Source organism: Podarcis filfolensis, assembly GCF_964270895.1.
Source record: "Podarcis filfolensis genome assembly, chromosome: 5".
Classification (NCBI taxonomy): Eukaryota; Metazoa; Chordata; class Lepidosauria; order Squamata; family Lacertidae; genus Podarcis; species Podarcis filfolensis.
Genome location: NC_139608.1, coordinates 57,440,499 through 57,512,587, shown reverse-complemented (window position 1 = coordinate 57,512,587; position 72,089 = coordinate 57,440,499). Strand labels below are relative to the sequence as shown.

Below are 72,089 nucleotides of genomic sequence, written 5' to 3'. Positions count from 1 at the left end.
ACAGATGACTCTGCTTTAAAAGCTTGCACTAGTGGGCCTGCTAATGATCATATTTCACTAAGTTGGGGGATGCCGTTCAACCTCACATGTTGCATCATTTAAAGTTCTTGTACAACAGTGAAAATTTCAACCTCACAATGCAAGAGACAAGACTCTTTTCCCCTTCTTCCTATTAGTATGTGCGTTTCATCCAAGAATAATACATTGGTTATGAGTTATGCTATATACTTTTATTTCCACTGCAATTCCAGAGGTTTGTCACCGTAGAAAGGTATCCGAATATTTATGTCTGAATTACATTTCAGCAGCATGGTGGTCAACTGCTGTTCCATTAGGTTGTAACGTGATTTCATTGGCATGAATATTCATGGTTTTCCCGAACATATTAAACAGTTTCTTTGATGCTCTCTATGCCTCTTTCATCTCAGAATTTCCTTATTTTAGCAACCATATCTAGGGCATGTAATGAAAATTATTATGATTTCATCATCTCAACAAACAGTAAAACCTTAGATATGCTATTTATTATTTTATGTTCTCATTGCCCAAACATAGACATCTTCCTGGATGTCACTACCAAGTTACTCTTTTATCACTTTCTTAAGACAGAGCTCTCACTGTACCCTATTCTGTCCCATGTATGTTAGCTCTCTTTTCAAGCCACATTTGAACCATACATTTGAAGCACTATTATACATGACTTCCCCCAAATAATTATGGGAGTTTGCTTGCAGTTTGTTAAGGATGCTGAGAGTTGTTCGAAGATCCCTGTTCCCCACACTGCACTAAAATTCCCACACTCCCTTGGGAAGAGTGATTTATCATTAAACCACTCTTGGAATTGTAGATATTTTAATTGTTTTTTCACTTGTATGTTTGCTGTCCTGGCTCCTGGGGAAGGAAAGATGGGGTTATATCATCATCATGATCATCATCACTACTGCTACTATTACTATTGCCACTTCAATCTCTGAGCAGTGCGAGATTCTGGGTACTTACCCAGAGTTCATGTTCCCTTTTGGAAATGAGGCACAGTTGAGACTGTGGTGTCTTTATGATATATGGTTTATTTACACATGTATAAACTGATCCTCTGATGGTTGGGGTTCCGAGCATCAAAACTCTACTCCAATCTCTAGCTTTGTCTTCCAACTAACTACAAGCTGGTCTTCTCACACAGAGTCCCTTTCCTTTGTTTCCCTTAATGGCCTTTCAGCCAGGCTGTCACCTCAACAAAGGAAGCTAGTCTAGCGGGTTAGAAGGGTCTTGCATACTGCCTACTTCCTCCCCCCCCCCAATATTGAATCTCAATACCTTTAACTACAGTTCCCCTGGATTCTTTGTGGGATGCCATGACTGTGGAAAGAGGTCTAAAAATTATTTCAATATATATTGCAAATGTAGCCCCTGATGGCATCATCAAGTGGTATGGTATGGCAGTCTTTGCCACAGGACTGGTGAGGTGAGCCTGATTTGGAAATAGACCCACTAGATCATTTCCTCATTGGAAGTAAGTTTTTCTAGTTCCTATAACAGCCCTTGCAACAGTAGCAAATAAATGCTCACTCCAAAGATAACAGCAGAACAGTAATTTAAGAAAATAAACTAATTTGACCACCTCACCGCTTACTTCTAACTCCAGATTATTTAGGAATAGATTGAAAACCAGCAGTCCTTGAAGTGTGGACTTCTTTCCTCCCTCCGTTGTGAGAACTGTTCATTTGTTCCTACAATTTCCTTCTTGTTTTTTTCCCCCAGTTAGGATGTGTGCACACAATGCATTTAAAGCCCATTACCCCCTCAAAGTGTCCTGGGCATTGTATTTTCTTAAGGGTGCTGGGAATTGTAGCTTGTGGTGAGTAAACTATGGTTCCCATGAGTCTTTTGGGGTTTGTGCTTTAAATGAGTGGTGTATACAAACTTCTAAACATGTAGATTTTCCATCCTGCTTATAATGTTGTGTTATTAGTCTTAAGTAGTTATGAAGGATGCCAGTGGAAGAGCCCAGATGGCAATTTCTGCTGCTTCTGTGAACTTCTGGTAATAGGCATAAATGCACCACAGGCAAATGCTAACCAGAGTGTGAAAAAATAACTTCATTTTTTCCAGAATGAGAGCTGTGTCAAATATTTGCCTGTGAATGTTTTTGGGACGAACATTCTGCTTTTAAGAGGCATGAAAAAGCTCCAGAAAAAATATTTGCTTTTTACTTGCAGGGAAGCACACTGTTTGAACTTGTTCACAGCCATTGTTTCCATGGGATTACTTCAGCACCATAGTTTTTTACCCTTTGATCCTTATTTCCTGAAGTAATCCCAGCCAATGAGAGATGTTGTAGCGAATGCTAGACCAAATGCATTGAATTTGCCATTCTTGGAGGAAAGAGGTGTGACTTCAGGTACAGGATTAAAAATGCGGCCCTGTTTCAGATTAAACATGGCACTGCCTTCCATGCATGTGAATGGAAGCTAGTGTTTTGTAATATTTGATATATAGCCTCAATTTAAGAACAGTCCAGTTTAAGAACGATTTGGTTTACAAACTCAGCAAAATTGGAAATAGTGTCTTGGTTTGAGAATTTACCTCAGTCTAAGAACGGAATCCGAATGGTGGAAGGGCACCAGTGGCAGGAGGCCTCATTAGGAAAAGCGCACCTTGGTTTAAGAACAGTTTTGGTTTAAGAACAGACTTCCAGAACGGATTACGTTCGTAAACCAAGGTACCACTGTATTTAAAAGTGTAAGTAGAGCATAGGTGGCCACAAGCTGTGTGAACACCCATAGCATGCAACAGATCCACTGCCCCTAAGGCTTTCATCCATACTTTCCCCCACCCCCAGCTATGAGGTTGGGAGATTTGCCACCTGATGGATTTCCTATTCAAAACATTCTTGGGAGATCGCTGCATCAACAAACCATCTTCTAAAAGTTAGTTCCTATAAAGAGACATTCTTTGACCATCCTAGACTATCAAGCAATATTAACATAACCTTGTCAATAATAAAATGATAATGCCTCACTCTGCAGTGATCAGATACACCCCTAGTGATAGCCCAGCTACTGTAATCAAATAGCCATCACACACCAATGTTCTTTAAGGAGAAAAATCAGAGACAACATATTGTGAGTATGAAAGAAAGATTATGTGTTACAATGTAGATAACACAATCATTTTAGAAGTTATAAATGCCTCTGCTTTGGGAAGTCAAAGATCTGTTGCTCATCTTCCTGCAGGTCAGTGACTCCAATAATACATTGTTCCTGATGTAAGCAGGAAGTTTCAAATTTGGCCTATGATGTCAAGGCACTACAAGACAGCAGTGTGAAATAAGCTGTATTTTGTATCTAATCTTTCTCTCTTGTGCTGATTTTTGTTTAAGATAAGCAGATACGTTTTTAAAGAAATAACATTTTCTGCTGTAGTGTAGAATTCAGAGTGACCGTACACAGATTCAAACAGGAGGTGCGCAGAAAATGAGGTCCAAACATTTAAAGGTGGGGGGAACCCATACTAATGGCTGTAAATCTGCCTTTGGGAATACGTTTGTTACTGAATTGTGCATTTCTGATGTAATGACAGAACAGGGGCATAGTCTGAATAACCTCATTCCAAATCTTAAACCCAACAATATTGGCAACGCAGGTTGTATAGTCTGCTTTCATTTTAATGTTGGGAACTGGATCCAATTTTTCCTATTTTGAAATATCTCCTGTGCTGGTCCTTTTAGGTTGGACTGCATGATCTCCTATAAAGCATTCGGCTTTCCTCTTGTGTAGCTGACAGCAGAGTTCCAAAGGAAGACTTAGTACCACTCTGAGTCATAGAAAGAACCCTCCTATCTTCTTGGCTTCTATTCTCAGTTATAGAAACAGGGCCTGGTTGCTGCTATTAGTGATGCCATGCAAGTAGCACAAGGTTTACAGGGAGGAGTTAAACATTAATCTCTGTTTCTTGAGCATTTCCCCTCCAGGGGTTTGAAGCAGTTTACTAATTTACATTTCAGAACATTTTCCTACACACCTGATAAAGAGGTATGTAATTCATAATTTGCAAAATGAGGTAAATTAAGGTATTTCACTCAGTGCATATATCCCAGAACAACTTGGGAAAATCAGAATGCCATTTCCCCCATTAGGAATAGACCTTGAACTCTGAAATATGAAGATAAACCTTACCATTTCATGTAACAAATTTTAGGGCTTGGCTCAAGAATTGAACAACTGTAAAATTTCTGCAGGAAAATTGGTGCTACTATTCCAATGTATTCTTTGAGCTCTTCAAGCATCTTGAATCATCTTCACACATCAGAAAGAATCACACAACATCTTTTCTCCTGAAGTTGAGCTAAGAGCCAAAATTTGACAGAAATTTGCAGAAATTTCTGGCTCAGGATGCTGGTCCCATCCACTGGAAGCCCCTATTTGAGGTGAAGGTGCAAGTGGGCTTGCCATTATATTTCTTATAACCTTATTGGGTATTTCATGGCCATCCTCCTTCCGCTCTGAACATAACCCTATAAATAGGGTTATTTTGAGATTGCAACTTACCCCAGGACCACCCAGCAAGGAAGTTTTATAGCTGAGTGTGGATTTGGGCATTATTGTCAAATCAGAAGCAGCAGGTGTATGAGTTCAGTTTTTGTGCTCCCAGTTGAACTTTCTAAGAGGGACAGTGCACACTTCTCCTGCATAATGATGTTTGAATTCCCTGTGCATGTAAGGTCCACATGTCTCCTTTCACAGAGGAAAATACCCACTTCCTATATAATAAAAGCAGATGTGCAAGTTACTCGAGTATCTGCCATTGCCACTTGATTGTAATGTTCAAGGCGACCCTGAGGAGCAACTGGAAGTTCAGTCTCCAGCACTGCATTCAGCGCATGACGGGCTCTCAATAGCTCATTTATGTTTGCTTGCACACTATCACAGTAGGAGCCACTTGCCTGTTCAATATAAATCAAATGCACCTATTTTCATCCGTAAAATTCTGGAAGGTACATGAAAGGACAAATTACCTTACGGTTTCCAACCCTGCTTGCTAACTAGTAATATAGCGGTATCTTTATGCCTTTTTCATGCCCTTTATCATTTGTGTACCAAAGTCAATTATGCAGGCCTAATGGCTGCTATCACACAGTTTAGAAATTGTTGTTTCATAGATCTCTCTTTCTCTCTCTTTTAAAGATGGTATTATTTTTTTCTTCTGGCACAGGAGGTTCTAGAAATTGGTGAACTTGCTCACTGAAGTAGCTATCTGACAATTTGCATTCTGTTCCAGAATTTAGCTCTCTATAATTTGTAGGTAATTGTATACATTATCATATTGTTTGGAAATATTCCTCAGATCCATGGCATGAAAGTGCTATACAAGTGTAGAATGACTGATTGATTAAAAGCTGATCTATGCAAGAAAACTTCAGAAATCAGAACATAAAGGAGCACAAACGAAAATACTGATTAGACTTTGGAGGGATAATTTCCAAGCATTACAATAACGACCTTGAAGACTGCCCAGCAGCATCGGTGTGTATGAGTTTCTTCAAAGGGGGAAATATAGGTTGACATTCCCCTGGTGATTTTCTGATATCAAATGAAAGACATAGACAATAGAGACAAGTGAGGGAATGAACATGCCATACAAGACCAGATTTTAATTTAGTGTCAAATAAGACCCAGAAAGCTTAAGAAGATTTATCCAGAGTATTACTATACACGAGTAAAAAACACAGCTTTATTGGATTTAATACAAGTATTTTATAGATATATTCTAGTGTCAGCACTGTAGAAAGGGGGCTTCTTATGGTGCTGGATGAAAAGGAAATAGCATGAAATCAGAACAGAGAGAGATGGTATCCAGTAATCAAGATGTTGATAGCTACCCCATCATCTATCCTTCCCTATATTATACAAAAATAGCTATAGAGAAGGTGAGCATAAGCAAAAGTGAAGTGTCTGGGGTTTTATTGAAAACCAGTCACTGTACTCAAACAAAGGATATACAGATATATGGACAAGTGGATGAATGCAGTCTCCAACATGTCTTCTTTTTTTTTAGGGGAGGGGGAAACAGTCAGCAACATATTAAATTGCTATCAAAAGGATAGTGAAAATAATTCAGCTAGGATTCTCTCTGGGATTCAAAGATAAAGCACCATCTTAAATCTTAAACCGAGATCAAAACATTTTAACATTCATTAAGGTACCTAAACAGAAGTGACTTGATTTTCTGAGGATCTCTGACTTACTCAATTTAATACTATTTCATGTGCTAGGCTTACATATGCAGTCTGTCCTACATGTTTTCCTCTTTCCCACACGGCAGGTAGTTTGTGATTGGTTGTAGACTCTGCCACCCTAAACCTATCCTGTTAAATGAAATAGAAATAGTGGTGTGAGTGGTCAGCTCCCTTTTCTTCATTTAGGCAGCCCTTTACAATGGGATATACAGTCGTACCCCGGCTACTGAATGCCTTGGGAGTCGAACATTCCGGCTCCCAAACAATCAATGAACGTCCAACGGGGCTTCCATGACTTCTGATTGGCTGCAGGAGCTTCCTGCAGCCAATAAGAAGCTGCACTTTGGAAATTAAACATTTCAGAGGTCGAACAGACTTCCAGAATGGATTCTGCTTGACTTCTGAGGTACGACTGTACCACTAACACACACACACACACACACACACACACACAAGCTGTAGTGCAAGCTTTCAACTGCAGTTTGAAAACGCAGAAGCTGAAATCAACTTCTTCCACTGTCCGAATATTTGAAGGAAATATGTCCTGGCATGGATTTCACACACTGTTCCCAGCAGTTAGAAAAATATTTTCCAATACCATGGCTATTAAGTGAATGTGAGGCTCTGGATGTCTGTGATATTTTCCGGTGTATCTGGGAACTCTGACCTTTTATAACAGGAATGGTGTCAGAGCCTGGGAAGTGCTTTAACTTGGCATCTGAGCAAGATGAAGCAAGAAGTCTGATTAGTCTATAGCTACAATGTGACCTTAGATATGTCTTAGACATGGACAGATCTGAAAAGCCAGGAGATTAGCCCAATCCATTATGATGCGATTCTCAAGGATCAAAATGTTTCTTACACAGCTCCTCTCTGGACACCTGTCAATAACTCAGAGAATCATTCCCACATTACTCCATTCACTTAAAAGATATCAATACCATCCGCAGGAGAAAATTCTGTAAAATTCAGCACAGTTAAATGCTGACTTTGTTGTTCTGTCTGCAGATGAATCTGTGTTGAATTTTCCATGAGGTCTCCCAAACTGGAGAACACAGAGGTAAGCAACAGATGGCTCCTGGATGGGCCTCCAAACACTTCAGGATATTAGCCTGCAAGAAAGAAAACTTAATTGTGTATGTGTATATCCAGAAGAGGGAGAAAAAACCCCAGCAGCATTTAGCAAACTGAAGAAAGAAGTAAGCTTACACCATTGGTGTAGAAGTCATTTCTGTAGCTCTCTCCCCAATGAGGAGAAATAACACTCTCTTCACAAAATGGGTATTATAAACAACTGCCATTTGTTCCTGTCCTTCCTTTGCTCTTGCCTTTCTCTCTCCAATGCTGTAAAATAGAGTTGGATTTTTTTTTGATTCGGAGCCTCAGTTTTTATTCAGAAGTCTCGTATGAGGGCTGCAGGAAGTGTAACAGCAGAGATCATTCCATGTGTGACTTAAGAGTGAATTTTGCACTTAGTAACTCAGCTAACCAAGAAGAGGGTGTGCTGCTTAACAACCAAGCAGAGTGGCATGAACTTCACTGAGGTGGCATGTGCTTTCATTGGTCAGGTAGTTCTGAGGGAAGACAAAACCTCTCTGTAACTTAACCTTCAACTTACACAGGGTGTTATGTACTGAGTTGAATAGGATCCAAAATGCAGCAGTCTGATTGGTCCTAGAACAATAGGATTCAGAATGCAGCAGTCTGATTGGTCCTAGAACAATAGGATCCAGAATGCAGCAGTCTGATTGGTCCACAGGAGCCACCCAATCCAGCTCCAGGTGGAAGTGAATCCACAACCTGATTGGCCTACAGGTGAACCCCGGAATTAGCCAATCACGTGGGGCCTATTGTGTAAATAATGTATTTAAAGCAGACATTCTGGGGGAACTTCCATTCCTCCTCACCACTATGAGCTGAATAAAGAGCACGAAATCCACTCTCAATTCCGAGTATATTTCACAGGATTTTGTTCATTTGCCTCCATAAAGTGCTATCTCTCTTTTCGCTCTGGACTCTGCATTATTTAAGTGACTTCGCTAACAAGGGTTTGTGTAGGAGCAAGTTGAGCAGGGAAGAGCCACCATACTAGATTCCTCTCACCAGTAGATCATGTTTTGGTGGAGCCCAGCTGCCACATGTTCCTTGGGGCCTTTCTCTTATCACCTGAGGCAGCAGTGTCCCTAGAAACCTATGCCCACCTTAGTTCAAAGTGGTCAGACACACCCTTGTCTTGCTCTTGCGCAAACAAAAAATTTCACCCTTTCCCACTCACTTGGCAGAACCTCTGTAGGAAAGCAAGCACCCATAAAAAATGAGAGGGGAAACAAGGAAGGAGAGAAGAGTCCCTCACTTCCCCCAATCTGCAACTATATGTGTTGCCACTGGGACACCCATCTGGAACTTGACTGAGGGGAATAACAGAAGCAAAGCAGAGACTCCCCATCTCACACTTTTCCTTGAGGGCATACTAGGAACTGACACCATTGTGCTGAAGTTAGTGTTGCACTATGTTCTCTGTTACCACCACCCCGTCCAACAATTCTCATATATGCTCACAAGACTGACAGCACCACTTCCTGAACATATTGGGAAGCTGAGGGCCAAACTAAAGAGACTCTCAAATGACAAGCTTCTAAACACCCACTAAGGGTACACACTGCAGCTTTTAGGATTCTGGAATGTTATTTTCTTAAGGGAACCAGTGGCCAACGCTTCTTAAGAATGTTTTATATGTGAATTTTAAAAAGTCAAAAATCTTTCCACTGCAGGGGGAGAAATGGCAAGAGTCTGAAGGAGAAAGGAGGGAAAATAGCAGTCAAATCCTTCAGGTTTAACAGTCTTCTCTCTAGCTGTTTGAGACTCACGAAATTCCTAAGACCTGAGATCCAAGTGAAGATTTCACTGAGTGGAATCGTCACTGAGACTGACTCAACTAAGATTATATATCCTCCTGATACATGAACATGTGTTTTTTCACTTGGTCAGCAGAGAGTTTGAATTTCTTGTGGAGACCACCAGCATAGCTGACTAGCTGACTCTAGAGCAGTTTTGAGGAAAATAAATGTATTTTAACTCGTTCATGCCGCTGCAGGTGATTTATATGAACAAAGAAAATAGTGCATGCTACTGTACAACAGAAAATGAACCTACATTGCAAGGTGTTGCACCAGTTGAACAAAGTACTGTGGGAACTTGTGGAGGTTCCATTCACACATTCTTTTCCTATCACAAGATGTTCACACATGCATGTACATCACTTGTTTGTTTTATCCTCAACTCTTGAGCCCCGTTTAGGAAACAAATCTTGTGTACAATCAATGCACAGAGCGGAAGCAGGAGTGTGTCTGCTAGCCAAGATCCAACCACAGCATGTTGAGCAGATTGTTACAGCAGAAGCTATACTGATAGCAGAGGTATATACATAGGCCCTATCCAAAAAGTCTGCAGCATTCTTTTCAGGGTACAGATAAGATTGTGCATACATAGCAAAAAGTACCTTATTGATGTAGAAAGAGAAGCTGCTTCCTGGAAGACAAACTCAAGTCTGGTGCTGGAGGAAGAAGTGAGTTGGTCTAAGAGCCAAATAATTCTTAACTGTGAAATATTTTTTTGCTTACTGAAATTTTAGCAAGAAGGAGGCAGTTTAGTGGCTTGTGTTAATCCTGCTTTATTTTCACTACTCACAAGCAAAGAAGTGCCATAGAAAGCTCCCAATGAGCAATTTACTCCAACCAAGATTTGAACTAGGAGTGGGAAACAGGCAGTGGAAGAGTGTCTATGGGGAGTGATGGGTGTCAGGGACTGGGCAGAGGAGGAATGGTGGAGACCGTCTCCCCATCCTGACCCTTCCAGGGAGGAGGAAGAGGAAGATAGTATAGATTTACAACAGGGGTTTGAGGGAGGTCGCAGCTCAGAGGCAGCATGAGGGGGAAAGTTGAGAAATCATGGGAGAGCCAGAACAACACCCGGCTGACACATTGTCATTAGAAAGCATTCCAGACCCACCATCTCCCAGAACCTGGCAACCATAAAAGTAGGAGAGCAAAGAACACAAAGACAAAGGGCACATAGCAGCACCCGTAGAAGTGACAAATGAGGAAGTGGGAGAGACAGGGAGTGGAGAGTCACTTGGGACAACGCTATTATCCAAGGGGCTGGGTTCTATAGCCTCTCTCTGTAAAGACTTAAATAAAAAGGACTGTAAGATACTTTCCTTGTCTTTAGACTTTCCTGGGCATCTAGCTGGGCGCTGCTGACAGCATCATGACAATGGGGTGCTGCCCCGACCTCAGTCTGCCTTCAGCCAGCTCTCACTTGCCTTCCTTCCTTCTTACAACCATTCTAGGTGTTGGCACTGCCTATCAACTCCCTCTTTCTTGGTCTCTGCATTGCCCTTGTAGAACTCAGCAGGGAGGAGGATGGGGGACAAAACTAGAACCCCAGAAATGATTTCTTTCAGCTTCTGCCTTCTGGAAGAAGGTACAAGGTTATAAAGACTAGGACTAGCCGCCTGAGAAACAGTTTCTACCCAAATGCAATTTTGGTTTTAAATGCATTGTAAGGAGTCTGTATGGGAGTATCTTGTATTTAAAAATGGGGTATCAGAGTTTTTAGGGGGCTAACCAGGTTGGGATAGCTGGGATAGCAGGCTTGTTGGGTTTTGAGTGACTTATGTAGATTTTTCAATTTCGTTGTTCTGTATGGGACAATGACAATAAAGATTAGCGTATCATATCATATCGTATTGTATCGTTGAATTAGCTGGTTCTGCCTGTCATTCATTCTGGCTCCACCTACCGTTGGTCTCCCTGCTTTTTGGCCTACCAGCCCCAATGTACACCAGCCACTAGTGGGAACAGTTTGTCCCTGCCCGCTTGAATAGTGTGAATCCTTAAAAGGCCAACACTCTTTTAGGTAAGCACTGCTTCTCCTTTCTACATCTTCTTACCTGGTGTGTTCCCTGAACTGTTGGGTAGGCATGGTGGAACAGAGAGTGCTTGATTTTTGAGGCTTGGGGGGAGATATCTGTGAGGGTCCTGGCTTGGGTTGCAAGGGTCCTGGCCACCAGTTTCAGGTTCGATATATGGAACTGGTCCAGTTCTTTAGCAGGTGATGAAGCAGCCCTGGACTGGCCATCCTTTGCTGACTCTCATCATGACATCAGATGGCTGGAACACGTTTTCACCAATCTTTTTGCATCTGAATCTCAGATTTTAGTGTCATGTTTTCATTGGAAATTTCTGTGGAATTAAGTAAGTTTAAATAGCTGAAACCAATAGTGTGGGGATGATTGATATACAAAAAACCCGGGTGTCAAGAGCATGGCATTGCATGGAACAGGTACCAGTTTGAGTTTGGAATTCTGACAGGAAAATCTAAATACAAGATCATTTGTGGCAGCGACTTCTCTAATTTCAAACAGAAAACACTCACTTAAGTGCAAGTCACATGTTACTCATGGCTGCTTCACTGTGATTTACACCATGTACCATTTAAGAAGTTGTGAAGGAATGAAATACGAAAACAGTTAAAAGAGAACATTGCATTCACGGGTTCCGCTTGGTTGATAACACCAAGTGGCAGAATGAGAACACTTTTTAAAGATATGATTAAATATAAATTTTATGAAATGAAAACATCATAGCTTAAGGCTCTTTAAAATCCATGCATACTGAAGGATTCCAAAAATAAGACACCAACTTCTTTTAAAAAAAAAAAAAATCCAAGCTGGCAAAATGATGCTACCATTTAAACAAATCACAGTTTATGGACATTTGCAACAGATCCTCCAAAAACTATACATGAAGTATTTATGCCAGTCCCTCTTAACATTGGTCCATGTCATACCCAGCTGCATAGATAGTCTAAGCCAAACTAAACAAAGTGGAAAAGTGACAAAGTGTTTGGTAGTGTTTTGATTGTAGATAGTCTAAGCCATCAGAGCCCCAAACCACAAAAATATCATATTAAGTTATAAATCATGGTCCTCCTTATAGAGGAAGCCAAGCACCTCTCAGATAGACAGTGCTTTATTGGTTGGAAACAGCACGGGGTCAGAATTTCACCAAAAATCTGACGTTATCCAATTCTCTCAAAAATGGTGCCAAAGTGTTGCAAATTCTCCCCTGAAAGGTTTGGCGGTAGAAACAGAAGAGTTTTTATCATAGGCCAAGGAATTGGTAGCAAGTTAGTGTCCCACTCCAAACTGGTCTATAAGAAGTAGGTTGGGAATACCAAGTTTCCAAAATAGATCTTTACTGAATATAATACAGTGACAAACAGAATTAAAGTAAAAGTGCAGCTTATGCTTTGGTCACATTGTTTGTGCAATGTATTAATTTGAAGATTATTTTTTTTAACCTGCTTGCAAATGTTTAGTACTGAGAACAACTTAAAATTGCAGCAGATTACTTTATTTTGCTATCTTTAAATAGGCATTCCAAATGAACTGGCTGTTGCTATTCTTCTGCAAATATCAAATGAAAGAATGTGGAAGTGCTGTGCATTATGAATAGACCTGCATTTCTTTTTAAGTTATCCCCAAACTAGGTTGAATATTAAGACGGGACAGAGCCATTGACATAGCAACTCTAATGATTTCTGCATTTTGCTGCTGGTAAAGAATTGAAAGGTGGCTGATTTGAATATTTCCTTCAATCTTCCATCAATAAACAAGAGACAAGGCAGATTTGAAAGTTCATCTGGGAAGAGTCATGTTTTTATAATTGCATTTAGCCTTCAGGCATGTGAAATCCAGAGGGTTAGGAGTGCTGTTTTAGAGAACTGGATTAGGCCAAGAGGTACACTCAAAACCTGGAGACATAATTTAATTTGCTTGTGGTCCCACACCTTAATCTGAGGACAGAAAGGGGAAACGCTTTCCCATTTAATAAGTATGTACTTTGGTGAAAGAGAGTTCCATATGAAATATACATTCATCCCACCAATACTAGGGTGTTTGTTTCTTATTTGTTCTCATGTGGCAGCAGAACAATTTATGAAACAAATAAGGAACAGAAATTCTGTATTTGGTTAAATCTGATTGTTAGATTTCTGCGGTGTTTTTAAAAGATGCTTATCTTTAATGCAATCACACAGTGTCAAAGAGGAAAAATGTGATTGCTAGCCAATGTGTCTGTAATACAGTCAATGTTCTTCAGGAAACAAAGTGGTATGGAAGTAGATTTGCACTGGAAAACATTCAAATAATGCTGTATTATGAAGATACAAGACAGCAAAGTGTTGTCAAGGGATACATTTTTGAATAACAAAAAAAAACAAAATTGCACAATGTTCTTTTTCCCCTGTGATGGAAAATACTATAGTCCTAACTATAAAATTAAAATCAGTCTACAGATAAATCTGAAATATCAAGGATATTGTATAATAAGCTGGCAGGCAGAGGGGTAAAAGCAATGCACAAATATGTTCACAGTTGAATGCAACAGCCAACAGTGTTATTCAGGGGACTGTTTTAGACTCCATACAGCTGTTTTTCAGAAACATCCTAATATCTAGCAAATCCACTCATTTGACGCACAGAGTGACTAATTGCTGTAAAACAATTAAATGTTCCACTATACTACACATGCATGCAAAGGGCACACCCAGAATATGAAGCTTATATTTATTAAAACAGAACAGGGAAGAAATTGCACCAATCACAGCTAACAAGTGTAGGCAGGTATAAGCTGCACAGACAGATAGGAAATCTTCTGCCTGCTGCTAAGAACCAAACCACCCCAGATCAACTCCATCATCCAAGCTGGTGTGACAGGAGCCAAATAGCAACTTCCCATCAAGGGAAGCCATAGGTGTGCAGCCTGACAGGTGCCAGACACCCCTACTATTCAGCATTCAATAAGTGGCACATGCCAGGCCCCAAGAGCAGCAAAGCTGACCAACATTAGACAGATGATAAGTGAAGTGCCCTCCCTGCATTACGATACTGACCATGTACCACTCCACTTACCTGTCCACATTAAATGCCAAATAAACCAAACAGCCAAAATAAATTCAAGCCCAGCATAACCAGCCTATTGGCTAATAAAGGCAATGTGAAGGAAGTCCCTCACCCCATTCCCCTCGAGGCTTCCTCCTTCATTGGGCTGGAACAAACACACACACAATCTTACTTAAAAACAAATGGTCACCTCTGACTTCCGGGGAGGAATGATAGCGGACTAGTGATCAGCTGCTGACACTCATGTCAGCAGAGATAATTATGTAGTGATTAAAGGCAACCAAGGCATAAGATCTTGAAAACCAAAACTTCCTTTTGAGATAAGGGGGTCAGGGATTAACCCCTCAGGCCCAGAAGAAGACATTCATCACACCTTGAACAAAGACGTTTTCAGGATTGGAGAAGTGTCTCAAGTGAGGAACATTCATCAAGCCCATGCACTGCATCATAGCTCTTAAATTAGGGCACCAGGTCGATAATACCACCTTCTTTTAACTATTTACAAGACTGGAAGTAAGTACTAATTGGATACGCTATCTGCCAGTTAATTCGCATCCAGAAACTGCTGGAAGATGAAAAAGCATTAATTAACAAGCAAAAAATAGACCAAAAAGCTTACCTTAACTATGGATGACTTTGAAAGTTTACAACTGAAGAGATATGTACCTCTTATCCTGTCTAAAATTTACAATTTATACCATCTGTAATTCTCTGTTGTTTGTGGGCTGTTTTAGACATGGAAACGAAAGTAAATGTTATCTGTGTCAGGATGGAATACTGATTTAAAGAAATGGGCACATTTTTCTGGAAGCAAAGACTGCCAAGGAGAGAATAATATAACTCAAGATGGCAAAAACAATGCTGAATGCCTCACTGACTGCTGGTATCATGCAAAAATTACTAGATGAACAGTTGATAGAATTAAGAGCTGAGATGTGTGGAATATTAAAGGAGATCAGATCAGGGGGGCAAAAACAGACTAAAGAATGCACAGGACCTGTGGGAAAGGATGTTGATCCAGAACAACCTGAACACAAAAAGCTAAAGGCAAAATGGACAACAGCAAACATTGGAATGGAGTGGTCATCCACTCAGCTGACTGGAGAACTGGATCAGACAAAGGGTGCCATTGTGACGCTGGAAGAGAAACAACTGTAGATGGCAGAACAGAAAAAGGATGCTGTTGTGACTGGGAGAAATGAATGGAATTATGAATAGAAACATTAAGAAACAAATGGAGATAGCAGAGGCAAAGCTGAGAGAGAAAGGCCCCTGTGTACATGCTGAAGTGAATACAAAAGAAAATGCCCCCAAGATTTTGGAGATTAGCTTGGGAAAAGAATGGGGAAAGGGGGGGAAAGGCACCTTTTCTTTTCTCTTTTATCCAGGATACAGAAATTCATCATAATGGATACAGAATCATGACCAACGAGAACATACCAGTCCCATTTCCTGTTGTCTATGATGCCGTATGATGAATTTCTTTGGACTCTGGTATATACATTTTTTAAAACAAAGTGTTAAAACAACAACAACAACAACTTTTAAAGTGTCAGCATAACACATGGTTCAGGTGTCTTTAAGATCACACACAATATTACATTGCTTTATATTGCTAAATCTAAACTGAATTATCTTAGCTATATTTAAAATAATGAAACCGTGAATTTGGTGCTCTCTTTATTTGCTTTTGGCCAAAGGAGAACTAAGGATTCACCAGAGAATGTAGTTATATGGGATCATGCAGTACCTAAATGTAATTTTGTTAAGTGAAGAACTGAAATTACCATATGCTCACATGACTCTTGAATACCAGTTTCAAATGAATCCACATTCATGATATTAAAAAGCAAAAATGTAGAACTGGTAGCACTCAAAATAAAGTATTTGTAAAGCATATTCAATATAAAGAAAACTGAAATTATTTTCACTTTCCTTTAGGAAACAGTACCCATTCAAAGATGAAACTTCCTAAATGAAATAATTATGTGTGAAAATTCTACTATGCATTGTTGTAGGCACACATTTGACCTATGCTAAAGGCCCCTTGTGCTCAATAAAAATACTGACTTCCTAAGGAAGAAGTTGATGAAAAGTAATAGTAAATCACTGTATGTAAAATTTACATCTGTTTACCCAGTGCATGATGTCACACAGTTCACTGACCTTGCTTGATTGGGGTTGAGATAAGCAGGGCATTTTTATTGGCAGCAACAGGAATAGGTTCAAAATTGGAGAAAACTAAATATAAAAAAAAGACTAAGACTGAAATCCAGAGAAAATTAGGTGCACTTAAGTGCCACTGAAATCCCTAATCAAAGAGGAGAGACTTTCCTCATCTGTAACTGAAGCCAGTGTCTGGCTTGAAATTAAGCTGAAATCCCACTGATTAGGACTTGGGTACACTTAACTTTCTTTGAATTGTGCCCTACATGCATAACAAAAGTCTCGCCCATCTTGGAGAGCCTCGTATAAGACAGCCTTATCTCTTAAACAGAAATATTAAATTAATGAGATTACAGTTGAAACCCCATTATCCAGATGTTACAAGACATATACCATCTGATTCCAGCAGATGGCTATCAGAATATAGAAATATAGTTGTCAGGGGGAATGGGATAGCCTCTTCCATTTCTGTATCTAACCAAGGGCTTCATTTGTTTCCGTAATCATCATGCCTTAAAGACACATATAAGATAAGGAGGGGGGAACCTCTGGGCAGAAATGCCTTTACATCTTTGAACAGACTGATGTGGCTTTTATACTTGGGTATAATTCACAGCCTCCTTGCATGAAATGCAAAAGAGACAGTTTCAGCCCCTCCTTTGTTCCCTAAATTCCTGCAAAAAGTTTGATAGTTTCAAAGTTCAGACGAGCTGTAAAGGCATTGCAAAATAAGCTTATCAGGCATTATCATGAACCATAGGAGAGAATTCTCTAAGTATGTCTCGATATCAGATGATATATTGATTGATTGATATATGGGAGCTCCAGTGCATTGATATAAGAAAGTTGCCAGCATAACAAGGCTTACCCTCTCAGGCCGTGTTCCAAAAAAGCTTCCCATGGAATGAATGAAGCCTGATTCCTCATACACAGAAGGAACCTGCTGCTACTGAGTACATGGTTTGGGATTGCTGCCTTGAAACAAAAGAGTGGCCCAACTGCTGTGCGTTTTCCCCACAGCCATCTAAAAGCAACATATTTGTACAAACAAAACAAAAATAAGCCCTCTTTTAGACTACTCTCTTTGCTTTGACAGAAAACTTCAGTTTTAAGCCAAGATTCCAGATTGTTTTTGTGGAAAGACTTCCACTTGTATGAAAGTGTATATATAATGGATATGTGGTAGCAGTAATGTGATGCTGAAGTAATCTCATGAGAAATGGATGACTCTCAGGGGACTCTATACAGTGGTAGGTAGTAGAGACCAGTAAGGGTGAATTGGTATTCTAACAATATGGAGAAAGCCTTCGATTTGTACCATCACAAAAATACCAGATCTCATTCATAATTCAGCAGTAATGTGTGTGTATTTTTTTCCCTTTTACAAAGTGTTTTGCTTTTGTAGGAAATGGAAGTGACAGCTTTGAAGGTTCTTTCTGGCTTCATACCTATAGGATCTGAAGTTCCTGTCATAATTTTGAAGTACCCTCATGCCCATAAAATCTGATGGGAACTGTAATATTCTTTTATCTGATAAATGGACACATGTGGATCATGCCATCCAATTGGGGCTGAATTTGGAGAGGCAGATAATTACGACTGTGCAGTGGTACCTCTGGTTATGAACTTAATTCGTTCCGGAGGTCCGTTCTTAACCTTAGGTAGCACTTTAGCTAATGGGGCCTCCTGCTGCCGCCACGGCACTGCCGCACGATTTTTGTTCTCATCCTGAGGCAAAGTTCTTAACCTGAGGTACTACTTCTGGGTTAGTGGAGTCTGTAACCCAAAGTGTTTGTAACTCGAGTACCACTGTAATACACTAAGTAGCTGAATTCCCGCCGCCATTTTGTGGGGGGTGAATGGCCCCATCAGATGGGGGGGGGGGTTGGTAATCTTTGGTCCTACATTAGTTTAGAAGTTCCATTCTATAGCCAAACAAACAACAAAGGAAATGTTAACTTTGAGCTATGGAAGCAATGAGAATTTAGGTGTTTCCTAAACCTGAACAAAAGATCAGTTTTAGAACTTCTCTATAACTGGGGAAGGGTTGGCAAGGGAGGGAGGACTAACTGTATGAAATCCTTTCCTTAAAAAAAAGATGCACATTTTTAATTTATATTCATCCAAGGTTGGGATGTGATAAATGCAGGGCCTTTCACAAAGTGAATATTATAATGAGGCCGTAACATTTTACTAACATGAATTCATAAGGTGACCCTGGAGATTAACAATAAAACACAACTCTGTAACAGATAGAAAAGACCGCGTTTCTGTGTTTTCTCCCCAAATAAGGCTCAGCTTGTCCAATCCTTATAGGGGAGGATTTGCCTGTAATGTCTCCATTGCACCTATTAAAAATAAAATACAATTACAATTCAGCTTTGAGCACCAGTAATTCTTGCATGCTCACTGGCCTCTTTGAGGCGAATCAGAGTTTGTATACATTCCCTTCCAGCCAGAATCTCCCCTTCTCTCCCCACTCCCTATCTATAAAAAGGTGAGCAGATTAAACAAATTATGAACTATGCAGGGCTTGAATACTTTATAAAATGGTAGAACCAGCTTTTAGAAACCTTTTAATGTTCCATTTCCCAGAGGTGAAATGCCAGGCTCCATTCTCCTCTCTTTCAGTTGCCCTTGCCACTTCAAAATGTGTCTGGAAACAGCTCTGCAGATGGCCTCGTATGTTTTACAGGAAATATTACTTAAACATTGGAAAGGATCAAATTTCTCCTTTTAGGAATTACAAATCTGGATTTCATTTTCTCCTCCAAACCATGGGAAAAATGTTACTGTTTCATATGTCACAAAGGAAGTATTTTTAAAAAGAAGGGGGAAAATGAACACTTGTGTTACAAAATACACCAGAGGACTTTGGAAATGTTCCTCTGTTTTAATATAAAATAATAGCAAATCAAAATAATCTTCCGAAACCAATTCCCCTGTCCTCCCCCCCCCTTCTTTAATGTTAGGAGCTAGAAAAAATATTGTACAGGATCTTAATATTTTGATTGTTATGTCTGCAAGTAGAAAACAGTAATAAAGTTCTATTTCAACTTGATAGCCCATTACTTAACATTTCAAGCATTTCCTCCATTTGGATCTTGATTTTGGTGGGGGCGGGTTTACAAGACTTGTTTAGGCTGCAGGTGGGGATGGAGGAGCTCCATTATCAGAGGGGAGGGGTCTGGTGTTAGTAAAACACACAATTAAAATAGTACCAAGTGGTGTCAGGGTTTACTGGTAATGACATTAATTGCCAGTTCATAAGCCACAATTTCCTCACTGCAAAGTTCCTGAAATCAAAATAGCCAAGTATACATATTTCCCATTTAAAACCACACTCCCCCCCCCCCCGCCTCTGGGTAGACACCTCACTAAGAAGGAGTGAAATTACAAACAGCACCTTTTAGGAAATTAAAAAGGGCCATTTTCTCTAATATTTCACTTCAGAATATGACTGTTTTAAACCAATGGAAGCAATGGTTTCCAATGATTTTGAACTTTGTCCTTTGCTCCAGACATCTTAGGTACCACTGAGTGTTTGCTGCTCAAATCCAGCGCTCACTGCTAGAAACCCCCACCCCCAAGCCATTACACTTTAGCTTATATAGATTAATTGCTCTGTTGTGTAAGACAACCATGATGAAAGTAACTATGCACAACAGGGCTTCCTCCTCTCACCTGAAGCCTGTCACACATCTTCAAAAGCTGCTCCAAAGTGTTTGGGGGGGCCCTCTGTAGCAGAGTTAGGGGGCAGGTGAGGAAAGGGCAGGCAGATCCAAAAAAGCTCAAGAACTTTGGCTGCTTGCCCCCCTGACAAAAATCCTGGCTATGCCCATACTGCTGGGTGAGCAAAATTCCATTCACACAGTGTCTGATACAACTCATGGACTCACAGTGTGATAAATAGGAAGCAAATTGAAGGCAAGGAAGCCAAGGAAAAGTCATAAGATGGTCACTTCTTGGGCAAAAGTTTCTTTGTGCCTCAGTTTTCCAAGAGCTGGGAATCAAATTATATCTAGTGTGATATAAGAAGTCCATCCTAATTCCTAGAATCACTATATTATTATTTTAAACCAATCGTGAATGTATGTGCTTGCCTTCAATGCAATGTCCCTGTACCATCCACATACAACCCCCTCCCTTAATAGACTCAGATTTGTTCTAGAGTTCCCACTGAATTTCTCCTGTGGCAAAATTCAAGGCATACTTGGAATGCTTGGAGGATCCTATTCAAGCATAAGAATTTCAATAGGATTAGGAATATTTCTCAAGTGAAGTGGCTCACACATTTTTAGTTGCCCCCAAATTCACTTTATGTTTCCTAACTGTACCCGTTTGCCAAGATTCACAGGCATAGATGGTCTGGGCCTGGCAATCTAAAGGACTTTAGGAAGGGATTCTGATGAAACTTGAACTTGCTTTAAGGGCATCCTGGTAGTATTGAATCCTCCTAAAATGAAGACAAGGGATGCGGGTGGCGCTGTGGTCTAAGCCACAGAGCCTAGGGCTTGCTAATCAGAAGGTCGGCGGTTCGAATCCCCACAACGGAGTGAGCTCCCGTTGCTCGGTCCCTGCTCCTGCCAACCTAGCAGTTTGAAAGAATGTCAAAGTGCAAGTAAATAAATAGGTACCACTCCGGTGGGAAGGCAAATGGTGTTTCCGTGTGCTGCTCTGGTTTCGCCAGAAGAGGGTTAGTCATGCTGGCCACATGACCCAGAAACCGTACGCTGGCTCCATCGGCCAGTAAAGCAAGAGGAGCGCTGCAACCCCAGAGTCGGCCATGGCTGGACCTAACAGTCAGGGGTCCCTTTAACTTTAAAATGAAGACTATCCTTCATAATCTCTCAGAATTCTGAACACTGAGGAAAGGCCATGTCTTGCACTCACTGGGAAGGGGTAATGACAAAATTACAAGTCACTGGAGATGATTGTTTGGCCGTTCACTTCATGAGCCTTAAGCCCCCCCCCCCCCTGCGTTTCATTTTGCACCTGGTACCACGGAAGCAGGTTAGTGCACCAGAAAGGTAATGAGGTGCAACGTTGTGGCTACAGTTAAAATGTGTATCTGATAACATGCAGCAAGAGAACAAAGTCCTATCTTCCCATTTCCCACTAAACTAGATCAATTGCCTCAGACTATGGACCTCTGGAAAGGTGCCCACAACAATTTAGCAATCTCCCCCTCCCTCCCAACCTATTGCTTTGCAGTTTGGTGGTATGTTTCTCTCTCTCTTCCTCCCCGCTCCCCCAAGAAAGTATTATTAAGGTTGCCAATAAAATTCGGGAACTGGTTATTTGTGCGAAACACAAATCTGCCAAATAATTTGGCACTACTTCCTTTCCTTGGCAGCCTCCCCCGAAGAGACACCCATCCTTGAAAATGGGGTTGTTGAGGGCAGCGTCTGAGTACACTGGAATTTGGCAGACTGGTCAGAACCCGAAGCTTTTACAGTGGCGACACGGACTATATCTGGTGCCATGCAGTATATCTGGCTGATTCTTGGACACATCAGATTGCCGTTTTTCTTTCCCATACGAAGGAATAAAGGATTCAATGTCAGTGAAACAAGGATGGTCTTTCACCTTTAACTTTGAATTTTCTTGCCTTTGTACCTGTCATAACCTTAACATAGGGGTTTTTTTGTACTTAGTTGTAAATCTAATGACTGCTGATGAAGCAAGAATAAAAATTATAGTGCAATCAAGAGGTATGTGAAAGAAAATGGATTTTACAAGTGCATACTTTTAAGCAAAGGAGCCAGTCTGAAACATAAATAAAAGCAGCCCAGGGGACTGCACCTCTGACATTAAACAATCTTGTCATGAGGACCCATTACAGCAGAAATTTAGGAGCAGTTAAAAGAGAATTTCTGTAGCATGGTAGTGCTCTTTGAACATCTCCCCATTCATTTGAATGGAACCCACAAGGGGAAATGTCCTCCAGAATAGTGGCAATTAGCTGCAAAGGAGCTAATTCTTGAAGGAGTCTTGCAACAGTTTAAACTGAAGGTGGAAAGGGGTGCACTTGGGGCAGCAATGTCCAAAGTAAGAGCAAATGAAAATTTGATTCTATGTACAAAAATGAAAGCAAAGGCAGTTTGGCAGGAATTATAATAAATATTTTTTTTTGCTTATGTATAAATAGCCTATGAATTCCCAGTATTTCTCTACTGTGGTCTCTGATATAAAGGGCCTCCTTTTCTTTGCATATGCACTTGTGAGAAGCAGCTTTTTGCCCACCTCTGGTGAATTTGAGGATGAGCTGAATTTTGGAATTCAAATGGTATGATGTCATTAGATCTTTCAAAGGTGATGATTTCATTGGTTTGGTCTAGACTGTTGACTTTAGCCTTAATAATTGGAGGCACGGTGGGGGGGGGCAGAGTTCTCACAGTATCATAAAGTGAGAAGAATATTTCTGGTAAATACTTGATTGTCTGGCATCATTTTGGGTTGTGGAGTATAGCACTTGAGTAAGAGAGTCCGACATTGTTACCAGTGGGTTTTTCTCCCACTGAAAGAGAATGGAGAGAAAGCTCTCTCTTAATTGTAGAGCAATACAAAACATGCTATTTTAAAATGTGTATGTGTGTGTATAGCCAAACTGCTTGAGTAATTTCTGCTTTTAAATTGCAGACTGTATTTCCACAGACTCCTTTCTTTTCCACAGACTCTTTTCTTTCTTGTGTGATTTCTATATGGAAAGGAGTTTCTTAATCACTTTATACCAGCTGTGTGTGTTTGTGTGTGTGTATGTGTGTAAGAGAGAGGGGGTGGTGATTCGAGAATTGGTCGTTGTGTTGGAAACCATATATAAAAACAAATGGGAATAATTCAGCAGGAATAAAATTATTTATCGGAAAGAAAGAAAAATTAAAACTATCAATTCAAAAGTATTTTGCCATTTACACACAAAAAACCTCCAATTTCATAATTGTACATTCCTTCTGAGCTTTAATATTCAGAATGAGTGTGTGTGTGTACGTGTTTTAATCTGTCTCATTATTTCGAATAGCACACAATTTTGGAAGAGGCTCTAATAATGATTATTAGTTGCTTTGTAGGTTTTGTCATGCAGGTATTAACATGAGGTCAGGATTAGCGGGCCTTTAAATTTAAAAGAGAGAGCGCATTTGCAGTTTCAAACAACAAAAACCTCATCAAAAATGCCAGCAGCACTGAAGAAGAAGAAAAATGCCCATTCTCTCCCCCTCCATGCCCTGCTCGTCCCTTCGGCTGGCAGAAGCATAATGCTAAGATTGGCTAAAAGACAGTTCCACATGATCTAAGCCATTGTTGAAATGTACCATTATACCTTGGCAAAGCTGTGTTAGCTGGCGTGCTTCTACAAGGGACTCATTGCCTCTTTGCTCCTTTCCACTTGTACCGCTCCCCTAAATCCGGGCAGGGGGAAACAAGGTGGGTGCGTTCCATCCAGCAATTTCTTTTCTTTCTTACAAAAGGAACATTTAAGCAGAAACACATACATCATGCCACAGCCATGCTTTGAATTCTTCTCTCTCGCTCTCCCTTTTTTTGTCTAGCAGGAGAAAAACCTATATTGTAAAAGAACGCCAGCGTCTATGAAGTTCCCCTCCTGCTAACAGCTATCTGCCTGGCACAGGCCTGCTCGATCTCAGCTGGGACTTTACTAAGGATCTCGCTTTCATGGGCAAACATAGCTTCACCTGCCCTCCAAATCCCTCTTCCCTCCTCCTTTCCCAGCCCTCCCAGCTGAGCTATGTTAATCAGGTGGGGGACACAAGGTAACATTGAAGTAATTCAGCCAATTAGGCCCTGAATTGTTTGCATCCAACAGCATTTTGTATTTCTGCAAATGTGTGAAATGCAAAATGTGCCCTGCAGCAAAAACGACAGCAGCCATGTACTGGCGGCATGTCAACAGATCCTCAGAATGGCTGACGGCTGATACTGATGCATACATATGTTTGGGAGAGTGTGGACTTTTTAATGTCTGCGCTTCTCTACAGAGAGAAGTCAGAGCTGGGGGTCTTGGTGGCAGATGGGCAAGGGTAACAGGGATTGGCTAATCCCAAATCTGCATTCTCTTCTTCACGTAGCAACTGGGGAAAGATGGAGCCAGCTGTCAAATGGAAGACTTTCATGGTCCCCTGCACACAACAGCTGCACAGGCCCTGCCTGCTTGGTTCTAAATTATTAAACATCTTTTTAGTTTGTTCCAGCTGCAGGCATCAGTGTGTTTATGCAGCCTTTGTGCATTTTACATATGATTCCTTCTCCCCTCCTCTCATCAAAATGCTGTTTGTAAAAGTCATTATCCCATCTGTGCCCCAGTTTGGCCAAACAGCCGAAGACAAATCCGAAGCTATTCTCCATCCAGGACAATTTGGGAACTGAAGATGATTGCGCTGACTTGAGACTTCGGGGCTTTGGTACTTTCCCCTTGCTTTCACTCTTCCACCTGTAAGCGGTGGTGCCATCTCGGCAGCTTAAGGGTACAGACATGTAATAAGGATCTTTGCAAGTAAGATTTTTATCCTTGGCAACGCTGCTTTAGGAAAAAGGGGTGGGGGGAATCACCCAACGCCTATCTGTCTGGAAGGATTTTCTTTTCTTTTTTCCCCCTCAGCTCTTCCATCAGGGAGGGGTTGTGGAGAGACCTGCTTTAAATAATCTCTCCCTGCCAGCAAGCTTCCCTGAAGATTTCAACAACAATAATACTGTTATTATTTTCAGTCAACATGAATATTCACGGGCTACGTATAAACCTCGCCTGCTTAAATGGGATCGTTCTGTGAGGAAGCCAGTGACTCCTAACTCCTGGACTACAGCTAAAATATGTCGGTGAGGTAATAATGTAATAAACACGCCACTGGCAGTACAAAAACATGACCTGATGTATTAATTATATTGCAGAAAAAAAAACAAAAAAAAATGTAATGTTTGAAATGACGGCTTCCTGCAGGATATTCTGGTTCCAGCAGGATTCCAGTGAAAAACGGGCCTTATTCCCACTTGCAAATATACCAAGCCCTCTGAGCTCAGATGCTTTCCATGAGTGCTGTTATTAACCCTTTTTCTTTATCAGAGACGGGCTTGTTTAAAAACCTGTGTAGTCGCACTGAATGGTTTGATGTCTGCTGCGTTTGGCATCATATTTTTCCCACCACCACCTATGAATCTTCCCTTCTCTGCTGGCTGCTCCCCAGGACTTTTCTTTGGCTAGAAAGGAAGTGTAAGTCATTGGTTGCATGGCAGAACTCATGCCAATACTTGGCTGGGTGGCTTGGCTAGCTAGACTGGAGTTCTAATGCCCAAGAATTAAAGCGACTCCCCTCTGTAAATAAGGCTAGGGCTGCATCGACAGTCAATTGGAGCCATGTCTATCCAAAATTGTGCTCCAGATAACCTGGTGTTTTGCGGGGGCTTTTAAAAAAAATAATCACACCTTCTTGTGCATTTGATTCAGAAACAAGTGACTGCCAGGAACTAAAGAAATAAACCAAATATTTATTGTGGCTGCCAAAAATTATCAGATTAGGCTGGGGAGTAAGCCCTATGGGACTCAGTAGGACTTCCTTCTTCTTAGAGAACATGCATAGGACTGCACTATAAATTGATGGGAGAACAAAATCACACCCCAAAAATACTGTAGAGCTTGGGTTTTGGATTTCTCAAAACAGTCATTTACCTGCATCAGCAAAGCCATCAAAGTGAGCTAGGAGATCATAGATCTCTCAGCTGCATCAAGTTCTTCAGTCTTTGACTTTCTCAAATACACACTGGAAATCCTGTAGTCTGCTGCTATTGAGATCTGTGTGAAACCAATTTATACATGACATTGGTCACAGGAATTGACAATACCTACAAATGCAGGGGCGGGAGGGGATAGCCACAAGTTTCTTAGCGCTCAGTTTGTCCAAAGCCACTGGCCCATTTGACCTGAGCAGTGAGAGTTCCACAATTTCTGTGGCCTACAATATTACATAAAGGAATACTGTGGAAGCGATCAGCACAATCCAGTGAAATTCATTTGGCTTCTTCTCACTTAGTGCTTTAGGCTTCTTGAAACATGGGAAACTGTCTTATTCAAGGCAAACTATTGGCTCATCTAGCACGTATTGTCCACACCGCCTGCATTGGCACTCCAATGTTTCAGGCAGCAGCCTAGTTGTAGCTGGAGAGCCCAGGGATTAAACCTTGGAGTTTTTTCATGAAAAAGTGTGTGCTCTACCTTTGAGTTATGGACCTTCCCATCTAGCATACTGAAATGCAACAAGGACTGAGCTGTGACTCCATTAAAAAAAAACAACCTTCTGGCTTATCCCTCACTTTCTGCATTTCAATTAAAGCCCGTTTTCCTGGATGGAGAGGTGTGGGCATCCAGGAAGGCTTCAGAGTACTGGAGAAATGTTCAGCGGGATGAAAAACAAACACACACCTCCCTTGGCCACCTTGCAACAACAAGGTAAGCTTAGCTTGGCACCCACAGAAATTCTAAAGAAATTCTAATGTGCCCTGGAAATGTGGCAGCAAAACAGATGCCTTTTTCACATGGGAAGAAAACTTTTGAGAAATGGGAGGACAAGTTGTGGCACAGTCCTATTACAGGCTGCTAATAGCCTAGGAAGCACAAACTAAGAAACCTTGCTCCAGAAGTCAGTTTTAATGCAGAAGCACTCATGCGAATATTTCCTTTTTCTGTATTTTAAGTGCTCCCTTTTCGGTTTTGTGTTTGAGGTCCCATGGAGAACCAGCAAAAAATTGCTTTGTGATCCCATCTCACATGAAAAGCATACTAGCTTCAGAGCAATTTCACATTGAACCACAATAAATCCACACAGGTCCTCTTGAAAACAGAGGTGGAAAAGGCGGAGGAATTCTTAATGGTTCTTTGTCGTCCAAAGAAGGTAGACACCTAGGCCATGATTTTGCTTCCCCACAACTGGGAAGACATGGCACAGAAGTTTTCCCTGAAGCAGTGAGCCACAACCCTATTCCATGTTTTGGTACTGGTGTGCCTCAGACCTTCAGCTCATCTGTTGTGGCACATTCCTCACTAAGTACTTGTAGATATTTCACATGCTTCTGCAGTGAAGAGCCAGCACAGAAGCCATGGGAATAATGAGTTACTGAAAGTGGCATGAGAAAGCCCTGCTGGACTGGAACAGTGGCCTATTTCCCACAATGGGAAATCAGATGCCTATGGAAAGTCTCTCACTGTTGTTCCTCAGCAAAGGTATTCTGTCTCATTCTTGAAATAGTATAGGACCATCATGACCAGTATCATCCTCTATGGATTTGTCTATAAGGAATGACATTTCCCCCTCAGTAGGAATGGGGAACTTGTGGAATCTAACCGTCATCAGCACAAGTCAGCCTGGACAAAGGTAATGGATAATAGGAGTTGTAGTCCATCAACATCTGGAGGACTACAGGTTTCCCATCCATTGGTGTGTCACTAGTTCCTTAAACTGACACAAAATATTAGGATAAATAAATAAGCATGTGATTATTAACATTTCATCTCTGCATTCCGTACACATGGTTCAACTGCTTTTTCTTTACCACTGAGACATGACAGAAGGAATGGTCCAAAGGCAAAAGTGGATTCAGATTGAATATTAAAAGGACAAATTGCCTAAATTTCAGATAGCCTGGGTTGCCCAGCAAAGCTGTGAAATGCTCTTCACTGAAAGTGTTCATTGGCTGACTAAACAATTTGCAAGATTGCTTGGGGGGCTTTGTGTCATCTGTGCTATGTGGGGTGGACTAGGTGGCCTTCAATAAACCTACCATAATATTCTAGGAACCTTTTATTGATATTTTGCAGTTTAGAATTTCTAATAAAACCTATATCAATGCTCTTAACAAAAAATCAATCTTGAAACCAAGAGAGAGTTTTGCTATAAATGAGAAATCAGAAATTATTCCGAGGCAGTCCTGCCTATGATGGATTTTTATTTTTGCACACACAAAACTATAATTTTCTTAAACAAATAAACACTCCTTGAGAGAAATAGAAATAATAGCTTTGGGTAAATGGCTGCTTATTGTTTCTAGTGCTTTATGCACAAGGATTCTGCAGGCATCCTGAGCAGTTTGTGTGTAATATTCTGATTGGCTTAAAAAAAAAAAAATCAGTTACATAGCAGTGCTAAATTCTTAAAATGCCCTAATGGCACGCTAAGCATTTCCTAAACTTCCCTTACTTTAATTGCAGATGGTAAAAGGTTTCCTTTATTGTCCAGCCCCAGAGGATGGTGGGAAACCAACATTTCCATGAATGTAAATTCTAGCCTCTGCTAATTTTGATGACAGTGACTTCTCTTCTTTATGAGGTGCATAATGAGCTGGACCACAGTCTAGCCAAAAGCCATGACAAGCTCCAAGCATGCCCTGGTGGCCTCCCCTGCTTTCTGTACCCAAGGTTTAAATGCAGACTGCCTCCAGTCAGAGCACATGAAGAACCACACTCTGGAATAGACAAATGGCTCTTTTGTTTTACATTCTTTTTTTTAATTAGCCCCCTTTTTTAATGACCTAACTTAATATGTGTCAAAAGGTGCAAAACACAGCATGACTTCAGTTTTAAAAGGGAGCGTTTGCCTTTAATCTCGCAAGTAAAGCAAGTACCCTCTTTAACTATCAGCAGCAGCAATTACATTGTGCTTTATACATTGTGGGTTTCGTGCCACCTCATCAGCTGATTAAGTGGTCAGGAATTGAGACACACACACACACACACACACCTGTTTTGTGGTGTGTTTAGAGCCAACATAATATGCTCTATATTCTTACATTTGATGGCGTGTTCAACTCTATTGTCAGCACAAGGATGCAATCCTGAGCATAGTTACCAGGAAATAATTCCCTTTGAATTAAGTAGCACTTGGTGCAGGTACTTTTTAATTTTAACGAATTACATTTATAACTCGCCCTTCCTCCCAGGAGTTCAAGGTGCCTTACATAGTTCTCCCAACCCATTTGATGCTCACAACTACCCTGTAAGGTAGTTTAAGCGGAGAAACAGTTACTCAATGAGTTTAAACTTGATCTACACCCAGTTATCGCCTGATACTCCAGCCTTTATCAATGATTTTGATTTACTAAATTTGTCTACATGTTGTCACATGAAAAGTCAGGAACAGCATTACAACATTGTGTGGTTTTTTGTTGTTGTTTGTAACCAGCAGATAATTTGCAACTGAAATTACACATGGAGACTGCTGGCCGCTAGATTGAAAGATAATGTCCACACACGGAGTATTGCAGTGCATTGCTGTGCCCATGAGGAAGATGTGTGCAGAGTATACAAATGGATAAAAGACTCTAGGCTACATATTTATCTTATGCATGTCATTGGCCCCCTTGGAACCATATTAGAAAATAATAATGCATTGTGGGAAGGGCAGATGGATGTCTATATGTACAGTGACTATGATTATCTGCTGCATAATAATGGTTAGAAGCCCTCCCTGACATTCTGTGTTTGGACAAACAATCCAGCAGGGATTTGTGTAGTTGGAGGGCTTTGAGAGCCACACCGGCAACCTGAGACCAAAGTGAGTTTATGCAAAGGCTGGGGATTCTTTTCAGGATTTGTAAAACAAATGCATTTCTGTGATGCTGATCATGGCCACCTGCTATGCAGGGTGTTAAATAGGCTATCTCATTTCCATATGTGCATATGTAACTTAAGTCCTGAGTTCTTCTAGGCTGTCCTTGAAAGGGCTGCCAAGCAATTGAAAGGCATATATTCTATCACAATAAGCTTATTTCCGCAAAATCATCATTCCCTGCCCCAGGAGCAAGACCATCAGGGAAAAAGAAATATGTGCAGAGCTGTATTAAATTCCAGAAAGCCCCTTATATTTACCAGAATATAACTAAGCATCTTATATTATATTTATATGCATGTTTATGATACTGGAAAGCTCTCCCTATTTTATATTTGGTTTGCTTTGAAATTATGGCATAAAGGCTCATAACCTTGGCCCGAATGAGGCAATGTGTATGAGCTTCTCCACATGTCTCTTCCCAAAGTAGCAGCTCAGCATCCTGAACCTGCAATGCCCCAGCTATTTGAGTTCTGGGCTTCTCTTTAGAAGGTGCTGCCAATCCTGCCGAATTGTGCCAAATTATGTGTTGATTTTGTAATGCAGACTAATTTCCACCAGAGAGTAGGATGAGGCTCCCAAAATAGTTTTCACTTTTGACTAGGAAACGTATCAGCTGGGAACTGAAATCCTGCAGCCAAGAACAAAAAAACAAAACAAAACAAAACAAAAAGCAGCCCAACAAAACCCGACCACCAAACATTGGAGACGTTCCCGTCTGAATTCAGAAACAAACCCTGTGACTCACCTCCCATCTCGCCTTGTAACTAATGGCAGGCCTTAGATCCAGAGGTGAAAAGCCAGCAGACTAATTCATTGAGTCACAGGGCCTCTTTAAAATATTGATTGGTTCCTGCAGTTAAGCAAGAGAAAATTGTCGAAATACTGGATTTCATCTCTACGGGAGCCTATCCCTCATACAGTAACAAACACAGACACTTCTCAATAGGATCAAGGCTCTGGGCATGAATGCACACACACACACATGTCTGTGTAGTACTAATAAAATAACAAAGTAGGCTTACTTCTGAACATTACTCTGCCTGCCCGGAAACAACAATAGGCCACCATACCACAAACAAAAGGACGATGACATTTCAGCACACAAAGTAGAAAATACGAAGCAAGGTTGTTGAATGAAAAACCCGAAAACTAATGAAGAGAATTTGCTCAGCTCTGGAAAGACCTCCTTGAGAGAACCAAGAAGAAATAGTTTTAGAAGGCTGTAAGGAAATCAGAAGGGGTTTGGATGATACCCGCCCACCTCTCTTTGTTCAAGACAATTGTTTATATCCTTTCAGGATACAAATTTTTCCAAGGTGGCTCAGAAGCAACATTAAATAATTTTTTTAAAAAAAACTGCAGTAAGCAACATCAGCATATAGTGACATGGTCAGTCATGACATAGTCATGACATAGTCACTGGATGCTTCCCACAGGGCAGCTGGGGGTAGAAGTAGCTATTTAGTGAACCATCATTCTGATTGGTTTGAGGAGAGACTAGCTGACACTGTGTCACTTCAAGCAAATGTTATACCACACTTTCCAGTGCATTTTCCCATCTCTGTGTTATTGCATACATTCCAACATGTATGTTGGAATTGGAACACACAACCTCCCATCCATACTCCTATGGGAGTCACGTGACCCGTTTGACATCGCAGCACAAAATCGTGTGATATTACAGCACCCAAAATGGCCACCATGCTCTCACGGGGTGGGGGGGGTGGGATGTCCCAGTTTTTCAAGGAAACTTGCAAGGTATGACTCTGGTATAAATTCCACCAAGTTAAGGTCCGCCAGCTAAGCCAAGATGAAACAATTACACGGTACAGTAGAAGATCTGCAGTTCTAAGATTGCTCATCCCCCCAAATCTTGAATTTGGGCCGCACTGTAAGTCACTGCTCAGGAATATGGAATTAAACTTTCAGATCCTCTCTCTTTCAAATATGAGATATTGCATGAACGCGGTCAACAAGGGACTGATACGATTAAAGAAAAAGTTACGAATTACTTTTCCCCTGGGGAGATTTTAAAGAAAAGACTGGATAACCATTTGCTAAATGGAGATCCTCTACAGCCCAGGAGACAGAATGTTGGATTTGCCTCTGGAAGATCTAGGGTTTCTTTTTAAAAAAACAACCAACCTCACTGTGTGGGTATATCACTATTCAAAAGTTCTACATTCTGATAGTAGGGGTTATAGCTGTAGCTCAGTTGCCAAGCACATGCTCTGTGTATATAAGGTCAGCCAGGTTCAAGTCCATGACATCTCCAATTAGAGCATCTCTCAGGTAGCAGAGCTAGGAAAGACATCTGTCTGAGACTGCAGAGCTGCTGTCAGTCATGGCAGAGAAAGTACTGAGTTAGACAGGCCTTTCATCTGATTCAGGTATGTGTGGTGTGTCTATACACACACACACACACAGTTTTAGATATATGGCATTCTAGTCAGGGCAGGTATATAAGGTCCTTTCCATAATTTGTTTTTTGGGGGGGTTTGGTCACTTTTTATAGTTATATATTTTAGGAACCCATCAAATCTACATGATGTTCAGCTTCAAAATATATTTAAAAATAAACTATGGCATGTAAATGAGCAGCTTGTGTGTTTTTAAAATCACTCCCCCCCCTCTCTAAAACCAAATATTCCAAACTTTAGTGGGCCTGAGTCATTAAGCAGAGAAGTATACTACAATAATAAAATTATCAAGCAAGCTTTTGACAAGCAGTCATGTGCTTGTAAATGAAATTTATTTAGGTGCCACTCAAAACATTGTAATTAAGAGGTACAGAATGTATTACCAGATGGTTCCTGTTCAGTATCTATTTCCTTTGGAGAACAAGGTGATTAGGAGTAAGCACTAACTTGTAATTGAGCACTAAAATACCCTAAGGGCCTGATCCAGCTCCCATTTTAAGCTACCATGGCAAGTGACCTAAATAAGAAAAAGTATTTCCTTTCAAACTACAGGAAACATTTGGATAAATGGGAATGCTGTTTATACTGTACGTGCTGTATTTATACCCTGCATTTTGCTTCTGTCAACTCTATCAACTCTGGATTTCCAGCAGAAAAATAAAAAAAATTCGAGATGATTTCACTTCCACCTCTTTTGTATGAACCACATGAAACAAAATAGTTGGCTTCCCCAAAAACAACAGTGATGGCATAAATAATGTTTTGGATGTTTAAGACATTTAGGGCAGGAACAACCTGCATCAGAGGAGTAAGTTGCAAATGCACTGTAACGGAAGCCTGCTTAAAATTAATAAGACTGCTGAGCATTCTTGAAAGTAACTTCTGGTGAAAAGTGAGTTTAGGAACATCGAGTATGGAATGGCTCATTCTGTGATGGTGATGTTCTAAATTGGGATAGAACAGATCTGGGGTTCAAATGTGGCCTTCCACAGCTCTCTATCCTGTCCCTTGTGTTTCTCCCCCTCCATCGCCATCCCTGCTCCACACTCTCCTGAAGTGTCACTGAGAACGTGAGAATGTCTCTTGCTCTAACCTGAGTGGGGCTTTGAGAGCGGTGTGGGTATTTAGGAATCTTTGAGTTACCTTGCAGCCTATTCTACAAATGGTAAGTGTCACATCACTTGCTCTCTTTACTTTGGCCCTGACCCCCTTTGATTCTGCCTATACTCACCATGGGCATGTGTCTCCTGGAAGGTTGCTGTGGCGTTCATACAGAGCCCCCAGTCGTTTCACGGACTATTGACCTGTACACCACTACTTTATTTTTCCGCTGCCACCAATTTTGTGGAAAAAACCCAGGGTTCCCCAGTGAAGTATTGAGTCTCAGTCAGGTAGAGTTAACAATGAAGATTAAAGTTTATTTCAAACACAAACAAGTTTTAAAATATATTCGAAACGCTGTCACTCTATTCCTTCTCAGTCTTGCCCCTGTCTCTAACTCACTCTGGCTCCTCTATCTTCCCCCACAAAAGAACCAACCGAACTGTCAAAACCTCTGGGCTGAGCCTCAAAATCAGGTAGGCTCCACCTCCGGGCTTTCTTGTTGGTCAACCTATTAACCTATTTCTCTCCCCCAATACAAACGTATCTCCAAAGAATGAGCAAACACCACAGTTGCCTTAGAAACAATGCATTCCTCAGGCTGAAAACACTTCCACGCCCCTGGTTTAAACCCTTGGTCTTCTCAAAGCTGAGGACAGCATGAAGCCTGAGACAAAAAGTAAGCTGATGAAAACTGTGGATAATTTATTGATTTAAAATATTTATGTCCTGTGTTTCCTTATAAAAGCTCAAAGCGCCTACTAGATGAGAACTACAAAATCCAAAGCTCCAGAAGACAGACTCATATGGGAGTTGGTGGTCCTTCAGGTCCTCTTGTCCTGAGACGTATAATGGTAGCAGAGGGGGTAAAGACTGCATAGAGATGGAAAACAAAGTTGTTGCCAATATGCCACCGGCAGTGGTGAAGCTACCTGCTCTGGCACTGGGAGTGATGTACATCTGGGGGCGTTGCTGGCGCGTGTCCCAGAGGGCTTGGTGCACATCCCAGGGGGTGTGGTGTGCTTCATGATGTGTGCGGCAAGCGGCACGCATCCCAGGGCTTGTGCTGCAAGCATCTGGGGGTGCTGGGGGCAGGGGTGGCCATGATGTCACCCCCGGATGTCACCCAGGGCGGACTGCCCCCTGTCCTCCCCCCCACGTCTGCCAGTGGCCACCGGACCAGAATTAGGCTGAGAAATTCCCTGGCATCCAGTGAAACTAATGGAGTAATGTACAGGAGAGAACTTAAACTGGTAAGAACTATCAAAGTATGGTTCATACCAGAAAGGTAAGTAAAAACTTTCGCTCATTTTGCTACATTTGGGGCAATAGTTTTTAAGTTCTTCATTATTTTCTTCTGGTTGTTTAAATAAGTGTTGTGGTTATTGATATATAATATTGTATTTATTGACTGGACAGATCAGCTATTTATGAAATACTGTTTACTAGATATTTGTGATGTAGGTGTTGTGGTTATAGAGTTGGGCTTCTAAATTGTGTTTCTGTGTGCTCTGGCACTCGTCACCATGTTCTGTGCATCAGAAGAGGTTTAGTCATGCTGGCCACATGACCCGGAAAGCTGTCTGTGGACAAACGCCAGCTCCCTCAGCCTGAATCAAGATGAGCGCCCATAGTCGAATTCAACTGGGGGTCCTTTACCTTTTTACCCTGTGGTTATAGATTTGGGCTTCTAATTTAGAAAATGTAAAGATGGAGGCTTGCAAAAGGTGAAATAGGCAGATATTGTTTTGTTAGACCATTAGAACATGGGGCCATCCAGCAAACTTGATTGGCAGCAGCAGGTTTGTTAGAAATAAAAGGAAGTACTTTGTCAAGGTAATACATAATTAACTTGGGGGATTCATTGCCAAAGGATGTGGGGATGACCACTAGCATAAATTTAAGAGGACATGGCGGGCTGTAAACTCACCACACACCTTTGACACGTCAGTAGGAGCAAATAGAATGCCACCGCTCTATAAAATATTGCTCCACAGTGACTTTGCCACATCAGCCACCACCTTTCCGCACATCAGAATCGGACCCCCCCCCCCGAGAAAGTAGAAAACAGGTTTTCACATGTCCACTATGGATCAAAACCTCTTCAGTGTATTTACGGTCTGATAAAATACTAATGAGCAACTATTTGTCAGCCGATATGGTTGCTTTATTTTTACTTCAGTGTGGCTAGAAAGCCTAATACTTGTCTTTTATCAGGCACATCTGTATTTTAAATAGTTAAAAGGCAGCAGTCAGCAAGAAAACCATTGTTTTGCCTTAAATGCAAGGCAGAGGTCTGGATAGCTCAGTGATTTAGGTAAAAGATCTTTCAGATATATGAATGCATCTCTACAAGCCAAAACGTGAATGTCCCTCCTTTTTTTATCATTGCAGTTCATGGGGAGGGGGAGTTGTTATACGCTTCCCGTATTTTCTGGAAAAGACTGGCATTAGTGCTCAGAGGCAGACAGCTTTGTAGAGGAAGTCACTACAAGTGGGCAATTTCATGAGCAATATATATTGATCTGGGTTGCATACTGTACTTTGAAAAGTTTGCTCAAAGATGAGGAAGACAAAAGAAGCCATCCAGAGGCAGCCTTATTGAATTTGCTGGCTTCCAATCAAGCCTCTGAAGGAGGGAGTTCGTTTTCTAATGTGCAAGATTGCATTCCTGTAACTTCTCAACACACAAGGCGGCCCAAAGTTCCATTGCACAGGACACATTAAAATGAACCAGAGGTACATGCTATGCAGCAAAACTAATTCATTTCTTTAAGAATTGTATTTCTTTCCCTCAGGGAGGCCAAGTTATGTCATGGTTTTCTCATCTCCCACAACAATCCTGTGAGGTAAGTTAGGCTCAGAAACGGTGACAATCACCAAGTGAGCTTCGTGGCTTAGTGGGGATTTGAATCTGGATCTCCCCAAACCTAGCCCTAACCCCAGTAGGAGTCTCCAGCCTTGAAAACCCTCTGTATGCATTGGAGGGGGGATTCCCTGACATGTTCTAATAATTAATCTAAGAAATAAGTGTATTGGGAGTGCAGCTTGCCACCACACTACATGTGTACATTCTCCCAAAATTGACACCTGAAAAGTGTAAACGTATCCTCAGATTAAATACACAGGAGTAATTGAAGGGGTGCACTTCCTTCTCACTTACTGCCCCTGCTTAAGTTTGTGACACCTGCCGAAAAACTGATGCTTGTCCCCTCCGGCATAGTATCTGTGACTTTTAAGCATTGTCTGGCAGGCTGACGTTCTACTGGTATAGCTTTTCCGGCCACAAAGAGAGATTTATGGGAAATTACTTCACCATGTGGATTTCTGCTTCTCATATATAGTGTTAAAAATCCCCGTCTAGGAATGCACCAAAAACACAATTCTGTGCAAGAATCGTAAAAGAAAAGTTTTCCCTGAAGAAGGCTTTCACACATTCGAACACGACTGGGGAACTTCTGGCTCTCCAGATGTTGCCGGAATACAATTCTCATCTGTATGGCCAGGAATAACGGCAACTGTAGTTCAGAAATGTATGGGAGGCCAAAGATTCCCCACACTGGGCATATTTTTATAAACGAATTGCTGGCATCAGTTCAGGTTCACTACCACCTCTCTTTTCTCTACCCTTTCAGCTTCTGCTGAATTTTGGTTCTGATTTTCTTTTTCATTTCATCCAGCTGTTAAAAGTACAACAGCCTTGCTAGGGCAAGGTGGCAACCTTACGAAAACCCTTTGGATCGCGGGCAACATTTTCCCAATCAGAAGTGGAAGAGGAACATTGAGTAAATCCATGAGAGGCTTCTTCATCGAACCTCAAGCTGAGCTGTTTCAAATTAAGCTTAAATTGAACTGTGCCATTTCCCACATAGGAGTACTGGGCAGGTTTTCTGTCCCTGAGGTGGTTGGCAACTCTGTTGAGAGATAACACACTTCAGATTTGCTTCCTTTCTTTTTGCCTGCTTTGTGGCTGATGCCACAATTGTAGGTCTCCTTAGTGATTTCTGAAGTTTAAATAAGCTGTATTTGTGACAGTGGGAAACAATTAGGCCCAGCTTTGCAGTCTGGATGAGGGGGGAAATGGCCAGATTGATCTCCTAGGACCAAAGCAATGAATTTCAGGCTCTCACTGATACCATGTTGATGAGTGGAGAGTATTCAGTATGTTTTGCAAACAAAAATAGCTATTTTGAATGCTGCTGTACCCTATCTCCATTCCATCACCGCAACCAAAGCTGTGCTGCAAAATTAAATCCCTCCCTGACATTGCAAATCAAAATCATAATCTAGAAGTGAAAACATATATATACCCCTTCCTGAAATATTCATCAAGCCGCCTAGCTAGGCCTCAATTAACATCACTTAATTGAATCATCCAAAACTTGGTCTTTTTGGCACAGTGTTTAGCGCTATGCATTCACTGGAAATAAGAGCAAAAAATGAGATGTGCAAGTTGCTTGTGGTTTTAATTATTTTAAGGAATGAATTGGGTCAATCAGAAGTATCATTTCTCATCTTCTGCATGTCATTCACTTTGCACTGATATGAAGTGTAGCACTTTTCTGAAAATTCATCCTTTTCACTTTTTTTAAAAAAACAACACCAAGGACATTTCAATTAGTTGCCCTCATTCCATCAAACTAAATTTAGTCCAGACATGTCAGTCTCTGACTTTTAAACTTCCCTGTTTTTATACAATCTTCAACATCATTTAATAATACTTTTTTATTTTTAAGGAAAAAAAGTTAGCTCTCGCAGGAATTCTATACTAAAGTATTAGATAGAACAATTTAAATATTTAATAATTAATATTTCCATCATTACTTTGTGCTGGCTTCTTTGAAGTAGCCAACAATTAAAAAATTTAAACTGGGATGGATCGGTATCTGGTTAAATTGTTTTTATTTCATGTAAGTCAAACCAGTATTATCCATTTGGGAAGCATTTGGGAGTTCAAATAACCCTTTATCATACCAGAGAGCATTTATAATTCACTGAATCTAATAAAGTGAGTACATTTTTGACACTTCTCCCCGGCAAACAGGAAGCCTGAGATTAGGTGCCCCCATATCAAATAATATCACTAGCATTTAAAAAATACTTTTAAAGTAGTGCAAACTTTAATTTCGCTTCAAATGAGCCTCTTCACGTGGTGAATAATTTTCTTCCCTCTGACACAATTTAATGGCAATAATTTTGTAAATTGTCAATACATAATCATATCAGCACATGCCTGCTTTACAAATGGCACCTCCAGAGCGCACTAATTAAACAGCCTGCCTCACACCGTATCATCTTAGTAAACAAATGTAGGGAAATTCTCCCCCAACGCACCCCGCTCTTTCCAAAAACCACTGTGAGTCCTCTCTCTCTTTCACTCCTGGAAATCCGTTTGTTAAGCTTCTGTTTCATTTGCCTGCCTTTCAGTTTAAAGCGAGCCGCAGCTACTGCGAACACAATAATGAAAGAGGTCATGGAGCACCAGTTGTGCATGAAAGATGCGAAAATTTACTGCAAATGAGACAAGAGCAGTAAATTCATTTTTATTCAAATTACTGTCATCATACATTACCACTTCTCCTGTAAACATTGTGCTTCAGACAGTGTGACAGCATATTATTATTTGTGAGATTATACTATTATTAAGCTATTAACATGTCACCTCCTGCTTGAAACAATGACTCAGCTTGCTACTGCATAATAGGACAAGTTAGGAAGACAAGCTGAGGTGACTGAAAGGTTAGCAGTAAGAAGGCAGGCTGGGCTTAGAATGACAGCTGGCACTTAAAGGCCAACATTTATTCAAAAGAATCCACATAACTATTTGTTGTAGTAGTTGTTGCTGCTGATGATATTAAATGCACACACCCAATTCGTTTCCACCAACCGGTCCTTTAATTCTCTTTCTCTGAGCCTTATTACACTAATTCTCTAACCGTCAATTATTTCGGGGGCGGGCGGGGGGGGAGAGAAAACATTTATTCAAAGGCAGAGCCAACCAGGAAACAAATACAGAGACAATGAGCCTAATGGTTTAAAAAGAGAGAGAGGAAGAGAGGAAGAAAACCCAACCCCAGTCCGATAACTGTTCTTTCATTCACAACATATGGCTGCCTAATTGTGAGCTTAATAAAGAGAAGTTCAGCTTTGACCGCTCGGATGCTAGAAATGAGAGATCAACAGGGCTCGTACCATGCTATTACATGGCCTCTTCCTACTTTTGACAGAAAAGCTGTAAGTTGTCCTATAGGTATTATCGCTAGATTCCCCAGGAGGTTGCTAATGATTAAAATTTTATGGTTTATAGGCTTCAAAGGCATTTACTGTAGCATTGCCATCCAAAGTTACTGTGGCATGCAGATCACAATGCATCATATGCTCTAATTTTACCTTGTGTAAGTGCTTGTGACAAATCCCCCCACGATAGCCCTCCTACTTAGTATTCTTTTAAAAACTTCATTTGCTTCAAGGGAATATATGTCTCTCGTCTAAGAATATGTACGGGGGGGTGGGGGGAATGGAGGCCTGGGGTCCAGAAAATGCATGGTGCCTGTGGCTTAATTTTGGCCCTGGATTCCAAAATATTAAAGCTCAAAAAGTACTTAATGCTCATCAGCTGCCACTGGGTTTAAACAAACAAATAAATAAACATTCTAGGCAATTTTTTTTTTCTGGGAGGAAAAACATAGAACTAGAAAACTACCTTATCCAATTCAACTTACGGAATGCTCTGCCGCAAGATGTGTTGATGGCTCCTGGTTTGGACAACTGAATGGGGATTGTAAAATTTCATAAACCCAGAGGGTGTGCTCAATAGCTGTATGCCATGGTTACTAAATTAATTTATTTCATTTATACCCCACCTTTCTTCCAAGGAACCCAGGGCAGCATATGTGGTTCTTTACCCTTCAGTGTTTATCTTCACAATAACCCTGCAAGGTAGACTAGGCACAGAGGAAGGAGATTGGCCCAAGGTCATCAAATGAGCATCATGGCTAAGCAAGGAGTTAAGCATGGGTCTCTCCAGTCCAAGCCCAAGAGATGGCTAACCTTTCTTCTTCTTCTTTCGCCCCAGGGTCACTTTCACCCTTGACCAACCCTCTGGGGCTGAACTGGCCTGTGACATTTTGCTCCCAGAGGCAAAAGGCAAGATAGTGCTTCCCCTTTCCATGATCAGAAGGTGACTGGACTGAGGGCTGACTCAATCGTCAACACTGGCAACAGGACAACAGCATCTTTCAGCACACATGAGGGCTGCTAGCTAGTTCAGGGTATGCAGCACGGGCCACCTGGTGTACCTACTTCTGCCCTCCAACGGAGAACAGCCAAGGAGGAGATACTGCTTCCATCCCTCATCAACTGCCACCTGAGGTAGTTGGCTTACTCTGTCCAATGGCCACACCAGCCCTGCTCTGGGGACTGTCTCTCACACAGAGGCAAACATAAACACAACTCCATGAAGTTCAGTTGAGGAGAGGTGTGTATATTATCACCCTCTCTCTACTTGTGAAATGATCTATCTGACAACCAGAAAGGGGGCAGTTTGAATCCTCATCAGGTTTTACCCCAGCACTGTATCTGCTTCAAGGGTGGGGAATCTCTGGCCTGGAGTGGGGAGCAGATGTTTATCACTTAAAGATTCCAATTGTTCCTCCATCGCCACATGCGGCAGCTAGGTGTTGCTTGTGGGCCAAATAGAGACCTCGGCTGGGTCAAATTTGGCTTAGAGGCTAGGAGTTCCTTACTCTGGTCTGTTTAATTTCTCTTTCTCTCTCTCTTTGCTACTGTCGCCACCAAAATCAGTGGAGTTGGGAGGGCAAAACATTTGCTTTGAGGGCTGGATTAAGACTCTAAACAGGGTTAGCCATCCCTGCTGTAAGCACTACATGACACTGAAACCTGCATATTAAACAACAGGATACCTCTTGGGAATAAACCAGGTCTGGGGAAAGCAGTCACATTTGCATCTTGCTTGTGAAGTTCCTGGAGGTGACTAGCTCACTACTGTTGGGAAACAGGGTGACTGAATAAATGGATCTGGGCCTGATCCCACAAAATTCTTCTTACATGCTTAGAAAACATTCCAAGCTCACCCTTGGAGCATTTCTCTTACTGCCAGTGAACCAAAGCTTTATTAGCAAAATATTTTTTCATGTTCGTAAGCTAAATAATTTCAGCCACCTCATTAATGCATAGGAGCCTACAGACTGCTTTGCTTGTTACCCCACATTTAAAAGGCAGGCCCTAACCTTGCCTTTGTTCTGCAGCCACACTGCTGTGTTTTCACTTGGATTTTTGGCATAAGTCTGAAAGAAATGATAATAAGATAGAAATGGTTTTATCCAGATGTGGTTTTACATTTATAAGGTTCATTTACAGTGTAATCCTAAACAGATTGCCCTCAGAAGCAAATCCCAGAAGATTCAATGACACTTCCTAGTAAAATGTGGTTAGGATTGCAATCTATGGGGCTTTACACAGGATATAGGATCACAGTCTAAATTATTCTTTTTGCTGTCTTTAAGAGTTCCACTGAAGCCTGGCTACTTGTTCATGTATTGCTGCCTCTGAGTGTGCGAACACTTTGATTTCCCTTGCTCTTTAAACACCATCTCTTTTATTAAGTTTAAACATGTTTATGTAAATAGCTTTCTACCCTTCTTGCTTAGCAGGTGTCTTGTGGGGGGAAATCATTGTGTAAAATCAAGTAAATACTAAGGGTTTCAATAGCTTTTCTCAAAATTAGTTTGGAAAGTGCCTTGTGAGGTAGAACAAACAGAGAGACATCAGTGTGTTATTAATGATACCTTTTTAAGCTTGCAAAGGAATAAAAAAGAAAAGAAAAGACAGTCAAACAAGGTTCTAACACCTCAAAGGCTCTCTTCTTTATGTGTTGGATACAATGAAAGCTACAATCCTTAACTACACTTCTTAGGCTCTGTGCTTAGAAGTGTCATTTTAAGCAATATTCTGGGCTTGAAGAATACATCTTTGATGTCTTGAAAGCTTGGATAATATGTACTATTTTGTTATCTTTGTCCTTAAACAGCTAAGTAGCTCAGAAATATGCAAATGTGAATAGCCAACAGGTCCCTATTTAAACCTTTTGCAAAATTATAAACACAATTCTGAAGATGCTGGTGGTACCTACATATGAAAGGAATGTCTGTGAGCCCTGATTGGAGATTTCCCTTCTCTCTCTTGTTTCATTATTTCTTTCATCTGTCTTTATTTAGTACAGAATAACAGACACCCATTACAGAAGGACTACATTACTTCTGGGAACTGACCCTCCTTGTAATTGACTCCCTCTGAAGACTGGAGATACTTCAAAATAGAGCCTAGTGATATATCTGTCCTTTCCTATGTTTCCACAGCTCATCCTGTCTCCAAACGGCATAGCTCCGGTTTCAGTGATACGTCCCAGCTGCTAAAAATGCTGTGGCTCTCTGCCATTGTCAAACAACTCAGTCTAATCTCTCTCTTTATCGCTCATTTCCCCTTATTTATACAGGTGCCTGAAATGCATGGGGGCTGAGAGGGATTAAGAATATTACATAATTTGTGACTGTCATTGGCTCTTGAAAACCTGAGCAGGGAACAAGGTATGGTCCGAAGGTTTGTGAGGCCACCACCTGGCAGGTCTGCGTTGGGTCAGTGCCTGGGTGGGTGCCTGACTGGGGAACACCTTGGAATCCATGACAGAAGAAAGGCAGGATATAAATGTAAGAAAATATTTCTAATCCATTCAGTCCATTCAGCTTTGTCATAATAATCAGTCAGCCTCTGACTCCCTTTCAGAACAATATTCATATCCAGAGGCTTCCCAGGAGTTGCTAGAATGTATGAAGGAAATCCCCACAGAGGCCATAAACTTGTACTTCTTGCTACCCTCCACGCAGCTTGCGACTGTTTTGTCAGGATGGTCCAAGAAATCCCTGTAGCAGCAATAATACAGCCTGCCTTTCGCTTTTCCACACAAGGCTGTCCCACACAAACTGCAGACTTCACAAGAGCTCCCCAAAGTCAAGTGTAAACTACTTTCATCCTAAGCATGTTTACTTAGAAATGTGAACAACTTAGTTCAGTGGCACTTACTTCCCAGCCATTGTTGCTTAAGGGTAATAGCCTAACTGGCAATCCTGGTGCTCATGATGGGTGTTTTTCCCTGCCTGTTTTGCATCAATGACACACATTGCACCAAAGCCCATCAATGCAGTTTTGAGGACTTGAAATTCTCCTGGACCTTTTGTTATTTCTGTAAGGATGGGTAGCAGCAATTACAGTGGTACCTCGGGTTAAGAACTTAATTCATTCTGGGGGTCTGTTCTTAACCTGAAACTGTTCTTAACCTGAAGCACTACTTTAGCTAATGGGGCCTCCTGCTGCTGTCGCGCCGCCGGACCACGATTTCTGTTCTCATCCTGAAGCAAAGTTCTTAACCCGAGGTACGATTTCTGGGTTAGCGGAGTCTGTAACCTGAAGCGTATGTAACCTGAAGTATATGTAACCTGAGGTACCACTGTACTGGCTGTGCATTTCATCAACTGCACCTGCTCCAAAGGTCCCAACCCTTTTCAGAATAGAGGTGTCTTCACGATCCTTATCTTCGACAATACTTTTCATGGCACTGCCCTTGACGTTGACTGGATAGGGTGGCATTTTACCCCAGAGTAGACATATTGAAATTAATGGACATAATTTAGCCATATTCATTAATTTGGGTGGGTCTGCTCTGAGTAAAAGTTAGTTCGCTGCCACCCATAATGTTGCAGCATTCCTCCTGATGACTACAGTGCAGACAAGTGAGGACATACCCAACATTTTCTTCAGCAACCAGACTGGCTGCTTGTGCCTTTCCAGGTCCAGTTCAAAATGCTCGTTTGATATCTTCATGGCCTGGAACAAACATGCCTTAGAGACCACCTCTCCATGTAAGCCCCTACTCTACCAATCGTGCTGTTTATCACCATTACACACAAGTAAAGTCATCAACATCTGGGTAGGACTGGCTCTACCATTATACAGAGTGAGACAACCATCTGAGGCAGTAGATGCACAGGGCCAGCATAGCAGCTGGTTATTCTTCCTCAGACCTTCAGCCATTCCCCTCTGTTGCAGCATGACCTCTCCTGGGTCCTCGAAACTGACATGGTGCCTCAGGTGTAATGAAGCTTGCTGCCCCATCATCTGTGTTGAAGTACGATGCAGCTGTCAGTCCAATCAGCTTCTGTACGTGGAATGGGAAGAGGGCACTATAATTTGCTCCAGGCCACAAAATGTCTTGGGCCAGCCCTGCAGAGCTTGCGCTACAATTGCTTGCTGTTCTTTTACTTTCCTGTTTTCTGTTTTGTTGTATTGTATGTAAACTGTCTTGAACCCAGGGAAGGTTAATCACCTCCTCCTCTCAAGCTAACTCTCTTTTGTGCACACACCCCATATCCACATTAGCATTATGAGGCCTGCATGACACCAGGAATTCCCTGCTCAAATCATAATTTCAGTTCTTCTCTACCTAAGTAGCTCAAGGGATGCTGCAAGGCTTGGGAAATCAAAACAGATGGAAGGAAGCATTTCCAGTTAGATTATTATTATTATTGTGCTGGAATAGTCCTGAAGAAATCTTGCAGCACCTTTTAACAGTTAAAAATCCCATGTCAAATAGCCAGGTACCTCATTAGACCAGCCAGTCAACATGGCAGTCAGTAGTGCATCAAGCCCAAGGGGTAAGCATTTTGCACTGACCGGTCCATTTCCTGATCATGTAAAGGAGCATGCAAAATATTGAGCGAGGGCCATCTCAGCTTCCCAGAGCAACTGCCCACATATCCTGGAAGAGGATTACCTCACATTTTGACAGTGTTTGGCAGTGTTTGCGTAGCAACTTCTCTCAGTCACCTCCAAGACTAAATCAAAAGTGCTAGGTAGAGGTACTTGAGCCAAAGAAATTACAGCTAGCACCTGGATATAGTGCTATGCAGTAACTTTTAGTATTTTCAGACTATCCCTAACCATAACAAGGACCGATATGTCCCAAGGGCCTTGTAGGGGTCAGACATACTGATTCAGTGCAACCAACCATTGCAAAACCCAGGCTGGACCTAGACACATCAAAAAAGTGTTTCAGGAAAATACATTCTAACCTTCATAGTGCAAAATCACGTTGGCAAAAGATGGGACTCTACAGTGCCATCTGTTGTCACAGTGTTATAACGCATATAAAATGCTTTTTCTTTAATAATGTAGCTGAGTCCCCAGTCTAGACATGCCCTTATGTAGTAAAGCATGCTTCCTCAACCTCGGCCCTCCGGATGTTTTTTGCCTACAACTCCCATGATCCCTAGCTAGCAGGACCAGTGGTCAGGGATGATGGGAATTGTAATCTCAAAACATCTGGAGGGCCAAGGTTGAGGAAGCCTGTAGTAAAGGGACAGGGATGTTCTATAAGCACAAATCAATTGTTCTGAAGTAATCATTTATAGTCACAACTGCCCAGTCTAGAGCCTGGGGGGATTCAGGCTAACATCTAGGGATTTTATCGCAATACCGAAACTATAGTTATTCTGCCTAAAGCACAAGTAGCACTGAAATTTGCCTTGAGTGTACTATTAAGAAACAGCAAGTCAGTGTTGTATTCTTTGAGTTTGATAAGGATCCCATAGGTTACCCAAAGGATACCCAGAGGTTGTAATAACCTTATTCATAGGACCAGAAATGCTATAAGGGTATGCCCAAAACCAATATCAAGGTACATGCCAGCAGTACTTACTGCAGATTTGAAAGAAACATGGCAAGACTTGTGCTTACCACATAATAAAATGGCAGGCCAGTAGTGGTAAGGCCTTTACCCAACAGTGACTTGCAAAACAAAGTGGAGTCTGATAGCACCTTAAGAGGTATACGGTCAAATTCAAACCTTCATTCAGCCATTGTTAAGGTTGAGCTGTAGGTAGGTGTCGGCACCTGAGAGTTTAGCCAAGTAGTCAACATCAGGGTGCAAGGCCTGGAGAACAAGACCAGGAGTTGGAACAGAGGAAGATGTTTGTATTCATGGACGTAGCCAAGGGGAGGCAGGGAGGGGCAGCTGCCCCCACTAAATCAATAAAAATCAATAAAAATGCATAGCTAACGGAGGTTCTGCGCCCCCCCCCCCAAAAAAAATCCTGGCTATGCCCATGTTTGTATTGCCTCTGCATAACTGCAACCACAAATGGGGAGAAGGCTCTTGCACTCAGGTCCTTCTTATAGGCTTCCCATAGGCATCTGGTTGACCACCATGAGGACAGGATGCTAGATTAGATGGGCCTTCGGAATGATCCACCATGGCTCTTCTTGCATTCTTTCAACCAGGAGCCACACTTGAGAAACACACAAAAACCTCCAAGCCAAGAAGACCTTGCTGTTCAGGCAAAGTCTCATCTGAAAAGAGAGAGCCTTTCAGCACCTTTCCTGTTCAGGAAGGTCTAATGGCCAGGATCTCAGTCTGGATCATGAGAATACACCACTGCCTGGAAGATGTTCCAAGCTCTGGTAGTTCACCAGCTTCTACACATAGGTGCAGCTGCACATAGAATCACATTAAATCAAAGTTTCTTGGTTCTGCTTCAGCAGCTCCTGACTTCCATGATGCTCACAGGACAAATCTGACCTAAAAACTCTCAGGCTAAACTGTTTCACAGGCATGTGAAGGTAAAACTGGGAGTGGTGGAGGGAGGATCATGTTTGCTACCCTGGAGGAAATGTAATTAACAGAAATATATACCTGTAGGCCACAGTGCTGCAAATGTTCAATCTGCCATCATGCATTCTACAAAAAGTGATTTGAGGATCACAGCCAGAAGAATTAATGTGTATGTGTGTGTGTATGTGTTTATATTTCACATCAATAACTTTTCTGTGTTATAGCTTTACTATCACAAAAGTTCATTGCCCTCTGAAAGAAACACCTTTTCTAACTACTACTACTACTACCACCACTACTACTACTAATGCAAGGACTTATTTGCATTTCAGAACACCAGTGACACACACAATGCGTATTATTCTTAAATATTTGGAGATATGCTCTTGCCACTACTTCACCCAGTCACTTTTAATGGTGTGCTTTCTTCTATCACAATAGATGAATAAGACATTTAGGGCAAGCTGTAAAGGGCAGAAATCTTCCATTCTCCACTTCCTACCAACATGGCAGGCTTCCTTTTCAGAATGTTGGAAACTGTTAAAAGCTGCTGAATAGGAGTCACCAAACTCCCTTCATTCTGTTATGAATGCCGGCTCTCGTGTGTTCACTGCTGATTAGACTACATTATTTCTATGATCCTATTGGGCTTCACACAAGGCATAGAAGCACTTGCCCTTATTTGAAACTAGCAGACACCAGGAGAATTTGCTGATTGCTAATGAGAAAGTGAAGGTTTTGTTGATATCATCTGGGACATTCTTGCTGTGGTCTGCTATTAAGATCTGGAGCTCTACATAACACACCATATTAAACAGGCAGTGATTTTATTATGGGATCAGTATAACTTTTCATGTCTGTTGTATTCCAAAAGCGTATGCTGAGACACCTTTTTCCCCCAGAATATGAAACATAATACCGTGGTTCAAGCTGCATTATTTAAAAAGGGGCAATGTGGTTCATAATGTTACATTTATTGCATACTCTTTAAGCCACTTGACCCATATAAATATTACTATAGAGTTGCCCTCAGTTATTAAATTCTTATTGCTTATAAAATGGGCAGCAGGAAGTATATAATCTATAGAGTAAGGTGTGTTTTGATCTGAGTGCTTTGGAGAGAGGAGGAACGCTAGGAACAAATGGGTTTCAATTCTTTCCATATTCTGAAAGCATTTTTTTTTCAAGCTTTAAGCAACCAGCAGGTTATTCATTCAATTATGCCTCGGTGTGCCAAACAGCAGTTTGACTCTTGAGGGTTGGAAACAGAAAATTCACGTCTTCTGAGAAATGGATTTCAGAGACTTTTGCCTTGCTTTGGATGGGACTGGCAGCGCTGAAGTCGAAACCTCAGGATACATTCCAGCCTGACGACAGGAAGTGTCCCTCTGATTTTGCTGTGTGTTTCTGTAATGTCATCAACAGTGATTGCCTATGCTCACTTGTTTCCACCCCTTCCCGGGGAAAAAACACAAATCCAGCCACAACATTTAGGAAGTGTCAGTATATATACAGAGAATCTGGCTTCCCCCTCCTCTCACGAATTGACTAGAAATGTATGGAGCAACTGTCCGTGTCCATGACTTTTGTCACAGCCCTCTAAACACTAGGGTTATCTTTCCAAGAGGGGATACAGTTATTCAAGCCGGCCTTGTTTCCACCTGGTTAGGCTAGCTGAGAATAAACCAAGCCCAATGCTTTCTGGAAGCACTGCTTATAGAACGGAGTTTTCGAATACATTTCCTTCCCGTAGCTTTCAAAGTATGTTCTCTAAGAGCACAAGGCACATTCTCTCCCCCTCTCCTCCTCCTCCTCTCTCTCTCTCTCTCTCACGCACACACGTATGTGTGTATTTATATACCAGACAGAGACAACAACATATTAACATAGGTAATTTCACTTCAGAGTTGCTAGGGCCAGCACCTCCAGACCTAGAGGTTACTGCTGTCAAAGCGGGACCTTTTTCTTCCTGTCACTCCTTTCAGAGATGAAGGAAGAGATTTCCCTTAGCCTACAGCATTTAGCGTGGAGACGCTCTACCACAACATTTTGAAACTATAGAAATCATGAAGCCAGCCTGTGACCTTCCATTTCAGTGACAGTACAGGAATCCCTGGAGCAGCGGAGGCATCCTCTGATATTTGGAAAAGTGTCATGTTTTCTTTACAGAGAAAACTGTCATATTGTTGTTGGCATAAAATACAACACTTCCTGGAGTTGTGATTTCCTTGTTTGCTACAAAATGTCACCTGGGCAACTGACGTGTGTGTGTGTGTGTGTGTGTGTGTGTGTGTGTGTGTGTGTGCTGGTTTTTTGTTTTTGTTTCTTTGCTTAGAGCAACTCGCTACTTATGATATTCAAATAAAGTAGCACTTGATACCCCAAAGCCATACTGGAAAGGCAGAGCAATTACAGATGTCTAAAATTCTTCCCACAGATGCATGGGGCGTTGTAAAAGATGCAGATCCCTGCTGGAATTTCATTGATAACAAGCTAAATATAGCTCCTGTATCATTTGCAATGTTTTGATGTTCTGTGCAACAATTCTTCCGTAGTGAAAAAGAATAAAATACCAATACAAGCCTGTGAGTAATTTTTTCAAAGAAATGACTCCAAAATAAGCAATTCATAACTGTTAATTTTGTAACATAATGGAAATGCTAAACCTGCTCCACCTTCAGCCAACAGATGCAATTAGTTACTACTTACTCTCCCCCCCCCAAATAGTTTTAGTTAAGGACATTACTATGGAATGCCCTGTTTTCCTTAATCATTTGAACTTGCTTAATCAGTATTCATATATGTCAATCTTACACTTTTCCCTAAGACTCAACCTTTTAAATGTGTCAGCAACATTTAGGGTTAATAACCTGTAAACTAACTCACTCTCTCTCAAAAACACACACACACACACACACACACACACACACACACACACACCAGGAATGAGAGAACACCCAGAAAGCAAAATCAGCAAGTCTAGTTGTCCCAGATGACAACCACTAAAGAAAGAAAGAAAACCCTCTCCTATAAACCTTTCAAATATTATCAAACCCAGTGAAATAAAATTTCATTTCTTAATTATGCAGTTTTGTTAAGACAGCTGAGTTGCTGCCCCAGTTTTACCACCATTCAGAACAAGATGCCGAAATAAATGACTATTTTGCCGCTTTCTTTGACCATGCCGGGGCATTTGTTATAAGGGTCCTCTGGTCTCCATTTTCTGTTCCTGACCCTCAAGCTGCAGTAGCAGTGGCCATAATCCTAGCAGCTTCACCCCACGGGGTATATTCTATATGACACCATTGTGATCTTACACTTCATCCAAACATTAAAACCAGGAGCCATAGTTCCTTATTCTTGCACAACCTAGGAGCAAAGCTGACCAATCAGAAAATGGAATAAATGCTATTGTGACCCAGATCATAAAAAGATGATAGGAATGGGATGTCCAACCTTAATATCAGTGGCACAGTGAAGACTCTGGACTTCATGATCATACACCCCTCCCTTCACTCTTTAGATTGTAATGTGTATTAATTAATTTCAAAATATGATAAAGCCAGGCATGCTGCCTTTGGGGGGGGTACTTATTTTGTAGAGTGGCTACATTGACTTCTGTCCTAAAACCTGCCCTGACAGCACCATGGCTTAATATATACAAAGTTTAGTTTCCTCTGCTTTCAATTGTAATTTGAATAGACCCTCTCTCTCCCCTCTCATTTAAAAAAGAAAACAAAGCATCACATTATAAAAAATTATAGGTTTCAGTATAAATGCATTTCTAATTGTGGTCCTATTCAGGCAAATGCTGGCATCATACACTTTACTGTGCATTCTTAAGAATCATAGCTTTTTAAAGGAAAAACAGATTTCATAGGCAATATACTGGATTTTTCAAAAACTAGAACAGATAAAGAGATGCTCAAAATATAGGCAGAAAGCAGCTTGAAATTTTACTGGGATGAATTTGGGGCATTTCCTTTATAGAAGGCATATATACTGTAAACAGAGATGTTGTGAAGTCATTTGAATATTAAAAAAAGCCAAGCTAATTGTGAGAATGAGTGTTCCAAATTAAGCATGTGTACAATAGTATTTGCAAGATTAGCTTTTTGAGAAAAGAAACAGCTGCAACTGCTAGCTTAGACTTTACGAGCCATCCAAATTTATCATACCGAGCCAATGAAGAAATTTCCTTGTCAGTCTTCCCCCTTGCAGGATTTTTGGCTGCAACTGCACTTTTGCTGAATGCAAATTGGGGGGAAAGATTCATAGAAAACATACCAATTTCTGTTGCTGTTAGGACTAACATATAGAGAGATCTTTATTTATAAAGATAACTACCCTTTATACCAGAAACCCAGTTCTAAAATTTGCTCATTTCAAAATGGAAATATTTCGGGACTGTTGACCTTTCCCATCTGTAGATCTTATTTTTATATACATTAGTGACTTAAGGCCTTCATTGAAAGTCCGTTTCTCATCATGTTATATTCTGCAGTCCTTATTTTGCCAAAATGTATGTTGAGTTCAAAGGATGAGTGTTTTGTTTTGTTTTGTGAATAGCAGCAGTAGAATCCATGACTGCAGGAAAAGCTCACAGTTGCTAACTTTATTTGCATCCAACAGAAGCTTGTGATGCTTCATATATCTTTGCTTCACGGCATGTTTACATACTCAGAATGGAGTGATCCTTTATTCAGGTTTTTAAAGAGCCACTGGTTGTACTAGAATCAGTGTCTCCAATAGGATGTTGCTTGCTTTACACTCTGCTTTCAATTACTTTCAATTTGCCTATCATTGACAGCTATGGGTGAAATCACTGGAATTTTGTAGTTTGTAAAGGAAGGCACCATTTGGTCTATAACAGTGTCTTTCAGTTCATGCAACAGCACTGATAAAAACATATAAGAATGATTTGGTTAAAGTTAAGAGGTTTATTAGTAGTAGTAGTGGTAGTTGGACTTTTTTAAAATCAACTTTCCCACCTATCCCAAGTTCTGCCTTCCTTGTATGGAAATAGAGGCAATTTTTGTTTCTCATCCTTTCTCATCATGAATCTGTGCTTGCTATATCTAGGTTCACTAATGATATTTCATTGGAACACTTAATCATCAAAGGCTTTTTAAAAAAGCGGGTGGGAATATAGTTTACAGAATGCAAGACCAAACATCTTCATGTTATCATGCAAAGAAATACGGTATATTTTAAAGAGATTTTTTAAACTACAAGCAGTGTGCATGAATTGTCAACATATGGAAAACGTATTTTCTTAACGTAAATCTATAAGGGGGAAAGGGGTGTTTTGTTATGCTTCTTTTAAGTTTGTATTTTTAAAATGCAATTACCGTACTTGCCTTCTAGGAGTGGTACTTTAATTTCTTCCTTTATAGGAATATATAGTTCTGAGATTCTAAAAGTTTCTGGTGCTTTTCAGCTGTCACCTCAATTCAAAATCATGGAGCTCAGCAATATAAAATATAATAAATTTAACTTGACCTAAGCAGAGGTTTTGGAAACAGCTTTCAAAAATAATGCCTGTGTATTTGTGCTAAAATGTGTGACTACACACACACACACACACACACACACACACACACGTCCTCTACTTCCACATTGCTCACAAACATGATTTGTTAAAAATTGTTCTAATGTTTACAATAGTCCAAGAAACATCTACTTAACAAAAAAAAAGGAATCAAAGGGCCATGTTTAGATTAATGCTTGTCTAAAAATAATATAAGGTGCTTCAGCCTCACATGAATTCCATATCTTTATATTCACATGTTATGCCTTTAGTATTTGAGTTTGAACAAGAAAATCTTCATTTAGCCAACATGAATATGCAATCACTGTGTGTATAATGTAACCTTTAGCCCAAATTACAGCTGACCTCGCTATTTAGTGCTTGCAGGGCTTTTTTTTTTTTTTTTTACACCAAGTAAACTTTCCTCCAACAGTTCACATTTAATCATTTTTTGTTTTGCAGTCTTTTGTAGATTGAGTCTTTTGTTAAGAAAGGACGTCTTGTTTCCAAAACACACTGGAGGCGATCGCTGGCATCAGAGTGCCACCAAAAGGCAGGAAGAGAAATTAGCAAGTACGTTCTGACCTTTACAAAGACAGCTAAGGTTATGCACATAACATTTGCTTGTTTACTTTGTAAAATCAACAACGAGTTGTAAACTCAATGCTTGGTAAGCATCTTGACGCAACTGAAAAAGAAACATTTGCAACAGCCAACAATTGCCAAGTGACATTATTGCATATATCCCTGCTCTTCCACATAAAGCCTGTGTTATCTGCTTTGCTCTCTATCTATCGTGATGCAACTTTAATAACGTTAGCCAAGAATGCGCAGAAAATCACAGCTGTAGCTAGAGGCAAACCCCTCCCCAAAATGAGGTGCTTCTCCGAAGCCTCACCTAGTGAGCTGAGTATTGGCTTATGCGTGAGAATAAGCAAACGAATCGATCACGGCAGTAGGTTGATGGGTACTGGTCGTTTTGATGGATATGACTGTAAAAAAAAAAAGTCCAGATTGGTTCACAGTGGACCTCATACCATGTCAGCTAAAACCAAAGAGACACAAAAGTGACAGCTGTGGAGAGTACACTGCAGGCAGTCAATGGTTCCTGTGATTTATTGTTCCATCTGCCTTGCCGCTGTGAGGACAAGTTCCCCCTGATTTGGTTAAAATGAAAAGGACCTCAGAGAGCACGACGTGCTTTTTGAAAATGTGCAGAAACTATGTTTTTTATTTTTTTATTTCTTGATTTATGTCCCTTCCCCCCCCCCCACCATAATGTTTGCTCCAATTGTTACCCAATAATGATAGCATGGGGAAACAGGGTGTGGCAGGGGGGAACAGGAGGCATTTATGACCAAAAATATATATCGCCCCACTCATCCAAAATGAAGCAAAGAAAAAGAATAAAACGATTGCCCCCCCCAAATGAACACCAAACTTAAATAACCTACTCTCTCTCAATAGTAACATAGAAATTAGGGGGGTTATCTGACTGTTTGGATTTTAAAATAGTAAGCTTGTTTCTTCTTCTATCTTCTTGCTTAAATGACAGAAATGGGGAGAGAGAGAGAGACATGAAAGAAAGAAAGAAAGAAAGAAAGAAAGAAAGAAAGAAAGAAAGAAAGAAAGAAAGTCGAGTTGTATATGACATGCTGAGAAGTTCATAGGGAATGTTAGTTTCAGAAGGAGGGCAAAACGCTTGTTCCAGATTCACACAACTCCGCCCCCCCCAAGCTTATCTCCCCAAGTTAAGCTGAAGTGAGAGGAGAATGCCTTTTTCGTGTTTACACACAAACTTTTTTTTTTTGCCATTTTTGACTTGAAAAGGAACGTTTCCTTCATGTGGCTGATGCAGCTTATTACCCCATTAAAGGGAAACACGGCATGACACTTCCGTCACCTTAACATGAAAGCCTAATCAACACTTAAAGGTGTAGCACAACACAAATATGCTCACTCCTTGGGGAAACTAAAGTAGCAGTCGGAGAAACATTTGGACTTCTCCCACCCCTCTACACCCCCACAACCCCGTGAGAATTGAAGTATGCCATGGCGGAGAAATATGGTTAATGTTTTAATACATTTATGGGGCATCAATAATAAATGAAGCATTATCCAGTGCTCTCTCAGAATAAAGTTTTAACAAATCTGAGCAAATTGAATGAATCTCGTGGAGTGATGTATTGATAATTTTCCGTGCGGATCACATGTTAAGGAGAAAAATGGGTTTAAAGGCCTCAGAGACCTTTCAAATTCCTGCATATGTTATATAATTCACTACTTAAAACGGCATGAACCTGTAAGCCACCAGAAGTTGAGGGAAAGGCTCTTACTCTCTAAATCTCATCAATGTTTAATGCAGATCAGCAAATTTCCAGCAAATTTCCCATGAAAAGGCCTGTTGGTTTTGATGGTGCATGGAAAGTTCTGTTCCCGTTTGCCTTCATGCGAGGTCCCCGAAGCCCTGACCTCTGTGGCAAGAACTTCCTGGCTGAAGGGTTTGCTAGGCCTCCCAGGTCCAACCTTGGTGTCAAAAGCTGGCCTGTCTCCTGTCTCAGGATGTTGGTTTTACCTCTCAAGTGTTTCCTGAATTTGTGAAAATTCTTTCTTTCTTTTTCTTTTTCTGGCCGGTTGTCCATAATGTTTAAATGCTCAAAAAATATTTATCTTTTTGAGAGAGCGAGAGGAGGAGAAAGGGCAAAAAACAAGGGAGAAAAAGAGAGGGGGGAGGAAATTGTAGTGGCTACTGTGGAGTGCAGGAATAGTCCCTTGAGACCAGTTCTACTTTTGGAACATGTTATTGTCAGGCAGAGGTCAACATCTTTTACCTCTTTTTTCCATTATTCAAAATAAGTATTGATGTTATGTTTTAGCTATTTAAAAGCCAGCTGCCTTGCTCATTTCAGATATTTTTTCTTCTTCTTCCCTGGTACTATTGTATGTGGTAATAGCTGGCCTGTGTATTGTCTTTCACAAAATCTACCCTTTCAGGGTCTCAGTCTTCAAATGATATCAATCAAAATTTATGCAATTCAAAATCCATATGTATAGAGTCCCAGTTCACCTCATTTAATGATAATAGTAAACCACATGTTGTGTACATGTCTAAAACACTTTTCTGGCTCTTGACTGTATTAACCCTAGGGGCACTATGTTTTCGTACAGCTTGCCCAACTGAGCAGCATAATATATTGATTAATACTTGGCAACAACCGAATTCTTGAATAATAAAACTGTGAACAAGGCAAATGTATACTAATAAAACAAGGGGAGTGCCAATATTATTCAGGCACCTATGTTAATATAAACTGCTCTAGAAGAACGGGGAGGGTTGAGATTTTCAAACAAACAAAAAGCACAAGAGACAAACAATGCTGATTTGTTTATTTTTCCCCCTCCCTATTTCCTAATGTGATGACTTTATTAAGCAATTAGCATTACCTAGTGAAATACAGATTGCAAGTCTCCCCAAAGCTAAATGCTGAATCAGCTATAATTGCACAACTGTGAAAAGTTAGCTACTGACATAAGACAAATTAAAACTAGAGAGTATCCATTCGTGTGAATTAAATTGTTCACGTATACGTATGAGCAGTAGAAACATCATAGGAGTCCCTGACTGAACAATAGCATTTGCGTCTGATAAGAATGCTGCATTTACTCGTGGTGTAACAGTCACAAGTAAGGTTTGCTTCTGTGGACAAGTCGTTACGATATTTGGCAAAGGAGAAACTGAAACATTTCCTCAATTTGCTTTGGCGGGCCTGAAACGTCGATCCCATTGTGCATTCCAGAAACAGAACAATGAATGGATAATGTTTGAGAAACCAGGTTACAATTAAGAATGCTGTGATGTCATCAGGAAGACAGGAATAAGTGAGAGAGCTGTGTTTAGAATGCTGCTTTTTCATTCGGAGCATAGTTTACTTAGGCAGACTATCTGTGGCAATTTTGAATATAAATTTGACATAATACACAGTTATAGTAATTAGCTGTGTCAGCCCTGCTAACATTATTTTTAAAAAAGATGACTTATTTTTCTCAATGCAAAAAACATTCTGCTTCTTGCAAATGATTCAAAGCCTTTTGTGCAAAAGCCAGTATTGAAAATTAAGCCGTATAATGTTTCAAATGGCTGGAATGGGTTGTTTAAAACGGCAAGGTAGATCAGCACGGACTAAATCTGGGTCTTCCTTTAATGCCATTCGCATGAGTCACAGCGAGGCAGGAAAGCTGTTGACAAATTAATGCTTTAAGAAAATAAACTATGGTCATGTTGAACACAGAGCAACTTTATCCTGATTAATTTGTGTTGGAGTCGCTCCAGCCCTCATTGACAAAGCCCTGCATTTTGTACAAATGTAATTTCCTAATATTTACACGAGGAAAGCCTTGGCAGTTAAGCTTTGCCTCCAGTGTGAGTTTTGTGGTTAGGGGGGAAAAAAGACAATAAAAGTACAGAGAGCTAATTGTAAGCACATTTGGAGGGGGGGGAGATTTTGACTCTCCTCCCTTCACAGCCCTATTAAAATGTGTTATTATGTAGTACTCAAAAGGAGCATAGTGCCAGTCTCCACCTGGCAAAGTTTTAAGTAACACACACAGCATCTAGTGCTTCCTAACAACTGCACTGCTCTAGTTGAACACAACACCCAAAACAAAATTCTTATAGCATGTAGCAGCATTGTTCTCTGAAACATTGGCATAAATTCAGATCAACCTGCCTGATCTCACAGCCCTTCTTATTTTATGTCTTTCTTTAAAGAGAATATTAGACATTTGTACAACTGTATAATTTAATAAAATCTGAGTGGGAGTAGAACTGCAATTATAGTCTATTGCTTTGTTTTAAGAATATTAAAAAAAAACCTTTAGTTTTAATGAGATTTTCCCCCCTCCCCCATCAGTTTACACAATTTTCCAGATGCAAAATGAGCTTTTGGCTGTAAAATATTTTATCGCATTGTCTTACACAATAAAGATTAGATGTTTTCGTGCTCTCTCAACTGCACTGCAATTATTTTTTAGTGTTTGCAAATCATAATATAATTTAAAAACCATATTTTATACCTCATCTAAAATACTTTTATAGTATCGAGATGGAAAACAAAAATCCCAACAACAACATCTATTTAACTCTTCTTTTAAGTGGTTGTAATATGCTTTGGTGTACTTCCAGGTTTTGGTTTTTTTATATAAAAAAAACCTTGCTCAAAAAGCTTAGTTGCTCTTGAAAACAAATCTCTCAAGCAGCATCTTTGGTTAAAAAAAAAAAATCCCTAGAATTTAATTCCCTTGACTAAAGAACCCAGAGAGCCTGAATGTAAAAATAGTAGCCTTGTCATTTCACATTCATTAAGTGAAACTCAGAAATTAATAATGTAAAATATGCTTTTTAATTAGTCTTACATTCTGCCCAATGTACTTAAATGGGATCAGCAGCTCCCCAATGATTTTTTTCTTAATAAAGTATTAGCCTGTGATGCACAGGGGTTGACAGGTATGATAAACTGGAAAGTACTTTTCAAGGCATATGAATGATACCAAAATAGTACTCTTCCATTTAAATGTAATTAACATCAGGGAGCAATATTACGTGAAGAGAAGCCTTCAAGAATTTTATTTCAGGGGTGGAGATCTTTTTTCATTTCTTGTTTTATGAGTAGTTTGATGATTGCAGGCATGATTTTATAATTTAATTACCTTTGTTGAAAGCTAAGCTTTTTCTAATAGCCGGGCAACAGGATCATAAAGCACTCTTCAAGTGTATTGAAAAGAAAGCAAATCTCCTTTGATAACTTTACTTAGTAGGAAAAGGTGTGTGTGTGTGTGTGTGTGTGTGTGTGTGTGTTTGTACCTATATATGTGTGGTCTCCTATAGAACCCCAGCAAAAAATTCTCCCCATGTCAATTTCAGATTACCTGCTTCTGCTACTTGTGGTTCATTTAAATATAAAAATAAGTTACTGGAACACTCACCTGTAAAGAGTTAGATTCTGGGACAAAAAAAAAAACTTAGAAAATATATCAAGAGTGAGCCACAAAAAAAATAATCACAAAAAGCTTTAAACAAAGGACAAATTATAACCAACCACCCCCTAACTTTCTCTCAAAATGACATTGCTTCTTTGAATTGCTATGAAGATAATAAAGGATCATTGTTTTTCTGTTGAATAGCATCCCCTAACTGTCCAAATGTCAGTTGTGTTTACTTAAGATTGTCTTCTGTCTCTAAGTAACTACATTCCCAAATGAAGCATGTTTAAAGAGTAAACATGCAAAGAGACTCTAGTTCCGGTGAAATGGCCAAAAAAAAACCCCCTAAGCAATCTTCACTTTCATAATGCAAGAGTCACGCTCAATTTCATAATGCACCCGTTATTATTACTGTAGGGCTTTGTAAAGATGATCTGCCCTTGGGCTGCAAGGACTTTCCTAAACTCACAGGGAGACATCTATATATGAGGTACAGATGCGATTCCTTTCCTATGCTTGGCCATCAGCACGGAGGTATGGTTTGACTTCATTCCACTTTCATCTCTGTCCTTTTGACATCCCGGTTTCCTCCAAAGCATGCCTCATTTCTAAACACGCACTGACACTGCTATGTGTTTTCACACTGTTCATCTGTTAACTTCTGTTGATAACCACACTGGGCAACGTGTTTGGAAGCATAAAGTGTTTGTGACACTAATGTACTATGCTGCTTGCTAAATGCTTCCTCAAATGTATGTCTTTCGAGCAGCATTCATGCTGATTAAACTTGGTACGGGTGACAGAATCTCTTTCCGTACTTGGAGGGAAACATTCCAAATTTCCCTGAGAGTTTGCTAACTTCTTCATCAACTGCTAAATAGCTGTGGGTTTCAAATAAAGACTCTGATCAACTTCTCAGTTGCCGTTTTTCATGTGCACTTCTGACTGCTAAATAATGAAAAGCGTCAATGTGAAATGACCCTTTGATTTGTTAGTAAAGATGCTGTTTACAACAGGAAATAAATATCCTGATGCATGCATGCAGCCACAAATCATTACATGAAAGAAAATGGTGTGCGTGTGTTTTAAAGGATCCAGGAAAATCAGGAGTGAATCATTTGCTATGGAAACACAGCCATTCTGCTACTTCCCAAATGAGCATCTGTCTGGGAGAGTTTGTTTGTAGAACAACAAGTGTCTAGCTGGCAAAAAATAAAAATTGTACCGGAATCCATAGAATCCCAACACACACACACTGTGCTTTAGTAGCTCCTAATGCCTCTTGCAACTGAAGCCATTATGTGTGATTCCCTCTCTTTGCTGAAAGTGAAAATTCTTATCTTTGGTACCCACGTACCAAATGCAAGATCTTGTGTAATATTTTCCAATCACAAACAATATTGCATTATTCCCCAGAGGGCTAGTTGATATACCTGTCTATTTATTTATGTGTTCAAGTATCCAGAAACCCATATAATTGATGCGTAGAAATATAATCTGTGCCATTTGTAAGGTTCCACTGAACTTATACTGCACCTGGGGATTCCCAGAAGTGCTATGTTACCTATACAAAACCACCTGCAATTTACTGTTATGGCTGAAATATTCATAGATAAGCCTTATGTAAAGATAATGGCTTAATATATGGGTATAATTCTGCACCCCCAAAGCAACTTTCTGACAGTACAAGTATGCCACTAAAAAGTAAAAGACATATGACTTTGATTCAGATATTCAGAAATCTAACATTTGTTGCACTCCAGTTCTTACCATATGCTTTGTATTCGTTCAAATGCTTTACATTTTGTCTCCTCATGATTACTTGATGGTACCTGAATATTGATGTCTTTAGGAATTATTTTTTATCTGTATATTCCCTCCACCCCACCCTTATATTCCCATTAGGTAAGTCAGATGAATGAAGCACAAGCCCTCATTTGGGGCACCCAGAGATTCAGCTACTGGATCTGATTCGCATTTGTTTCATTCAGCAAGTTTTGACTGTCTGCACTCAGACATACATGGCTTAGACCGTGGATAGGCAAACTAAGGCCTGGGGGCCGGATCCAGCCCGATCGCCTTCTAAATCCGGCCTACGGACGGTCTGGGAATCAGCATGTTTTTATATGAGTAGAATGTGTCCTTTTATTTAAAATGCATCTCTGGGTTATTTGTGGGGCCTGCCTGGTGTTTTTACATGAATAGAATGTGTGCTTTTATTTAAAATGCATCTCTGGGTTATTTGTGGGGCATAGGAATTCATTCATTTCCCCCCCAAAAATATAGTCCGGCCCCCCACAAGGTCTGAGGAATAGTGGACTGGCCCCCTGCTGAAACAGTTTGCTGATCCCTGGCTTAGACTAATAAACTAAAAAGGTATAAATGAACACTTATTGCCACTGCAAATATATTGGTCTCAGCTGTTAAAAACACCGAAGGTATACTCCTGGGGATGTGTAGTACAGTTCTCAATAAAGATCTGAAAAGTTTGAAGTCCCAAAGGCCTTTCAGCTCCATAAAGGACAGGACTTGGGAGTCCTGTTTATCCTCATGAATCCTTCCGAAGCTCATAGTTCCCACCCCAGGGCTGCCTCCTCCACCCTCTGCTCATCAGTATGTAAGTGGCTTTCCTGCTTATATTGTTTCCTTATTTTTTTTGTAAAGGAAAACTTGTTTACAGTAAGATTTTTAAAATATCTATACCTAGATATATTCTGATCCTAAACAGCTGGCTAGGAAATACATTCTCTTGCCATCCATGGGACTTTCTTTCCAACTAAACACATTTAGGGTTGGAGTGTTCATTTGGCTTCCAAATTAAGAGCCATGCTTATGAAAAGTGCAAATGACCAATGGAGCGTGTATGTGAGAAATCATTCAGTTTTTCTTTTGCAGTGGAAGACTTGCATGTAACTTTCTATCCAAGACATATAACACGTTTGTTGCCTGAGTGTCTCTAAAGTAAGATAGATACATAGTTAAACGGGATGCTTGTCATTTATAAGAAATATCAATGATTTAACTATTATTAGAAATGCTGGTTTTACACACACAGAGAGAGAGAGGGAATGAGGAAGACAGAATGCTTCATCCTGAGGATGTGCTTATTCTTTTGGAAGGATCAGCTACATATCCCTTGCACCAGCCCCTTAATGGACAATCCAAGAAATGACATTTGTGCCGGTGCCAGAGGGATTGCTTGTTTGCCAATTGGCTGAAGTTAACATGCTGCAGTGGCCAGAGACAAAGAAATAAAGAGACGCCGGACAAATTCATAGGATACAGCATGGTGACGAGGGAAAGATTGTGATCCATTCTAAACACGTTGGCCATGTTAATGGCCCCCAATCAATCACTCTTAAGTGCTATTCATCATTCAATCAAAAGAAGACAGAACATGTATATTATTTAGACAAGTTTGAAATCATTTTAGGTTACAGAAGGTCAGGAGAGCCACCTTTCAAATCATCATGAAGAGATAGGAAAATGTTCAGGAACTGTAACAACCCTTCATCTGTGAACCAGGCTAATAGGCATGCAGTAGATGCTCGTGCAGCGCGCTCGCTCAGGGCTAAAATAAATAAAACGGTGCCATTGTAGAGCAGCTCCTACATAAATAATAAGTGTATGAATAAGCCAATATGGTTGTAGGATATTTTGGTTAATATAGTTATCTAAACTGACTGGGAATTTACACACTCTCTGTGACATCTCAGAAGCTTTGCGGCTCTCATTGGACCACAACATCTTTCATTCACCTTTTATTGTCTCTAAGCAGAAGGAAGCTAATCTGGTACTTTTATTAGAGAAGACATAGAAATCATAAAAGAATACTGAAGTGGTGTTTTTTTGTGGCAGAGGATCTCCCCGGTAGCATCTACAGCAGGGGTTGGGGAAGCTGTGGCCCTCCAGATACTGTTAGACTTCAACTCCCATCAGCACACAAATGGTTTGGGATGGTGGGAGTTGCAGCCCAACATCTTGAGGGCCACAACTTCCTCACCCTTGGTCAACATAGCCTGCAAATAGAACGGAGGTCCATAAAATGGCAGAATATGCTTATTATAGTAAGCCGCTTTTATACCAAGCCAGACCATTGCTCCTTCAACTAATATTGTCTACATTGGTGTTGGGGAACTTGGCTTGTGGGCCAAACATGGCTTGCCAGCGGTTCAAATCTGACCCACGAGGCCAATTTCTCCAAACCACACCCAACTACCCACATTTGACATTGTATGTGATGTCAAGTGTGGGGCAGGAAGAGATGTGGCTGCCTTAAAGTGCCTTCCCAATTGTGCATTATCAAGGGAAAACAGGATTCAGTACTAGTGACTATCAGTTGATGGGTGATAGAGCCAAGGCCTCCTGGAATAACTGTGTGTGGTGCTTTAAAGTTCCAGCTTCTGGACTTCTAAGTGCCTAATCAACTGATGTTGTTGTGGTATCAGGTGAATGGCAGGTGGGCAACCCTGCCCACCTGTCAAATTTGGTCCATGAGACTAGATCCTGATAAGGATCTGGCCCCCTGAGCCAAAAAAGTTACCCAGCCTTGGTCTGCACTGACTAGCCGTTGCTGCCAAGGTTAGCAGGGTACTTCACCAGTAGCTTCCAGGGCCCATGGGGTGTCCTTGAAGACTTTCCTCAGCCGGAAATAGGAGAATTGGAGGACATAAAAGAGGGAATTGGTCTGCTTAAACCCCTAACACATGTCCTGGTACAAAGATGAACAATAAGATTAAAAACCTCCCTGCCCTTTATTATACAGAAAAGTTTCAGGAGGGAGGAAACAAGAGAGAAGAACTTCTCGCTTTCTACTCTCCAGAAACCACACACACATACTGTAGCTCTAATTTAACAAGGTTCTCATGACTACTTCTGTACAGCTGCTGCAGCTTTCAAATTACCCTGATGTGGCTTGAAAATTGCATGGAACAGCTAGCAAGTGAACATCCCAACACGCAGTAAGTCCTGCATAGTTTGCACACCAAAGAGACACTGTGGTTCAGATCTTCCCATTTGGATCCTCACGGCTTGTCGGATAAGCCTGCTATTTCAGCTGCGGTTTTATGCATGCCTCTTAGCGCACAAAGCTAAAATTGACAGCGCAGAAGATATTAGGGCTTAAGTGCACGTGCCATGCTAATCTGCCCCCTTGATCCAGTCTTGCATGCAAACATGGTTCTTCCCACACAAATGTGCCCTTCCTCTGTGCTTTCTATATTACAAAGAGTAGAATGGGTTGGAGCCATGGAGGAGTCACCGATCCATTAGCATTTCATTTGAGGGAGCTGATTAACTCCTTCCAGGTGGTGTCCCCAATATATGCTTTGACTTTCTTCTGCTTTACTTTGGAGGAAAGTTATTGCAAAGAAGGCGCTCTCTGCATGAACGCTGACAGTGGGGGACTTGGTTTCCACTGACAGAGAGCTCATGATGTGCATATGTGTATGTGGGGGGTGTATGTGTGCACCTGCATGCATGTGTGTGCTCAGGATATATATGTGAGCAGGCTCACCAAAGATGCACATAGACACACTTGCTGGGTGTCACTTACTAGCAGGTCCAGTTTAAGCAAATGGAGAAGATGGGGCAGGGGACTATTGGCCCTCAAAAAGGTTTCTCTTAGATTGGGGTTGGGCATCTGTTCTTCCAGCTGTTTCAGCCCCAAGCACCATGATCAATGTTCATGGGAAATGGGATTTGTAGGGGCCCAAGAGTTCCCCATTCCTTTATTTTCTTAGGTAGGTGCTTTAATATTATGCAGGTATTGCTTTCTGTTAAGAGTAGTGTCCATAAGAAAGGGTTAATAAAAATATTTTCCATGTTATAAGGAGAGATTAGGTATCATCTTTGGCTTCCAGGGGGGTTTAGTCTGGCAAAACTGTTCTCTGAAACTGATCAAGGCTGCAATTCCATACATAACTGTTCAAAAGCCGCATTGAGCTCCAGTGTGTATGGATGACACCACAAGCCAAGGCAGTGTAAACTATCATCGTCATTGGTTTGATAGGAAATTGCATCCAAGATTTTACTTATTGCCCACTTTAAATTGGAAGACATGTAATTTACAAAATCCTAATCCAGATATTTCCATAAATGGACAGCAGATGGGGCTACAAAAATCATCAAATAAAAAGTAATGGAAAACAGCCTATTTCCATTCGAAAAAGCAATTCATTTAAAAAAATAAATAGGATTCTTCTTTGCTGTTTTAAGACATCAATGAATCTGTTCGTAATGGGCTTTTGTAAACTGATTATCCTTGATAATCTCATTAGTTGAAATTATCTTGCTTTTCTAACATGGTAGATTTTTAAATACCTTTTATTTCAGATCCCTCTGGGCATGTTGCAGTGCAATTTACTATTAAGCAACATAATTATCTATCTCAAACCTAAGTGTTTAGGAGTTAAAAGAATCAAGACACAGCTATTGAAATGGTGGAGAAAATGACCCCACAATCTAGATCCCAAACTAGGAAAGAAAAGGTGGGAGGGGAACCTATTTTTAACAGAGAATTCATTAAAAAGCACACCATTCTTAAAAGTAATGATGATTATGATTATGTAAATGAGATGGACACACTGATCCTAATAAACTGCTTTAGCTGCTACACAGATAACACCATTTATTTAAAACACTTCTATCCTGTTCTTCATTGCAAAAAAAATTCCAGAGTAGGTAACAACTAGAAGTAGAATTCATATACCGTACATAAAAACAAAGGAGAAGATAAGAGCAAATAAAATTGCTAGAAAGTAAAGGATGCACAACGATCCAATCTGACAGTAAACTCCACTGAAACCCACTTCTTTCCCCAGTGCCAAAAGCTCAACAAAGTTGGTGTCAATTGTATCACTTGAGCTGGACAAGTTACAAAAGCTTCCTGTCAAGACTGACTGCTGGACCAGTCCAGTGCAAAGCCCCTCTTTGTTCACTGGGACTCACTTCATGGTGAGTATGCACAGGCCTTGCAGCCAGAGAACATTTGCTCTGCATTGCTGATACAAATATTATGCATCTACCCAAGATAACCATCAGAGGCTCTGCTCTGAGTTCCCTGCCAATCTGACATATGAAGTGCGGTTGCAAAGGGGAGAGCCCTTTTAGTGGTAGTCCCCCAGTTGTGGAAGGCTCTCCCTAGAGAAATTTTACCTGGCCTCTACCCTGACGTCCTTTCAGCACCAGGCTATAACTTTTTAAAAATAATTTCATGCATTTTAACACAATTCTACTGTTATTTAAAATCACTCTGATATTAATATTTATAATCTTTGCTCTAATGGAGTTTAGATTTTTTTTAAAAAACAAAACCCTAATGTGTTTATTTTAGCTCTCCATCCCAGTGGTCTTGTCACTGGCAGTAGGCAGTGTGTGGTCTCAAAATGGGGTGCTTCAGGGATAGGGCAGAGACGGTGATGTGCCCCACTTCTGGTGAGGGGCCCAATTCAGACCCCTCTACTGGGCCAGCCTGACAGCTGGTGCAACAACAAAAAAAGACACACCCCCTTTCTGTCCTGGACAATAGGGTCGATTAGGGCTGTAGATGCAGTAACGAATCTACTGCTTTGTATCTCCACCCCCCGCGTTTAGCAACCATAACTTCTGTAAACTTTAGGTTGGTGGCAACTTTGGAAGAACAAACAAGCTTTGGAACAACAAACAGGAGACCTTCTCTTGTCAATAAGCCTTGCAAGTGGAGATCTTTATCAAGTTCTGTATCTGGATTGGAACTGAAATTGACTTTACATACAGAATTGCATTTAATTGGTGTGTGCATATGGCTTGTTATATTAAAAATGGCTTGTATCTATGGAATTGTTTTGGCAATTTGAGTTCTTTTTACTGTGAAATCGCTTTGAGGTGCTTTGAGGGTCACACAATATGGTTTTCTCTTTTCTTTTTGTCTCTATCTTTTCATGGAATCATAGAATTGTGGAGTTGGAAGGGACCTTGAGGATCATCTACGTCCAACCCCATGAAACGCAGGAATCTTTTGCCCTAAGTGGGGCTCAAACCCACAATCCTGAGATTAAGAGTCTCATGCTCTACTCACTGAGCTATCACCTGCCACAAATCTTTTGCTGAACATAGTCTAGGGAAAGACTGCATTTTGTAAGCAAAAGCCTCGCTCTGATCTTTTTCAAGGAGCTACATGTATCCACTCAACAGAAAATAGATATGCCACAGCTTTAAGCAGAGCGCCCAGGCAGTCCCAGCTCCTTAGTAGACTTGTGATATGTTTTCCCAGCAATGGCAATGATATAGCTCGAAGGTGAAGAGAAAGGAATTGACACACGCACAGCTGCCACATCTGGATAATTCAGCCCACGCGTGGGCATCTGAATCTCAGGCGACGGGTTACAGACTTGCATTGGGGTGTACTAATAACACAGGCAGCCAAGGAGCATGCTTCTAAACTTCAAGCCACAAGAAGATGAGCTGCCAAGTGAGAAGTGATTTTATGCTTCTGATGGAGGCTCAAGCAATTAAGAAGTAGAAGTTGTTTTTTAGAGTGAGAGCGAGCGAGCGAAAAGCTTAAATCTGCATTTTATGTATGTAAGTTTGCAGCCGTAATGGGATTATGATGTCAGCAAAGGGAGAGAAGTTTGCAGCTGCACTGGGTTATGGAGGTAGCAAGCAGCTGTTAAAATAGAGAACTAATGGTGATTAATTCTTATTATGTGTTTGAAGATCTCACAATGAGTTCAGGACCCAAACCATCCCAAAGGAGGTGAAATTAAGGAAGAAGGATTTTTTTGTAGAGGAGAAATTGAGGGAGGGCTTTAAAAAAAAATGTATATATGCCTTATTCTGCCTCTTCTTCAACCACTTTATTAATATTTAAATACTCCAGAAATTGGTGCTTAAATTATAGCATCTACTGCAATTATTACTTACAAAAAGAAAATGGGGTGGGGGGGAAGAACTTGGGTAGTTTTTTTATAATTTCAATTAAGTATTATACAGCCTGGGAAATTACCTGGGTCCCACAACACCTACACACACACACACACACACACACACTGAATAAACTAGGAGACATACATTGAAATTGTTTACCACATACATAGTGAGGAGTAGATGTTTGCACACATTGATTGAACAGAAGCTCCTGCAAAGATCCATCATCGATTCCCAGTGACTTAGCTCCACTGACAGCACCGTTTGCATGCTGTGCGGTGGAGAGATGAACTAATCACTCAGTTGAGCTGGGCTAGCAGATAGTGGGAAATATTATTCAAATGTCTCAGAGAATTAGAAACCTCATTTTGATTCTCCAGCCCTTGCCTATTAACACACTCTCTCCCAGCTTGTTAAACTTAAACCAAAAACCAAAAGCAGGCCAAGGTCTCTTCCCCTTGCAAAATTGTTTAGGAGATGAATGCAGATGTTTTGGTGGCAGTAAATGTTTTAATGCCAGCCTGAAATTGTCCAGCATGGAAGTGTGACAAGCTACTTTCCACTAGTTCCAGTAAATCCAGTCGAATCCTTTAACTATGTGTATTTCAAGCTGTGGGTTATGACCCACAGGGAGGCCCCAGGGTATTTGTGGGTGGATCACATAATGATATGGCCCTCCATTTCCTGGGGATTTTATGATGGGGAGGCCGATTCATCTAAATTCCTGGGTGCCAGATCCTTCCCATAATTCCTGAATTTAGTAAAAGTTAGAATTAGGTTTCTTTAAACTTTGACAAACATGGAACCCCTCTGGATTTTGTTAAGCTAAGAAGCCAGGCCAGCTTGGCAAAGCTAGCTGGATGGGCCATTAGTGGGAAACCATCAGAAGGCAAAACTGCCAGGCAAGGAGGAGTGGGGCTCCTTCTTTGCTGGGTGCTAGTGGGCAGAGGCAAAGGCCAGGTTGAGGGTTTCAGCTTTGAATGACATAGGCTGGGGCGAGGTCCTTGGACTCAGTTAGCCGTGAGAATGTGAAGGAGGGACAGAACTCCAAGTGAGCTGAGATTGACAGGCTAGAACAAAGAGACATAGATGGTGGCTTTTTTGTTGTCCTTTGAATCCAATGCTGGGTTCGAAGGTTTTTTTTCTTTATCCTGCTGCTCTTCACTGCAAAATTGGGGTGATCATCAGTTAGATTTTCTGCAGATTGATGCTTGTTCTAATCCAGCAGTAAGCAGAAGGTTTGGGCCCCTGACATCACGGGACAAACCAAAATGTGGATGGGCCCTAACCCATGATTATCCAAAGTCCAAGACACATTACAGCCAGGCAAAATCACTCAAGGAGGGTACAAAGCATGACTGGTAAGAGCCAGGGGAGAGGCAGAGCTGTGACTGAAGGCAGCTTCACAAGCTCAGAATTACACTCACACTGTGGAAGACTTAAAGGTATTTCTTTCCATGCCAAGTAATGAAGAGATCTACGACCACTTTAACTTCAGCAATGAAAAACCTGTTTGTGCCACTATTGCTAAAGCAGGTTGTTAGGAGAAAACCTCTGTTTCTTTTCAGCATTTTCTGCTGTGCACTGTCATCTGAACAATGATATATTTTTGGTTGGAAGGGATCATGTATTTGGAGCGTCTAGAAAGAGAAAAGGCTGTGAAGGTTGTGAGGAACGGCTATAGCGCCGAGAAGGACTGAACTGGCACAAGCTGTATCATGGCAGGGTTCCAAGGCCTAGAGGGGAATTGGGTGAGCTAGTTAGGGACCCGGTTGATGTATGATCCTAAATTGGAGAGAAGAAAGGTAAGAGTTGTGGATTATAACAAAAATTGGCTGCCAAGCAGGAGAATGGAATTAAAAGATCCGTGTCCCGTTTTTCTTTTATGCTTCACTTCGTTCTTTACAACTTAACCTGAATTTAGAGCAACACTGAGTAGCAGACCTAACCAAATATGTAAGCATGCTTTACACCAGATATGAAAGACAGAAACTTGGGACTGAGCAGTGACATTTTATCAGCAATAAGCATATGAAGTATCTTGGAAGTGCTGCTCTCTTCCTGCTCTGGCATCATCTTTAACCCTCCCAGAGGCCTCTTTATGGTCCCACCATCTATATGACCTGTTCAGGAGAGAACCTGTCAGACCCCTTAGTCATTAAGCAGTGACTTCTTGTGGATAAGGCACTGTGCCCAGGCACATACCCCCATTTCTTTGTTCCCAGTGGAGGCTGGTTTATTAGGGTAAATGAGGCACTGGCCCACCAGTTTAATTCTGCTCTCAGTCAGTGCCCACCTGCCTGCCTTCCTGCTTCCACCCAGTTTGGCGGATGGCACTGCCTGTCAGCTGTTGCTGTTCTAAAACTCAGCAGGGAGGAAGAGAGGGACAAAACTAGAAACAGTTGACTCCACCTCTCATTGGATCTCGGCCTACCTACTTTTGGCCACCCTGTATACTGCCCCACCAGTCCCAATGGGCATCAGCCACTACTGTTTGTTCCTCTGGGGTTTGTGTTGCAACTAAGCCCCTCAATATCTTTTTTTTTTAAATAATATTTATTACTTTTAAAGCTTACAAGAAAAAAAGAGAAGAAAAAAGACGAGAAGAAAAAACAAAAGAGACAAAACCAATACAATACAATATATAAACAATACAAAACGCAACCTTAACACATTAAACTAAACTAAACAAAACAACAACAGTTTAAAAACATACATCATACCATTTCAATACTCTATCTTTCATTCCCTTGTTTCATCAACCTCCTCTCACCTCCCTTTTTGTATTCCACTTCTGTTAATGGTTTCAGCAATTCCTTTTCATCTTTCTCTATTTTTTGTCATATAAATATCTTAACATATTTTTAACCTTATTTTCCATTAATGCTAAAGTACTTATTTATGCTTAACTCTGTATAACATTTCTACTAAAGCCATAAAATTTCATTCCAACATTTTTCTAACACTCATTAATTTTACAGTATTTCTATATATAAACTTTAAACTTTTCCAATCTTCTTCCACCATCTCTTCTCCCTGGTCTCGGATTCTGCCAGTCATTTCCGTCAATTCCACATAGTCCATCAACCTGGAGATCTTCTGTGTGAGGCTCTTAACTCTTTTCCAAGTCCCTTCTGCAGGTCTTCTTCATATTCTTTGATGCTGAAGAGCAGATCTCGGGGAGACTCTGACCTAACAATGCTTTTATTCCTTCTCCACAGGTCAGCCAACTCTCCATAGTTAAAACTAAGGTCCATATTGTATTTCAGGACATGTTTCAAAATTCCTCCAAATCCAAAGGCCCCCACAACTCCAATCACCTCCTGACCCAAATCCAGGTCCCAAAGGTCAGTAAATCCCTGCATGAAGGGATCTATCCAACTTTCCTTCTCCAGTCCAAGCAGGGCTCCGATCCTCAAAATCTGACTTTTTCTAGATTCAGTCATAAAAGGCCTCAACTTATAGTACTCAATTTGCCTCTGTAAGGCTGGGGCTCCCACTTGTATTACTTTAGGTTCAACAACAACAACTTTCTCCTTCGTCTTCTCCCCAATTTGTCCTGTCGAAGTAGATTCCTGTGTCAAATCCTGAATAATTTCTGTATTGATGTTCACTTTTTGTCCCAAATTAATCACTTTTTGTCCCAAGTTATCAATTTTAGTAGTCATAACATCCGTCTTCTTGTGGAGCTGTTCCAGCGAATAGCTTATCTTACATAATGCAGTCACTAAGGCTTCTTCTGTCGACATTCTTAAATGGTCCAAGGTCAATCCCTGATTCTCACAGTTTCTTATCTTGCAGCTGGAGATTCCCCAGCTCCACTCTTGTAACAGTTTCAAAAGCTCCCTCTAGAGGGAAACAGTCTCCACTTGTATCAATCCTTTCAAGCACAGTTCAAGCAATAAAGTTAGTTTCAATTTTCAGTTACTTTTCCTCCTTTTTAAACGCAGAAGAGGACAATGGAAACAATATATTTCTCTTATTTAGCTAGCTGTCAACATACGTTCTGTTCACAGTCAATGAACTCTCCCAAGATGTCAATCTTACTAGCAGCCCGTTTCCAGGTTCAGAGCAGTGGTAATTTGATTTTCATCACTCTCTCCTGCAGGCTTACGCGATCCAAAATTTTCCCCCTCTTCTCCTGCTTCCAAGGGGGGTTTAATGATTTTAATCGATGGAAGTTTAATCCTTTACGAAAGACTTTCCAAGACCTTAGCTTGCAGCGTCTTTGCTTCAATCTATTTACAAAAGGGCTTCCTGTTTGAAACCTTCCCGTTTCGATACCAAATTAAAACGTTTATAAATCCAATTTTTCGTTCTACTCACGGGTAGTTGTTTAAAGTCAAATTGTCCACAGGAAAAAGTCAGCGCTCTCCGGCAACAGCAATGCGGCTTCACTCCGTGAAAGAAGCAGTCAATTCGAAGCACCGCACCGCTCACCCCACGTCGCTCCGGATCCCCGAAACCAGGTTTCCCCGCGAGTAGGGGAGGCGCAAA

The 72,089-nt window shown here is 40.8% G+C and overlaps 1 protein-coding gene and 4 long non-coding RNA genes across 13 annotated transcripts in view; 3 read left to right on the top strand and 2 right to left on the bottom strand.

Annotated features, from left to right (window-relative positions):
* Window positions 1–28,495, top strand: part of LOC310763983 (uncharacterized protein) — a 100,491-nt gene extending 71,996 nt beyond the window's left edge. For 2 of the 6 annotated variants that reach the window (XR_014548935.1, XM_083617095.1), the window contains one exon: window positions 21,724–25,393. Coding sequence is in view for 4 of the 6 variants with exons in the window: in XM_083617095.1 (XP_083473221.1) it covers window positions 21,724–21,751 (28 nt within the window). In the remaining 2 variants the exon portion in view is untranslated. Of the gene's footprint in view, window positions 1–5,343; window positions 5,470–7,243; window positions 7,296–15,589; window positions 15,671–21,723 lie in introns of those variants that run through there. The other 4 variants (XM_083617092.1, XM_083617093.1, XR_014548936.1 and 1 more) reach the window with 3 other exon arrangements.
* LOC310764007 lies at window positions 6,537–19,198 on the bottom strand. The gene is made up of 3 exons (XR_014548965.1): window positions 18,941–19,198; window positions 11,187–11,478; window positions 6,537–7,347 (listed from the first exon to the last, which is right to left on the bottom strand). It is a non-coding gene; the product is annotated as an uncharacterized lncRNA (long non-coding RNA).
* A 10,160-nt stretch (window positions 28,496–38,655) lies between the features above and the next one.
* LOC310763998 lies at window positions 38,656–41,094 on the bottom strand. 3 transcript variants are annotated; one of them, XR_014548953.1, is made up of 2 exons: window positions 40,797–41,094; window positions 38,656–38,945 (listed from the first exon to the last, which is right to left on the bottom strand). It is a non-coding gene; the product is annotated as an uncharacterized lncRNA (long non-coding RNA). The 3 variants fall into 3 exon arrangements; XR_014548954.1 differs by having other exon boundaries at window positions 40,801–41,094; XR_014548955.1 differs by lacking the exon at window positions 40,797–41,094 and adding an exon at window positions 40,362–40,473.
* Window positions 40,765–49,727, top strand: LOC310764002. The gene is made up of 3 exons (XR_014548960.1): window positions 40,765–40,869; window positions 43,013–43,103; window positions 48,375–49,727. It is a non-coding gene; the product is annotated as an uncharacterized lncRNA (long non-coding RNA).
* Window positions 49,728–53,177: 3,450 nt separating this feature from the next.
* Window positions 53,178–66,402, top strand: LOC310764013. Of its 2 annotated transcripts, none has more exons than XR_014548972.1 (4): window positions 53,178–53,282; window positions 59,106–59,222; window positions 65,510–65,642; window positions 66,307–66,402. It is a non-coding gene; the product is annotated as an uncharacterized lncRNA (long non-coding RNA). The 2 variants fall into 2 exon arrangements; XR_014548973.1 differs by lacking the exon at window positions 65,510–65,642 and adding an exon at window positions 63,572–63,649 and having other exon boundaries at window positions 66,307–66,383.
* The last annotated feature ends 5,687 nt before the right edge of the window (window positions 66,403–72,089 follow it).